Raw genomic sequence first — 59091 nt, forward strand, 5'->3', positions numbered from 1 at the left:
TCAAACTCCCTAAGTTGTAAACATACCTTCTCAGGCTACATTTCCCTACTTATCCCTATTAAGCTTCCGCACCCAACAAAATGAAGATTAATAGTTCAAAGTCTTTTAAGCTTTATGGAATTCTATCTAGATTTCATAGATCGCTAAACCTATCTCTAGCGTTTGCTAAATCTACGGTATTTATCCCAAGAGGCACAATCACAAACACTTCTCAGTCTCATTGTGAACAACACACATTTGAATGATGATCAAGCATCCAAAAGTCAGTAAGCAAAGAGTAACCTCAATCATGAAAATTAAACTCAAAGTATCAATTCACTATTGAATCATTGTATCAAGTTACTCAAACCCTAGCTAACAACTCAGTTCATACTAAAAAACGAAATAAAGTACAAAACAAACTGATCAATATTCATCATTGAAAAACAAGAAAAGATGGAGAAATCTTCTTTAATTTGAAGCCCAATCTTCAATATCTTCTCCTTCCATGAGCTGCCTCCCAATGACACCAAGACCCTTTTCTCTTCCTTTTCACTCTAATTTATACCTCTCACTTGGTGAAGCCCTAGCAAGCCAAAACGCGTCATTTTATTTTTACATCTGATGCAGGTTTCGCTGTGGAGAATAGTGTCGGGCCAAATTTGAGCATGAAAGAGTCTGAATCTGGAAAAGTGTTTAAACATATGAATTGTAGCCCTTTTAATTAAATTTCTGGTCGTTCAAGAATCAGCAACGCGAGTCTACAGCTCATGTATGGCAGAAATACTGAAGCATGTCCAAAGCATTTTTTCTTCAGTTCTACGTACTTTTCACGACTTCAAGCCAGTTTTCACCCTTGTCCAGTCAGAATTAGGAAAAACTCAAAACATGAAAGTTGTAGCTCTTCTTCTTAGCTTTTATAAAGATTCTAAATTCAGGTCATTCTGAGTTTCCAAGCTCAAGTTACACATTTACGCTCAAAACTATCATTTATGCAAAATCATCGTTTAGACCTGCAAAGACAAATTAATAAATTAGGTAGCAATTATGGCTCAAATTGTATGAAAAGTACCTAAATCCTATCAAAATTCAATGAAAAATCATAGTGTAAAATATGATTATCAATACCCCCAAACTTAGATTTGCTCGTCCTCGACAAAAAGGATAAAAACTCAAAGAAAGAAAAGCAACAAACAACCAAAACACAAACACAAAAAAAAATGAACAAATAAATTAGACTCAACTCAACACAGCTGCCTAGAATTTATGCAAGTCTCTAAGGTTGTTGAAAAATTATTACTAGAAATGTTCAACACTCCAAGAAGTTAAGTTGCATCGACTATCTTTCTCTATTAGTCCCCCGAGTAAGTGATCCCCACTTCAGTCACCATTCCGACTTCCTAGATTATTTTATGCAGAAATGTAGAGTTTATCAAATGGTGGCAGACTCCATAAGCCTAAGTTGGAACTCTCTCCCTAATGTAGACTAAACATCGCTAAGGATCAAAAGGTCTTTGTAAGCTTTTAATGTTAGCTGGGTAGTGGGCTCCAAGGAAAGGGATAGGATAAAGAAAGTAAGAGAACTCGGTTTTCCTCATGCAACCACTAAGAGTTACATCAACTCCACTTTCTTTCTCAACCACCAATCAAAGTATCAACCATTTTACAACCCTCAAACTTGTGCATTTCTTATTTTTATTTTGAATCAAACTAAGAAATTTTTTCTTCTTTTTTTTTTTTTTTTTTTTTTTTGAATTACAATTTTACAACCCCATTGAGGTCTCTTGCCCCTTCTTCGTGCCATTTTTACAACCCCAAACTAAGATTTTGGTCCATTACTTATTCACACACCTCTTAAAGCTCTTTTGTGTCATACATTAGGTCCATATTCTCCTAAAGGGTATGATAAAGTTTTTGAGGTATAGGGATTGGACAATTTTTTTTGTTTGCAGGAAATAAGGACATGATAATCTCATAAGGCCAAATGGGTGACTAGGGAAAGATTCTTTCATGGGTCGGCTGGAAAGGCTCAAACATTCCGAAAATGCCTAAATCATTTCTCAACATGTCTATCCTAGAATTTCGCCTCAACACTTCTCTACAGGTTCTAGGTCCACCAACATTATCAAACTTGACCTAACCACATAAAATGAATCTAAGCATGCCGAAATAAATGAAAATGATGGCTGAACCACTCAACAAACCAATCAAAATTCAGTCATAAAACATAAACTTGAAGCAATGCTTAACATTTTCCAAAATAATATCCCACAATTCTAGTTTCATCATAGACTTATGCAATTCATCTGCAACAACAATACACACACACCACACACACAACAAATACAATCAAAGAACTAAAACAAAAAGAAACACACAACAAACTAAACACACACATTCTCAAAATTCCTACCCCCAAACTTAAAATGACATTGTCCCCATGTCACATCATGCACACATCCAAGGAATAGAAAAAACAAAGTAAAGGTTACGAGATACTCCCTAATTAATTCGTAAAGGCCGATTTTTGTCAAAATCCTGGTACATCCTGGGCTTCCTCATCATCATCATCTGTCAAACAATTGGATATATGGTGCCAAATGTGTTAATACCTCATCATTAATATGAAAGAATTACATCCTAATCTCAACCTTATTGAACTAAACCTAAAATCTAACAAAAACAAATAAAGCTAAAAAACCAGAAATCAACATCAATTCCTACTTACAAAACATAAAGAAATAAAAGCAAAAACTAAAAGAAAAGTGCTTCAGGCTCATCTTCTCTCTACTTCTTCCTCTTCACACACCCACCAAATTTGCTAAAAGCACTTCAAACACACAACCCAACTTCCTCAAACCCCAAATTAAATCAAAATCAACAATTTCTGCACTCCACATCAACTCAATCCTCAAGTTCTCAATCAACATCCACAATCACAAATTCAAGCAATTTTTCAACAAAACACAATCCACAATTGAAGTGACAAATAATTGCATAAAAACTCTTAACCTTACCAGCCCAAGCTTTCCAACCTTCAATTGCTCCAATTCCATAAAACACACAGAAAGCTCCAAATTTTCAAAACCTAGGGCTTGCTAAAAATGTCTTCAAAATGGGTTAAATTGGGGCAATGTAAAGGTACATGATTGTTTAAAGAGGTAGGGAGTGGAATAGTGGAAGAAAATTCAATGAAAACTCTCTGGATTGAAGGTGGAAGTCTTGGCCTTGGATGTGTTTTGAAGTTTTTCGTGAAAAATGAAAAATGATTAGAGTATATATGGGAAACAGAGGCGAAGTTCTTCATTCAATTGCAAACCCATTCGATCCACGGTGAGCAAATTTTCTCGCCGCGGTAAAAAATTCCGTGTAAACTCGCCCCGGCGAAAACTAAAGTTTTCCTTTTTTCGCCTTAGTTCGATATTTCACCTGAAAACACACAAAACACACGAATCAAAATCATTCTAATTCATAAAACAACTAAACAAATTCAAAACAACAAACAATGACAACAAATGAAAACACTGGTTCGTCCCAAAAGCGCTTGTTTATAGTCGGAAGCTCGACTTTCTCATTCTTTCATCAATGTGGATCCTTGTGGGGTTCTTCACTTCCCATTGCCACCTCTTGGTCTTTTCTTTGGAATTTCGACATTCTCATAAGCATCTTTCGGACTTCAAATTCGTATATGTGTACTTGAGATGAGATGGTGATTGGTTGAGTCCAATGTTGGAGTCTCTTCCAACACACAATTTTGACTTGTGCACATTTACACCAAATTCCTCAAATTGTTCCTTGTGAGGTTAGTTTGCTGTTGAAATTCCCCTAAGTATCTTGCACACCATTTTGCTTTGAGATTTTCCTCTTCATTAGTCTTGTCTTTATGTTCTTCCACTTTTCTTCATTGTGAGTTCCTCCACACTATACCTCTCTCATGTATGACATTTATTCTTTAGGATTTGTGGCCTTTGTGCTCGGCAAAGAACATTGAGATCTCTCTGTCAATTTTTCAACCAATTGCCCCCTTGAACCTCCAAATTTCGAATGGACACTCCTTGATTCTGAAGTTTGAGCATGTCTCATTCATAAAACTTGTAGTTCTTGCATGAACTTTTCGAACTATCTTCCAAGTTTGACACTCTTTTGCTCTACCGGTTGAAGATTCACCACTGGTTGATGGTTTGGCACTGTCCTTTGATTTTTGATGCTTTGATTACTCCAGGACAAATTTGGGTGATTCCCCAACCAGGATTGTAGTGTGTGGAGAAGGTCATTTGCAGCCTTTGTGAACTAACCATGTAATTCACTTGCTCTGTTGTTGAGAAGACTAACTGGTTTCCATCTTGGCATTCCACACTCCCATGTTTCCTGCACAAAATTCACAATTTAAAAGGAAGTGAATAAATACATTCATACCTCCCAATTGGCTTTCAAGTGATGCAATTTGTGCAGATAATTTGTCGAACCACATCGACTTCATGAGACCCCTGTTCTCTTCGGCATTGCTCTCTCATTAGTCTTTGGTAGTTATTGTTGCCATCACCTCAAGCAATTCATAAGCATCTTCTGGTCTTGTTATTTAAGGCTCCACCTGCGCCACTCTACCTAGTTTTGAATATTTGGTAGCAACCATTGTAAATGTTTGGACTTGTATCCAAAGCGGTAGACCATGATGTGGACATTTCCTTAACAACTCCGTGTACCTCTCCCAAGCTTCATAGTGATTCATCATTGCCTTGCATGAAAGAGATAAGTCGTTTCTCATTTGGCGTCTTCTCTGGTGGGAAGTATTTTGCAAGAAACTTTTGAGCTAATCCATCCCATGTGGTGATTGTCCCAACGTTGTGACATGAGCCAACCTTTGTGCCTTATCTCTTAGTGAATATGAGAACAATCTCAGCCTAATTGCATCATCATCATTCCATTAACTTTGAATGTTTCACATACTCTAGAAACTAGCGATATGCAAAATTGGATCCCATATGAATTTCCACCAAATTGGACTGACTGTTGATAATCTGAATTATTGTGGGCTTAATCTCAAAGTTCACTGCAACAGGTGGCCTTGTAATACCATAATTGCATTCTTGCACTATTGGTATGGCAATCCCTCAACGTTTTTTGTGCTTCAACCATGATCCCACATGCACTACAAGAAACAGTTATAAGCTTAACTACAAAATAAATAAAAAAAAACTACAAAGAAGAACTCAAGCTTAAGACTATACAATATTTACGATTAACTACAAAAATGAAATAAAGCTTCAATAATCACTACACTAGATACTCTCAATTTAATAATCAACTATCCCAGCAACAGCGCCAAAAACTGATGCTTGTTTACTACAACATGCAATATGTAGCAAGTATACTAATCGCACAGTAATAGAGTGATGAGTCAGTATCGTTCCCACGAGAATAGTGTTACTAAGTACCGATTTCTCTAGTTTAAGTCCTATTGAAGCAATATAAATTGGATTGATGGAAAAAACAAACTAAATACAAATTACAAAATAGAAATGAATGAAATGAAATTAAAGCAAAACCCAACCTTAACTACTTAAACAATGCTAAAAATGCTAGGGTGTTGATTTCACCTAGATACGCTAATCCAATTCATAATCTATTACCCAAGTTCTAATTCCTTGATTGAAAATCAAATTCCCTAGTTTGTAAAAATACCTTCTCAGGCTACATTCCCTACTTACCTATAAGCTTCCGCACCCAACAAAATGAAGATTATAGTTCAAAGTCTTTTAAGCTTTATGGAATTCTATCTAGATTTCATAGATCCTAAACCTATTCTAGCGTTTGTTTAATCTACGGTATTTATCCCAAGAGGCACAATCACAAATCACTTCTCAGTCTCATTGTGAACAACACACATTTGAATGATAGCAGCATCCAAAAGTCATTAAGCAAAGGATAAACACTCAATCATGAAATTAAAACTCAAGTAAATCAATTCATATAATTTATCATTGTATCAAGGTTACATCAAACCCTAGCTAAACAACTCAGTTCATACTTAAAAATGAAATAAATAATTAAAACAAACTGAATCCAAGATTCATCATTGAAAAACAGCAAAAGATGGAGAAATCTTCTTTAATTTGAAGCCCAATCTTCAATAATCTTCCCCTTCCATGAGCTACCTCCCAAATGATGAACCAAGACCCTTTTCTCTTCCTTTTCACTCTAATTTATACCTCTCTCACTAAGGATGAAGCCCTAGCAAGCCAAACGTGCGTTTTATTTTTACATCTGATGCAGGTTTTGCCACGGTGATAGTTTCGAGCCAAATTTGAGCATGAAAGAGTCTGAATCTGGAAAAGTGTTAAACTATGAATTGTAGCCCTTTTAATTATATTTCGGTAGTTTAAGAATCAACACCTCCAAGGTCTATGCGCATGTATGGCAGAAATACTGAAGCACGTCCAAAGACATTTTTTCTTCAGTTCCCAGCGTACTTTCACGACTTCAAGCCAAGTTTTCACCCTTGTCCAGTCATAATTAGGAAAAACTCAAACATGAAGTTGTAGCTCTTCTTCTTATCTCTTCAAGCTTCTAAATTCAGGTCATTCCGAGTTTCCAAGCTCAAGTTACACAATTTACGCTCAAAACTGTCATTATGCTAAAAATCATCGTTTAGGCCTGCAAAGACAATTAATAGAATTAGGTAGCAATTATGGCTCAAATTGTATGAAAAGTTTCCTAAATCCTATCAAAATTCAATGAAAAATCATAGTGAAAAATATGTGTAACGCCCCACTTGAGGTACGTAGCTAAGTTATGATGTATTGCTTGAATGTTTATTGCTTTGCTTTTATTTGGGTTGATATATTGTTATTGGTTGGTTGGCCCTTAGTTGAATTTTTGTTAAAGTTATTTAGAAGAAATGAAGAAAATCCCTTAAACTTTTATTAGGGGTAAAATGGTCTTTTCACTCAAATTAGTTGAATTGTGGGAGTGAAAAGAGATAGAATTTCATAGAGAATGCTTAAAATGAGGGCATTATGGTCATTTAAGAGGACATAGATGGAATTTTTAAGAAAGAATAAGGGCATAATGGGAAAGTGTGTTATAAACTAAAGTGTTAAGGGTTTGAAACCCTATTTTCTTCTTCCACCGCCACACTCCTCCCCCATTTTCTCTCAAATTTTCATTCAATCCTCCAAGGATTTTGAGGGCTTTTAGTGGTTTTTCATAGGGCTTTGATTCTAGGTATCAAAAGGTAAGGATTCATACTCTTTCTATGATTTATTTGTGTAAAGGTTGAGTTCTTATGAAGTTTATGCTTAGGGTTAAGAGAAGATTGGAATCCCAACGAGTAGAGCGTTTAGGAGAGACTACTCAAGCACAAGGTAAGTAAATTCCACCTCAAAATCCAACTCAAGCTAAAATTTAAAATTCAAGTGAGTAGAGATTTATTTAAATGCATAGTTTGTGTTATTGGAAATGAGATGGAGATGTATGATGTATGCTTATTGTTGGATAATTTGAATATGAGAAGTATATGTGATGATTTGATGATGGGTTGAAATTGGAGAATTGGAGAAATTTTTTTGGAAGTGTGTTTGCCATGTAGGTATTGATGCTACAAGAGAGTTTTTCTCTCATTTTGTTGGTTTGAGAAATAATAGAATGATAATGATTAGGTTTGTTGTGCACAACTAATGTTTGATGAAATGCCTAAGTGAAAACATGTTCCAAACTGCCTTGTCACAGCTGTGACTTTCTAAGTGATTTTTTGGCATCTTACGGATTGAACATGGTTTAGACCAAAACATAAAAGTTTAGCCCGTCTCTAAGATTTAAAACGAGACCAAAACCGTATCAATCCAATGTGTATAACTCAAGTTATGTCTTCTGAGTGTGACATGCGTAGAATGACTATTTTGATGCAATATTGCATTTGTGCTTTCATAAGTGCATTAGTAGAAACTTTAAACATGAAACCATCCTTATGCATTAATTGTGCATTAAGAAGTAGTTTTGAGAAGAGTAGAGAACTTTGTAATGGGCTACTCTAAAGTAAAGAGAATGAGAAAAATCTAAGAACGGTTGGTGCTTTGTGAACTCCACCCGAAAGTTATAGAAGGGTTGTGCTTAGTGAACCTCCCTAATCACGAAGAGTGGGTTGGGTGCTTTGTGAACTCCATCCGCCGTGCCTCCCGTAAGATGAGGCCGTGACATTCAAGTGAGAAAGAATGAGAAAATAAGGAGAAAGAGAGAGGAACAGAATGGTAGAAGTCACAAAGAGTGGGGGTGTTTTGTGATCTCCACTCAGCCTGCTCCGGTAAGATGAGGCTGTGACATACAATAGAAAGTTAATAGAAAGAGAGCTATGTGAAAGAGACAAAAAAGAAAATAAATGAGAGAGAGAAGAGTGTAAGAAAGATTAAGAGAAAGAGTTACGGGGATAGACGAGTAGAGGATTTACTTACTGAGCATTATTTTGTGCTCACCCCTTGTTTATCTTTATGTTGCATGATCTGTGAGGACGTGGTCGGAGGGCGTTGGCAAGCGAGGAGCAATAGCTACACTGTCCACTGTTTTTGATAACTTTTACAATGATACCTTACTTTGTATAGAATGATTATATGTATTAAAAGAAAATTTCGGGCCCATTTACTTTTGCTAATATAAATGCATTTTCTTTAGTATTTTTATGAGTAACCTAGTATAAGCAGTTATTACAATAATTATCAGGTAGATTTTCTATTATATAATTTGTTGCATGGTATAGTATTAATTCTATTATCTTTATTTTGAAATGTAGATGAGAGATTTAAAAAACAGAAACTGTGTATCAAACCACAGAGAAGGGTTTCAACAAGTTCTTCAAATGCTCCTGTAAATGTAAATGAGAGAGTGAGGAAATAGAACGGAGAGATGTCTAAATTACAAAGAAGAGAGGTAAAAAAATATCATATTAGTGGTTACCTATGTTTTTAGATTGATATAGTTAAATTGACTGACTAAATCTATATTTTTTAGGTGCTTCTCCATGTGCAGATCCTGATTCTAATATTCCAATTACTAATGCAGAACAAACAATCGTGAGTTTTGAATATGACGACACTATATTCAAACATTCAGTTTGTTATTTTTTAAAACATAATACTATTTCATTACATTGTAAAAATAAAGGTGTGGAACTTTGTCGAACCATTTTTAACATTGCAAGTGTTGTTGAATATTGTGATGACCTTTTTTTTATTATTTTCATTCTCAGGTCAGACATTGAAAAAACAAAAGAAATCTTTATCAGAGACAAATAGAGGTTCAAAATCTTGCTCAACAGAAAAAGGTAACAAATGTCATAATAATTTCTTTAAATACTTCTATAAATATAAATGAGATATTTAATTACTGTTTTTGCCTTTTGGTTAAGCTCTTCTATTATATAATTTGTTGCATGGTATAGTATTAATTCTAATATTATTATTTTGAAATCTAGATGAGATATCTAAAAAACAGAAACAATGTGTATCAAACACAGAGAAGGGTTTAACAAGTTCTTCAAATACTTCTGTAAATGTAAATGAGATACATGAGGAAAATATAACCTAGAGGATATCTAAATTAAAAAGGAAGAGAGGTAAAAAATATCATATGAGTGGTTACCTATGTTTTTTAGATTATGATAAGTTAAATTGGCTGACTAAATCTATGTTTTTCAGGTGCTTCTTCATGTGTAGATCCTGATTCTAATATTCCAATTACTAATGCAGAACAACACAATCGTAAGTTTTGAATCTGACAACATACATTTAAATATTTAGTTTGTTATATTTTAAAAACATAATGTTATTTCATTACATTGTAAAAATAAAGGTGTGGAACTTTGCCGAACCATTTATAACATTGCAAGTGTTGTTGCATATTGTGATGGTCTTTTTTATTATTTTCATTTCCAGGTCAAACATTGAAAAAACAAAAGAAATCTTTATCAAAGACAAATAAATGTTCAAAATCTCACTCAACAGAAAGAGGTAACAATGTCATATTGTTAGTTAGACATATTTAAATGTTAACTCAAATATTAAAGTTACTTGGGAAAAAAAAATGTCATTGTGAGTTTCCAAATTAATAGAACACATCTAAGTATTAACTTTATTACTTTCTAAAAATATCACGTTATTTTTTTGCACAGTGGAAAAAGAGTCCTCGAATTTGGTGAACCATTCTACGAGTGCATTCATTGTAGATCAGTCATGTGGTACAAAGAGTGAATTGTTAAGAACCAAGAGCCAGCCATCCCTTTGTTTTCATTATGTTGTATGGATGACAAAGTTCAGTTACCATTATTGAAAGAATCGCCAGGACCATTAAAAGGTTTATTGGATGTGGGCAGTGGTAACAAGGGGATTAGTTTCAAAAGCAAAATAAGGATATACAATTCATTGTTCTCATTTACATCAATGAAAGGGCATGTTGACCATGAGATTAACCAAGAGGGTGGTCCATACGTTTTCAAACTTTACGGACAAAATTACCACCATATTGGATCGTTACTTCCACCTGAAGGAAGGAAACCTTAGTTTGTGCAGCTTTATATTTATGACACAGAGTATGAAACCAGTCATAGATTAAATTCTATACGAGATAATACAGTCGATGGTACTGTTGACAGGGAATTAGTGCAGGAATTACAATTGATGTTTGATGCAAACAATGAATTGGTTAAAAGTTTTCGTTCTATCAAGAACCATATGCATTGGAATGATATTAGAAATATGCATTTGCTGTTAAAAATGAAAAAGGAAAAAGATGGAAGACAATACAGTTTGCCAACTGCATTTGAAATTGCGAGTTTAATTGTTGGTGATATTGGAATTTCAAAAACTGGAAAAGATATCATTGTTCACCATTCAAAAAAGGGTCTTCAAAGAATTTCTGACTTGCATCCAAGCTTTATGGCATTAAGTTATCCAATATTATTCCCATATGGAGAAGATCGATATAGAATTGACATTAACCATAAAAAGTTTCCTGACAAAAAGTCTTCAAAGAGAAACAGGTTGAGCATGAGAGAATATTATGCATTTTGGTTGCAGTATAGATTACATGAAGGCATACTCTGATGAGATCAGGTAGATTATTGCAGCAATATATTATGGATGCATATATGGCTGTTGAAGAGGAAAGATTTCGTTGGTATAGAAACAATCAGAAAAAAATAAGGAGTGATTTGTACAGCAGGTTGATGGATGCCATTTCAAAAGATGATGTTAATGCACAACATCTAGGGAAATCTACGTTGCTCCTTTCATCTCAAACTAGTAGTCCCCGATATCGTGTTCATAATTATCAAGATGCAATGGCGATTTGTAGATGTTTTGGATATCCAAATATTTTTCTGACATTCACTTGTAATCCCAAGTGGCCAGAGATACAATATCTACATAATTGAATTTGACAATTGATCAAGAAAGTAGAGTAACTGCAGTTTGCAGAGTTTTTGAGATCAAATTGCTTGAGCTAATGCGAGAGACAAAAAAAGATGAATATTTTGGTGAAACAGTGGCAAGTAAGTAATCTAATGAATAATATTTCTACTTTCTTTAAAAAATCTGGTTCATTGATAATTTATGATATGAAATTATATTATACCAACTATTGCTGACACATTATAATTATTTTTGTCAGTTATCTACATTATCGAGTTCCAAAAGAAAGGCCTCCCACATGCTCATATATTGGTTTTTCTACATTCCGAATATAAGAATCCTTCGGCATCCAAAATAGATGAAATAGTTTCTACTGAAATACCAAATAAGGAAACTGATCATGTTGCCTTTGCAGCTATCGAGAATCACATGATCCACGGTCCGTGCGGTGATGTTAATAAGAATTCACCATGTATGGAGAGAGGAAAATGTAAAAAAACATTTCCCAAAGAAATTTGTCGATCAAACATCTATGGATGACAACTGATACCCAATGTACAGAAGATAGAATAATGGAGCATTTGTTGAGAAAAAGGGAATCAAACTTGATAACCATTTTGTTGTTCCTTATAATAGGAATCTTTTGGTTAAGTTTGATGCTCACATAAATATTGAAATATGTAATCAACATAGATCAATCAAGTATCTATTCAAGTATGTCAACAAAGGCGCCGGACAGAACAAGAGTTTCTATGGAAATTGAAAACAATGGTCAACAGAATAATCAATGTGAGATTTTATAGAACAAAGATGAAATAAAGGCAATTCTGGACCGTAGGTATGTACAAAATACATCAAATATAATGTTTTTATATTGTTTGTTCATGTTTGTTATAAATATAATATTAATTGATTCAATCCAAAACATTATAGATATATCTTTTCTATAGAAGCTTGCTGGAGGATATTTCAGTTTGACACGTATTATAAAGAACCGGCTGTTGAAAGACTGTCATTCCACTTAGAGAATGAACAAACAGTTATTTTTTATCCAAGTAAGTGTTTGGTTAAACTTTTGGAAAGCAAGGTTGTTACGCAAACGAAATTGACTGAATGGATGAAGTGTAATCAATGATACCATTCCGTAAGATCATTGACTTATCTTGATTTTCCAAGCAAATGGGTTTGGAAGGATACAGAAAGAAAATGGTCCCCATAACAAAAATCAAGGTGCATTGGCAGGGTGTATTTTGCATTTCCAGGTAGTGGTGAGAAATATTATTTGCAAATGCTTCTTAACTTAGTAAAAGAAGCAACATCATTTGAAGATATTCAAACTGTCAATGGAGAAATATTCAGTACTTTCAAAGATGCATGTTATGCATTGGATTGTTGGATGATGATAAAGAGTGGAATGATTGCTTGGATGAAGCATCAACGTGGGCTACCGGAAGACAGTTAAGACAACTTTTTGTAACTATTCTTGTATATAATGAAGTGGTGAGTCCAATAGACTTGTGGAGAGCAAATGCAGAACGTCTATCTAAAGACATTCCCTACATTCTTAAACGAAAAATGTGGATGATAGAATTAAGATGCACTGAGGAACATATTCAGAATCATGCATTGTTCGAGGTTGAAGAGCTGATGAAAAAGGCAAGAAAATCCTTGGTTGCTTTCCCTGGAATGCCAATTCCAAACTGTTCCATTTTTTAGAATTCACATAATAGATTAATTGCTGGGGAATTAGATTATGATATCGACAACATCAAAACACTACACAAGGATTTATACAAGGGTCTCAACAATGGCCAGAGACGCATATACGATTCAATCCTTGATTCCGTCAACAAACAAAGTGGAACACCATTTTTTGTTTACGAACATGGTGGAACAGGCAAAGCCTTCCTATGGTCAACAATCATGGCCAAATTAAGATCCGAGGGTAAAATTGTATTGTCTATAGCTACATCAAGAATTGTTGCATTGCTGCTATCCGGTGGAAGAACAACACATTCACATTTTCGAATTCTTTAAGATATCACTGAGGAAAGTACATGTGATATAAAAAAGGGGACACAATTGGCAAAACTACTCAAGCAAATAGCTTTGATCATTTGGGATGAAGCACCCATGGCAAATAGGTATTGCTTTGAAGCTCTTGATAGAACTCTGAAAGACATTTTGTTTGAAAAAGATCAATCAAATGCAGATAGAATATTTGGAGGCCTCACTGTTTCCCTGGGTGGTGATTTCAGACAGATTCTACCAGTTATGCCAAAAGGGAAAAAAACATGACATAATCCAAGCCTGTTTATCATCATCTACCCTTTGGAAACATGTAATAATGTTGTGACTTACAGAGAACATGAGATTAAAGACAAACTTGGTAAACCCAACAGAATTGGATAACTTGAAGACTTTTAACAAATGGTTACTTGATATTGGAGAAGGAATGGATGTTGCAGAAGATGAGAGTTACATCCAAATACCTGAAGACTTGAAAATCGATCAACATACCAGTCACGAAGAAACAATTGTGAATGCTGTTTTTCTAGATTTATCTGCTCAAATAAATAATATTGACTATATGAGTGAGAGAGAGAGAGAGAGAGAGAGAGAGAACAATATTGACACCAAAAAATGAGACAGTACATAGATTGAACAACTATATCATCTAGAGTCTGCCAATAGATGGAAAGACATATTTCAGCTCAGACAGCACTTGCAAAGTAGCAGGTATCTCAAACGATGATGACATTCTCTATCCGATCGAATTTTTTAATTCTCTAATGTGCTCTGGCATGCCCAAACATGAATTACATCTGAAAATTGGCATTCCAATTATGTTGCTACGTAATTTGAACGAATCTGATGGTCTTTGCAATGGAACCAGATTGATTATAACCCATTTAGGAAAGTGGTCCATACAAGTGGTGTTTATTATCGGGTCAAATATTGGGGATATTGTTACAATTCCCAGAATAATAATGTCGAATGCAGATATGAAATGCCCTTTCAGGTTGAAGAGAAGACAGTTACCTGTGACAGTTAGCTTCTGTATGACAATAAACAAAAGCCAGGGTCAATCACTCAAAACAGTAGGACTGTATATGAAACATCAGGTCTTTACACATGGTCAATTATACGTTGCACTATCAAGAGTAACCTCGAGACAAGGTATCAAGATTCTACTAGCCCTGCAACAAGATGAACCGGCAGAGACATTGACAAATATTGTTTTCAAAGAAGTGTTTGACTGAAGGGATTGATATGTTGTATATAATATAAAGCATTGTTTATAACAGAAATGATTGATACATTGTGTATAATATAAGACATTGTTTATGAGAGATTAATGTGAAAAATTAAAGATATTTATATGAATATGACAAGGTCACATTAAATGTTTAAATATATACCGAAACATAAATTCCTTGATACAAAGATATTTATACATTTTATATTATTATTGTCAGATACAATGAATGGTACATTATATGTGTTATGTGTTATAAATACATATTTTTTACATACGCAACTCAACCACAAACTCTTGCACAACAGGCATCGTCAAGATATTCAACATCAATATTACAATTAAACAATTTAAATATTTACAGAAATAACATTACATGGGCTGGAGACTTTTTTTCACATACACATAAATTAGCATCAACTAAATACATCCACATCCGTAATAATAACACAACTATAAACACTTGCGTGGCAAATATTGCCAAAATATTGGCAAATACTGTCAAAATATTTAACAAACAATTTAAAAATTTATAGATGTGGCATTAAGTGGACTAGAGAAAGGTACAATAGCATTGCAGTCAATATAATCTCTATTAGGCAGCATCTTCTCATTTTTCAACACAATTGTCTCTAAAAAACTAGAATCTTCATTTGGGAATCTGTGCTTAAATTCTTTGACACAAGCTTTTCTGATGGCCAAAAACATTTTTGACACCGAATCATAAGCCTCTTCTTTATCTTTCTCAGCTTGTGCAATTAAAGATTTGGTGTTATCATTTTCTTCAAACAATTCATTACTTTTCTTTTTAAAGACTTCCTTTTGCTGCAGCTCATTTGCAAAAGACTGTTAAGCATTTCTAAATAATTCTTGACAATGTTTCAATTCGGTTTTGACCTTTTCAAACGCCTCATTTGATATTTTCAACTGTTCTTCCAATCTGCGAACCTCGAAAATCACATCTTCTAAAACTAGCCAACATTCTCTGATTTCTAAGAACCTTCATAAGCCTATTTCAAAAACAATGAAACCATGTTAACATCGTCGCGCCAAATAAAGTATATATTCACATGATAAAGTGAAAAAACATTGCCTCTTTCCCTAGGCTGAATGTTTTGCTGTCTGGCTCTTCTTTAGAAAGATTTTTCCATTTTCGTTTAGAATTCGTATTTGAACCCTCTTGTTGATAGGTTTTCTGTTGTTTCACCAATTTATGTAATGGATATTTCTTCTAACTGATTATCTTCTTCTTCAATCAATGTAACATGGTAGGAACCAGAATCAGGTTTCACAGAATTGGAGACTGAAGCAGGTAAAACAAGAGTCTGTAAAGGCGTTAACAATTTTGACTTGGAATCACTACTTGATCGACCTTTATACAAAACTTCAGAATCAATCTTCGAATAAATTTCATCAAGTTTTTGGGAGCCATTACTACAATGAAAAAAATATCATCAAATAAAAAAAATAGAGAAAACAGACAATCAATCAACTTAATAGAAATTGTAAGACTTTGTTATTACTTGGGAGACATTTATTCTTCATGATATGTGATAGAGACACAATATTACAACTAGTGATTCTGATTCAAAAATAGAATAACATGCAAGCACTATATCAAACTGCTATTGATATACTCACCATATATGACTTCAACTGCTACAATTCTCAATTAAACAACAATATCTCATACGTACTACAAAGAACACCAAAACCTTGGCAAGTGTTCCAAAAAATAAATAGATAATTAGATGATAACAATGATGGTAACTTTTGAAGCATTTATACCACTGGCATTTCATAACATCAATTCATAAAACAACAACAATATTACAATATACACTAAATACAACAAGATAATAAATGAAATTGTAAAGAGAAAAACACCAATTTCAACAGTAGATTTACCGAGAAAATAACGTGCAACGCGACTACCAAAACAACAAATAAGCAACCTAACCTGAACAAACAAAATCGTAATAAGAAAGACACCAATTTCAGGAGCAAATTTACCGAGAAACTAATCTGCAACACGACTACCAGAGAAACCAATAAACAACCTGAGCACAACAAATTATCAGCACAACCATCTAACAACAACTTCTTATAATAGTAATAACAAATCTCAGAACTCTGTAAGAATAACGTGCACTTTAATCAAAGTTAAAATTGATGACAAATTAATTAGACCAATGTAAAATAAAAAATGACATTGTCACTGTAACTAAAGAAAATTTACTTTAGTTATCTCAACTTCAATCAATGAGAAAAGACGGACATGGAAAATGCGACAAACGGACTGGGACAAATGCCTTTAATGCCAAAACTGACAGAGAAAACCCTAAATCCCCAAATTCGCTTCTAGTAAAATGCTAAACATTAAATCCCCATATTTACTTTGAATATCAACAGCATTTTAAACGACAATGTTTTTCATCACTTACGAATTTTACAAAGCCAAAATGACAACGCACTATAAAACTTTAATATTACCATTTCAGCCAAACAATGTCACTATAACTTAACATAAAAGTATAAAAGAAGGGAAAATCAAAGAGTCCTTCAAAATCTCACTATCAAATACTAAACCTGACAAAAGAAATGAATTTGATACTAACAATTACAAAATCAATAGAATTTCAAAATTAATAATACAAGAAATAATGATTCCATACATAAAATAACATGAATTGGAAACAGTATATTGAAAATAGAGAAATCCTTATAATTTAATTGTAATGACGTAAATGACGGATAAAATGCTCAATTGCGTATTACTTTGAAACCACTTCATTTTGAAATAACATTAATGGACAACAAAAGATCAACTTGAAGCAACAGAAAGTGAAATTTTACCATATGTACATAATTATGCAAACAGATAATACTTTTCCCATGGGAGAAGATCATCATGCAAGTATTACAATGTTGACGACCTAAAACGAAAGCATTAGGAGGATGACAACCTAAAACACAATGGACCGTTCTATATATGCTTATTCAACAACATATTATGTAGATATTACATATAAGCAAAACAAAATGTTAAAATTACAGTCTCTATAGTGTTCTAATCAAAGAGCAAGAGACCTCGCCTCATCCATTTTCCATAGGCCTTCCTCATACTTGTACCACCTCATAAAGCCTTCATCACTTCGAGTACGCTGGCACATGATGCACGAGTGCTCAGTACATGTTAAGAACTCACGTAATTGAGCAGCCTTCTGCAAGATAATTTTATCTAGCTTCTTAATAATTTTTTCGAGCATTAATAGAGGAAGCAATGGACCTTCTATAAGAAGGCAATGTGATATGTTGAGGACTTTCAGGTTTGGTAGGTCATCCAATATAAGCATTAGGGCATCCTTAACTATCACTAAGCATCTCAAGCTCAAAATCTTCAAATTTGGAAGAAATTTGGCTATCGTAGAAGCAAAGAGAATGTCAAAAGGACCCATGACCTTGAGTTCACTAAAGTTCTTGCAATTTAGGGCTATTTCCTCTATAAGATAAGGCGGATTTACTATACTAGGCATTGTCAGGGATTTGAGACATCTCCATGTACGAATGGCCTTGCAAATTACATCCTTCTTTATTCTGTTCCAAGCTGGCATAATGAGACGCCTCTGTTGGGGGCACCTGCAGACAACAAGATATGGTGGGTTACTTCCCAATTCACTGAACCAAAAAGAAAATTAAAGATGATGATCACTGGTACCAAAGGCAATGCCAAAGACTCAGTCAATAAACAGGAGAATAAAAAAAATAACCTTTCAGCAAGGTTTTAAACAGAAACATAAAAAAATTGCCTTGCAGCAATATAAGTAAATTATATGTCCCCTACATACAAATTGAAGTGAAAAATCAAGGTTGTTATGTATCCCCTGCTAAGACTCAACGAAATCTTCAACAAATGAGTCAATGTCTTATCAAAACACTCATCCACGTAAACATATGGCTCTAATGGGATTTTGATGAAATTTGATCTCAACATTGACAAATCAGAGTTTTCCAAAGCAGAGGATCACAACAAGCTAAACGCCATGACTTACAAACGTGACCAATCCTTGAAGTAAACTAGAAGAGATCAAAAGATAGGAAATTTTCACCAATATGTCAGTGTCTAGATCCTCCCATCTTCTTATAGCAGAGGCACCCTCTTTCATTTGACCGGTTGCCCAATTATCTCATAGAACTTTCAGAGCATCAGCACACTTGAATAAGATATCCACATAATTCATGTACAATGCACAAAATATCATTCAATACATTAATTTATATGAATTTAAAAAATTCGTACTAATCGAATGTATCAAATACTTAATATACCTATGTAGAGATATAGATGAATGCAAACTGTTTACATTTAAGATAAATTAATACTTAACATTAAATGATTATGACCAAAAAAGTTTATATTCGTTGAATAGAATAATCAATTTTTCTCGGTAGAATCAAAAATGAAACAACGATATCTGATATATATAACAAAATCAAATAATTAATGTTCAACAAAATAAAAATACCTTCATTAATTTACAAAAATACTAAAAACGAGAATCAAATAACAACACTAACTCTCATTAATAATTAACACGATATTATCTACCAAATCCAAACACACAGAAAACTGTTCGCTATCCAATATCTACACAAAAATTATATAAACCACTAAGACCGTAACAACATTATAATTTCCATATACTTACACCAAAAAAAAAAAAGGCCACCAAAACATCATGATTCCTTACAAACAAACGAAAACACAACCCACAAATCTATTACAATTACCATCACAAATTGTGCAATGAATCATTGCAAAAGCAATTCAGAATAACAACACCACTCTTCAAGCAGTACGGTTCACATAAGTTTTACTAATATCATCATGTTTCGTTAATCTGTTGATTTCATTGCTTTGTTAGTCATACAGAAAACCGTATTTCGACTCCCAACAATTGAAACGATTATGCCAAATCACTTGTGTCTTTAGTTCTTAATAGTTTTCTAACACATAAAAACCAAAATACATGTTAGAATCGATATTTAACTAAACCATATTTTTCACACTTTTTTATTGTTAACTTCTTGATCATACAGGTAATGATATTATGATTACCAACTGTTTGAAACTATTATTTACACTTTTTTTTTTAATTTTTGTGGATCTTGTTTTCAAAACCATTATTTACCTTACAATTTATAGGTGCAAATCTCTAAACCAACAAACAAATGTAAAGGAAGTCTTACATAGAAGAAACATCTTCAAACAATGACACAGACTACCAGCAATAACAATGGCAGGGCTTTCGATTCTGAAGATCCTTGCAGAAGCAGAAAATAAGCATGCTTCACTACTGCTTGTAACACATTTGTTCTTCATGGAACATGATAGAAATAGAGGATTACAACTACTTACTGCATCTTGCAAACAAAATAACCAGCAAGCAATGTATCAAACCGTCGTTGCTCTAATCACTATGCACGACAGTAAAGGTGTAAAAATTCTAATGAAATTAGTGAAACTAACTAATCAATTCCACAAACTGAAAAATTGCAGGGAAGTGTTCAAGTCCATGACTCCAACTGCGACAATTCTCATTAAAAGGAGAATATTTCGGATTTGCAACAAAGAGAATCAAAATCGTATACATTGTGACAAATCAACATCGCTAGAAAATATCACATGTCTAAGATGTAAAAATTTAAATGCTTTTTAATTTATTCTAAAAATAGAAATTAAAACTCATTGGATTGTCTATACATGTTCAATAAACATCAATCTAAATATATTATAATGTAAATTAACAAAATCTATAAATTAACATTCCTATCGCACATCGAAAAAAACTTTCATTCTATTACTAACCAAATTAAATCTCACGCCGAACGATAACATCCATTTGGAGCACGGTTGCCGAACCATTATTCATTATCCAACCGATAAATTATAATATCATCATGACGTTTCCGACTTGAATACTTAACAAAATATTTATTACGTTTGCTACCGTTTCGTATCCTCTTATTCAAAAATTGTTAACGTTTTTCGATTAACGTGTTTACTTATTACTAGACATTTATTCGTTTTCCCAAAGCACATTTTGTATTCTCAAAAAACAAATAAATAATTTTAAATTTTAAATAAATAATTTACATAATATTAAAGTGATACCAAGACAAATTCAGAGAAGTCATGGTCAGATGTTAAGATAAATCATTTATTTTATCAACCAAATTAAATCCCATCCTGAATGATAACATCCATTTGGAGCACGGTTGTCGAACCATTATTCACGATCCAACCGATATATTATAATATCATCATGACGTTTCTGACTTGAATACTTAAAAAACATATTTATTACATTTGCTACCGTTTCGTATCCTCTTATCCAAAAAGTTATTAACGTTTTTTCAATCAAAATATTTACTTATTACTAGACACTTATTTGTTTTCCCAAAGCACCTTTTGTATTCTCAAAAAACAAACAAATAATTTTAAATTTTAAATAAATGATTTACATGATTAAGGTGATACGAACACAAATTCAAGGAAGTCATTGACCAGATATTAAGATAAAATTAATAATTATACCTCTATAATTATTAATATCAATTGTACATAGATGTTATTAAATCACTCATGCAAGTTGAGAAGACTACCTAAATATTATATGGTCTAATCATACAATCGATATTATTTTTGCAGACATGTCTTTGATATTCGATGTCATATATTCATGCATATGCATTTTTACCGCCTTTTCCAATTTATTCTTATTATCCTTTCTATTAAACTCATGCCAATTAGATTTTATTCTTCTTAAACAACCATGTTTATTTATTATAACATCTTTATTCGTATTCCATCTATTTCTTTTGTACTCCTAATTAAACAAAACAAATCAAAATATGTTCTTATGTGAATCAACAAAATTTTAAGTAACAAACTAATAAGATACTCAATAAAACATAAACAATTAAACAAGACCAATGCCGAACCGTATAAATATTTTATATTAATTGATATATTATCACATCATCACAACATCTCTGACTTGAATATTTAACAAAATATTTATTACTGTTTCCTTTAAAACTGTGCCAATAAGATATCATTATTATTAGATCACCATGTTTATTTATTGTTGATCGGTGCATTGTATTATTATGTGATATTTTTTATCTGACATACTATTAAAAATCAAGATATTATAATTTGGTTTTAATTATGGGTTAATGTACTTACTTTTTTATTGATGTGATTGATATTTTGATGATATCTTGCATTGTGATATTTAATGTCGTTCTTAATATACAACTATTGTTAAAGTGTTGATCAAATAAATGATATTGTTTATGTAGATATTTATACGATATTAATGGAATTCATAAAAGAAGACATTTATTTGATGAAACACGATCTGTTTCCCACTGGTTTAAAAAAATTTGTACCAATCAAATGTCTCAAATGCTTAATATACCTATATAGAAATTTACATGAATGCGGACCGTTTACATTTAAATATAAGTAATACTTAACATTAAATGATTAATACAACCATCATTAATTTACAAAACTATTAAAAACCAGATTCAGATAACAATGCTGACTCTCATTAATAATTAACAGAACATTATCTAAGCAGTTGAAATACAAAAAAAAAAAAAATTTGTTCGCTACCCACACGCGGGAACTATATAGACCACAGAACCACAGATACCATATCGACAACATAATTTCAATATACTTGCACCCAAAAAATAGCACCAAAACATCATGATTCCTTACAAAAGAACAAAAAAACAACCCACATGTCTGTTACAATTACCATCAGAAATTCTACAACGAATCACTGTAAAAGCAACTGACAAAGATGACATCACTTTACAAGCAATACAGTTAACGTAAGTTTTACTAAAACCATCGTATTTCATTAATCTATTGATTTCATTATTTTCTTAGTCATAGAGAAAATGATATTATACAAAATGGTTAAACATACAACTAATAGCAATAAGATAGTGGTTTATTCCACAACAGTCTTATAACAATAATGGTTAACCATACAAATGACTCTGCCGAACCATGTGCATCTTTAGTTGTTAATAGTTTTCTAATACACAAAAAACAAAATGTGTTTTAGGATCCATATTTAACTGAGTCATATTTGGCACACTTATTTATTCTTAATTGCTTAATCATAAGGTTATGGTATTGTGATTCCCAACTATGGGTTTTTTTCTTTTTTTTAACTATTACGAATCTTGTGCTTCGAAACCATTACTTATCATACAATTTACAAGTGCAAATCTCTAAACAAACAAGCAAACATAAAACAAATATTACAAAGAATTGACATTTCGAAACAACAACACAAACTGCCAACAATAATAACAGCGAGACTTTCAATTCTGAAGACACTTGCAGAAGCAGAAAATAAACAAGCTTTTGCTACTGTTGGGAACACATTTGTTCTTCACTGAACATGATACATATATGGGATTACAACTACTGATTGTAGTTTGCCAAAAATATTGCAATCAATATATCACATTGTCGTTGCTCTGCTTACTGTATATGACAACAGAGGTATACAAATTCTAATGAAATTAGTAAAACTACCTTATCATTTCTACAAACTGAAATATTGCAGGGAAGAATTCAAGTCCTTGACTCCAACTGTCACAATTCTCATTAAAAGATGAATATTTGGGACTTGCAACAAGGAGAATCAAAATCGTATACACTGGGCTAGATCAACATCACCAGAAAATATCACATGTCATAGATGTAACGTGGATTACCAAATACTTTGTATGAAATTTAATTTTTAGTAAGTTTCTTATGTAATTTCTTGCACATGTACAAATTTAAATGCTTTTTAGTTTAATCTGAAAATAGAAGTTAAAACTCACTCAATTATCTACGATTGATCCAAATATTTAATAACTTATAAAGAAAAATTGATCACAAAATTACAGTGATCAGTAAAACATAAACAATATTTAATAAAAATATTAAACACCAATGATTATGACAATTTCAAATAATTAAACATGTTCAACAAACAGCAATCTAAATACTGTTCCTATAACATATAAAAATAAATTTCCATTCCATTATTCATTAGATTAAATTATATGCCAAACCACAACATATTTTGGAAACCCACGTGCCGAACCATTGTTAACTATTTATTACGCTTTCCTTTAATGCGCTACAAACAATTTTGTTATCATTTCGTATCTCATCGCCCAATAAGTTGTCAACACTTTTTCAATCAACGTGTCTATCTGTTACTAAATGTCTGTTAATTTTCCCAAAGCAACTTTTATCTTGTGTGATACAGTATCTCAGAAATTGATTGGGTTGTCATGTTCTCAACTTCATCCCAAAAACTTTGAATAAACTGTATAGATCAAAGACATGCATTTTCAAAATCAATATGAGGATTATGGATGTGAAGGAACCATATTTTAATGTTCTAATGTGAAGTAACAAAATTTTAATTACAAGACTAAAATACTGGATAAAACATAAACAATATTTAATATTTTAATAGATATTTAATAACAATATTAGACAAAATTGTTTATTAAAATGTTAAAAAATTAAACATAGTCAACAAACATCAATCCAAATATATTATAATCTTAATTAAAAAAAAAGTAGAAATAATCATTTCTATTCCAGATTTTAAAAAACTTTTGTAGCATTATTGATCAAACAAGATTGAAGCCGAACTATATGCATGTTTCATAACAATATTGCCGAACCACAATTAAAAAATTAATAAATATATTAGGACATCATCATATCATCTCTGACTTTGATACTTGACAAAATATTTATTGTCCTTCCTTTAAAAATGTATCAATAAGATTTTATTATTAGTAAATCACAGGGTTTATTTATTATAATATCTCAACATCTAGCCAAACCATCATTAACTACCTAACTAATATATTGCACACTTAACAAAATATTTATTATGGTTTTCTTTAATATTGTACAGATAGTCTACTAACGTTTCGTATTACCTTATCCAAATAATTATTAACAATTTTTCGATCGACACGTTTATTTATTACCAGTTGTATGTTCATATTCCATCTTTTCGTATCCTATTCTCCTATAAATATTGCTCTGACATTTATCACTCATTTAACTTTCTTCAGATACCATACACTTTAATTGTTCATTTCTTCTCCACAACTTAATTCAAAAATGGCTGACAAAACATCACAACCAAAAGAATCTACAACAAATATCAGCAACAACCTCAACAACAATAATTCTCCACCGAGGCAACCAAAAGGTATAAATGTTCCACATCTTTTGTATCCTAAATTGCAAAATGTCAAACAAAACAATGATACATATTTGCGGAAATATAAAAATCATTAAAAAAAATTTGATATGTTGAGAGTTCATCTCATAATTATATTTACACATTCATGTTACTGTTTTCATATATTTATAAAATTTGATTGTATATTGTTTTTGCAATTGGTTTAGACATTTTTCAGGAAATGCCAGAATTGAGGGAGATTTTCAAAAAAGTTGACACCAATGATCTACGTACTACTAGAGACAAATTCAGAGAAGTCATTGACCAGATGTTAGAAATCATGAAATCTGCCATAGATATTATCTATAAGATAAACAAAAGAGAGTATGCATATGCACTAGAGGAACTGAACAACTATAAGAAAAATAGAAAATAAAGTCTACTTCATCCAAACCCACTTCACAGTATGAAAAACCGATGTACTTATTTATTTTATAATAAAAGTATTATTCTTTATATTCAACTTTATCTTGAGTTTGACGTTACTCATTAATTGATTGAAAATTGTTCCTTTAATTGACGCATTGTATTTATTGTTTAATTAATCTACTAAAAATTGTCCATCTTGACATGTTAGTTTTGATTTAATTTTTCCATCTTCACACATTGGATGAGTAATAATAATAATTATATAAGTACCTTACATAGGCTTTCCAAAAATCTAACCATTTCAAATAAAAACCTATAAAGATGGAAGTTAGTCTGTTTTCAAACCTTGGCTAGAGAGAATCCTATACTGTGAGAAAAAAATTTACCAGTCAATGTCAAACCTGAAAATGAACTCAATATAAATTTTAAGTTTAAATAATTAATTATGATAATATTAATTGATATTAATATATAAAGGTACAATTATTAATTTTATCTTAGCACAACTCTATACATATATAAAAGTTATATCTACTCTAAAACTTGTATAATTTAACAATTATCATCTCTTAATCTAATTACTTTATTCTGTTAGAATAAATATGTTTACAACCTATTTTAAAAATATTAAATAAACATAACCACGCAACGCACGAGCCCCATGTCTAGTTTAGAAATATTCCTATATATAAATATTCCTATATATAATCAACCTTATTAATCTTAACAATAAAGATAAGTCGACAAACCCTTCTCACTAATTTTTTTCACAAACGCGACGTGGCAGCTCGTAATTGGTCAAACGGGATCCATTATTGGACAAAGGGACTCATTGCGGGTTGACCAATTACGAGTTACCACGTTGCGATTGTGAGAGAAAGTTAGTGAGAAGGTTTTGTTAGCATAGTATTACCCTTACTACTATCAAATCTAGCACCATCTAGTATGGTTTAACATATTTTAATGAGACTGTTAAACATATTTTAATTAGACTGTTAAACCGAATGGTTAAATGTTAGACTATCAAGTATTGTATAATCTAGCGTTATATATTATTAATAAATCATGAGTATTTATAACATTATAGATATAATTGGTAAGTCACTTGATTCTATGGCTAGATTTCTTCTTTAAATAAAATCGGTACATTTTGGAAAAGTGCCATTATTGAGTTGGGTATAATTTCTAAAACTATTTACTCTCCTGAAAGGGAGAGGAATGTCTTTGTATTTTCAGGGATCAAATGTCAAGAATACTAAGTTATGAATCCCTTTGGCTGTGTATTCTTCCTCAATTTATACTTGTAAACTTATTTGTGATGAAACTCGTGTGATAGATCAAGGTGGTTGTATTTTTACCTTCCCTCCACAACCATACTTCACTGTCTAAGTAGATCCCTCTTTGCAGGTAAAACTCATCTTGGAGTTTAGTATTAAAGCTATGAGCTAGTGATACCTAACCTTTCAAGGGTATGTTGAAGAATCCCTACAACATAATTCATGAACCAAAATGACCAATTTGTCATTTTCTTTTTCTTCAATAAATTTATCTACAGACGCCTTGTTTTTCCCATTTCATTTATTGTGAATAGTTTCTGATAACCTTTTATTTCTGTGGATGTAACTGAGGATTCATAATGGGAATCTATCGAGGAAATGCCAAGGTTAATGACTTGAACCAAAAGTTATGGCAGTTATAATGGGAAACTATCTGGTAAATTCTTACTCTGATTGATTTGCATTCAAACAGTGTAGCGACTATTCTATCTGGTAATCAGCTTTCCATTAAGTTGTTTTGAGTTTTCAATGAAATTTCATTCAAGAAATTTTTGCTTTGTCCTCAGTTCAGTTCTTTCTTAAAGGCTACCAAGGACTCAAATCTCAGATTCAATCCATGAGACAAAGGTAATTGGAGAAGCAAGACATGTCAAGCATCAAGTCATCAACATCTTGCGTATGTTTTGTTGCTGTTGTTCCTTATGATTGACCAAAGAAAAATGCTAGCCTTACTTACTCTCCTTACTTACTTCTCTTACTCACTTTTGTTAAAATGACATATGATACCCGTACTATGCTTATGGTATCCGTACTATACTTTATATTTACAAAGATGAGTAAGAGAAGTGAGTAAGGCTAGCATTACTCTTGACCAAAACTATATGAATGCATATGCATGTAATTAGATTAGATAGTTATGTAAACAGAAGAAATATAGAAACCAAATGCTATTGAAAAGCTTCTATTTATTACTTCCAGTTTATTCATACACATACAAAGACAATACAATTGATTTCCACTGGAAATTTCCAGATGAAGATTGAAACCAGTAAGCTGAAGGCTTACCTATATGAAGGTTTGCGAACTAAAACTTTTTCATATAGGACTGACCCTATGTTTGCCTATATTGACAAAAAATTTGCCTATGTACATAAAGCATCTTTCTAACTACTTAACAATTTATTCTTGGCTTGAGCCAAATTGTGTGGTATAGATGTATAGTTGTAAACTTCAGCCCTCTGGTAGTGTTGAAGTTTATCACCTTTGTAAACTTTGGATATCTGAATTTTAGCTGCAGATAGCCTCGACTGAAAGCTTCTTATTGGCGTTTGGACATGGATCGCCTCCAAAAACATCAGGAACCACAGATACTGAACAAGACTGCTTTCCAATGCAATTCTGAAAGAGAAGGATTACGAGGGAACTCAAATCAGCTGAAGTTGGACAAACTCATAAATTGAACTAAAAGCTTGTGATCAACATCAGCATTTGGATAGAGGACCAAACAAAAGGTGTCACATAAGAACAGTAGATTAGGATTAATTTGGCCTTCTGCATACCAAGTGAAGAGATTTTTTTTTCTATAAATTTCTAAATGAAAAAATAATCTTCAAATGAACTTGCATACTATGAAAATAGTAAGGAAATAAAGAGTCATTAGAGTTCTAGCTGTACCCGTTGAAAAGCATCATATGACTTGTGAGCATGACAGCTACCCTCACGAAAGCTTCCACATGTTCCTTGTGGTAACCCATAGCTAGCAAACTTTACTTTCGAGATTTTCTGCCCAGGAGGACACCACAAATGGGCTTTGGATTGCATTTTATCTGATTTTCCAGAGGAGATTATGTTCCAGTTGCTTAAGGCTGGTTGCCCTTCAAAAATATCAGCACATACGCTTCCTGTTGTTCTTTTGACCAAAGTAATTCCACTTGGATCACCACCCCATTCTTCAAACACAACCAACAGGTTTCCAGTTGGATTCAGCCATGAGCGTGGAACATGATACCTAAAAGTAACATCTACCGAGTGAATATTCAAACTGGGGAAACAAACGATAACAAGAATAAAGAAGCAACATTGTTCTCACCATCTTTGAGATGGCTGTCCACAGTTCGTGTGACATTTCTTGTCTGTATAAGTTCCGGCGTAATTACAAGCACCACAACTACCATGTGCTATATATCCAGGCCAGTGGCGCCCAATGCTCTGACCATTGATCCAAATCAGCCCTTTTCCCATGGTATTCATATCCAAAGCTAAAGGATCATTGCCTGCCGGTGCGTTGAAAGTAGTCTGCAGAACAAATATTTGGTATTAATATATCTGGTATACCATTAATTTTTAAGAGTAGTGGAAATGAACTGAGAGTAGAAATTGTTCTCACCTTGTACCATGTCAATGGTTGTTTTTGGGCCAATGATGATCCTTCTACCCATTCAACAGAGCCGCTCCCACTAACGGTATGAAGGCTTAAATCTTCACCTTTCAGACCAATCTGCTTAGATCATACAGTACATGTTTAGCTAGCTTGTGATGAATATCATTGTGAAAAACTTATACTCAAGAAATATTCAATCATTTATGACCAAACTTTCTGGCTACATCTGCATTACCTGAAACTGTTATTCTTTTAAATTAATAAATAATTTGTGAATATTTTTGGGCATTCAGATGACTCTTGGATCAATCCACCACTAGACAAAGTATACTCACTTTATTTTACCGTTGCTTTTCCAACAGTCAATGTCATTCTAATAATTCCATAGGTTTCAACAAAATCAGTAGTTCACAAACAAGGGTGTAGTACTATCTGCAGTAATGGCTTTATATGTTGTATTAACAATTGGATGTGGTGTGAGTCCTCATTGGACATAGAAATGATAAATTCAAGCAAAAATGTCAGAGTTCTTTTCCGGAATAACCCAGTAACCTGTCTACAAAATATAGCTCAAGCCATAATTATGCAAAAGACCTACCAGAACCCTAAATTTTCAGTATGGTGCAAGGTAACATATTTCTTTTGAATATTTAAAGACATACCTTGTAAGACCATTTCTGTTTAGACAAGTCTCTTGTCCCCTCATTGAGACCCTTCAATGTTACTGGACCTAGCACACCAGCATTCCATTGCTCGAAATGTGTGCCTACATTCTGAGAATTTGATGATGCAAAGAGTAAACTGTCATACTTCCGAGTTGTCAGCAGTGTTCAAAGAATAGAGGCGCATCAGAAAATGAGAAAACTGACCTGAAGACCCACAGATATACTTAACAAAGAAATCTGGTTATCACCAACTCTCATTTTGACATTTTGACTGAAACTTAATTTTGGATTGTCAATTCCACCATAAACAGTTCCTGAATTAATGATAAAAGCTAAAGTGAGTTGGTTATAAGTGAAGATACACATGATGTTCATTTGACATTAGTACTGGGCCAACTTATGATAGTGTCTCACTCTTCCCATTACCTGATAGTTGACCATTAATGAAAACATGCAGTGCATGACCTGCAGACCAAATGTTGAGAAGAGGATCTTGTCCATTCTTCAGAAATCCTTCATTAGAGCCTATATTTACACTGAGTGGGACACAGAAAACATATATTGATAAAAATCAGTTTCAGAAAGATTATAAAAACTAATTTTAAAACTGAGAGGTTAAACGTGTCAAGGAAGCCAAGAGGTGATTAGTCAAAACTACTCACTTTGTCATATACCACAAATAATCCGAAGCATCTCTAGTCACATTTAATTGTTCCCACAGCCCATCAGTGGTAAAAGTTTTATCATCACTAGAAGAGGCACTTTCTTCAATGTATGACTGCCAAGAAAATTTGTTGACAGGTGTCATCTGTTTCACGGAGCTTTGGGCACCAAGCTGTTACAATTTGATGTCAGAATTCACCCTTGAAAATTCTCAACTGACTCTACATAAAAAGCTCAGGTTTATTTCGTAGCAAAATCGCTTTTTGAATTTCTAGCATGAGCAATTTGTTAGGTCTTTACTATATTGAACTTCAGTATGTTTTATGAAGTTTGCTCCATAATAGAACGTAGATTTCATGCGAAAACTAATTGAAACATAGAAAAAGGATTACAAGTGTTAAGTCGATGTTAAGAAACAGGAACTAATTGCAAGATGTTGAAGAGTCTTCTCCTTACCCGAGCAGTATTGTAAACTGCAGTTTTGCAGTCAGGGAGGATGCTGATGGACCAAGGTGGCAGTTCATATTGCATATTTCGAAAGTTCACTTTTACTGAGTATGTTGTGTCATAGTTAGCAAGGAATGCCGCACAAGATCCAGATTTTTGGTTAAAAACATGAGCCTGTAGATAATTATAGTGATTAGAAGCTCAATTCTCAAAGATGGAACCCAAGGGCTTAAATCTGGTTTTCTTCTACTTTGCTCTAAGGCTTACCTCTTGATTTTTTCCAAGTGAAGTCACTTTGGGATCTGTAGAAACTAAAGCTGATTCACATAATTTGATGGCTTTATGCAAATCTCTCAAATGTCCCCATTTTGGTTCCCTTAGTAGCCCTGGTATAAAACAGAAAACTCAGATTAATGTGGAGTATGATGTTTCTGGAAGATGTCTATACAACCTTAAATATTCTCAATCTTTCTTTCATTCAGGTAGCAGCATAATTACAGTGTTAGTCGCATTTAAAGTAATTAGAATCTTTAATGCTGGAAGTTCATGATGCAGCCACACAGGTAACTTAAGCATACTTAGCTCTAGGATGCTAAACATGTTTGCTTACCATATTCATCTAAAGGAGCATCATAATCATAGCTAGTAGCAATGAAGGGACCACCAGCTGTCCGGCCAAAATTAGTTCCTCCATGGTACTGAATCAAGAAAAAAAAATAGAAAAAACAAAATCAATTACAGAGCTGCAGAAAAAATTTGCCCAGAAAGATGAAAGCGTATTAATTTACCATGTAGTAGTTTACGAATGAACCTCCATTCTGTATGAACCTTGCCACTGAAAATGCCACGTCTTCTGCTGGTCTTTGAGGAGTTGGGCCACCAAACGCGGTGAACCTAATTAAACAAACAAAAGGGAAAATCAGGGAAGATATTCCAAATTTTTCAGAAAACAGTAATACAACTTGCTTGAACTACTTGCAACAGATGATAAAGATAAATAAATACAGAAAAGGATCGAAGAGAGAGAGAGAAAGAGTTGGCCTCTATACCAGCCAGTCCAGTTTTCTGTCCACATTTTGGGTTTATATTTCTGGTTTGGAACAAAGTTTTCACAGTAGAAACCATTGCAAGTGTTTATCTGCCAGGTGAAAGATTAGTCAGCAAGAGATTATCTAGAATCTTTTTGTACAGTACCAAGAGCATAATCACTTGTGATTAAAGAACTTCAAGTAATCACCAAATTAACCCCCAAATTGATATAAGCACACTTTTCACCGTAAACATTTAGATTAGCATCTTTCAACTGGATTTTCAAACCAAGTTTCTAATAATTGAGATCATCTAGTGAAAAGGGACATGCTCATGGTTATATATTATTACTTGCTCAAAATTCAGAGAAAATTGAAGAAAAGACAAAATAAAATAAAATAAAAGAGAGATTGATAGGACCCCGTGAAATTAAATTGAAAAAGAGGCAACACCCAAAAGCATATGAGATAAAAATGTACTACGATTGACACCAACTAATTGGAAGCAGACAACTAACTATTAAGAACCCCACCAAGAAAGGAGGGCCATAATAAAGAAAGACATACCAAAATGCTATTAAGAATTGAAAATAAAAAAAAAAAAGCAAAAAGAAGCCGGTGAAAAAGATGGCTAAGAATTGCTTACAACTGGATCAGGAGCATCATCTTGTTTGCACATAACCCACGGAACACCAGTGTCAAGACCAACAGCCATTTGAGCAGCCCATTTGGTATAAGCTTTACCAGGAGCACCAATTTCCCATTCAACCGGTCCAAATTCATTCTCTATCTGCAAAAATAATGCAATTATATAAAACGTTTGAACAAAGCTAAAGACAGAAGTAATAATAAAAAATAACCCATTTCTACAAGACAAATAAGGATTACAAAGCAGATAAGTTTCCAACCTGTGACAGAATTATTGGACCTCCTTGTGTTTCAAACAACTTTTCTGCCTTCATCATGCTGACTATCTTCTCCGTGAATTTTTGCATTGCCGCCTTCATTACGAGTTAAATTAATCATTAGATTAATAAACCAAATTACTCAAGAAAGAGTGATAAGAGAAAAGATAAATCAATATAGTGTCCAACCTTGAAAGGTTCATTGTCTGTTCTAAATTCAATGCCTGGAACATATTTCAGCCAAACAGGAAATCCCCTGAAGCAGAAACAGAACATTGTAATACAAGTATAGTTATAAATTAAAACAAGAGTGAGAACGCATAATTGCTATTACCCAAAGTTCCATTCTGCACAAACATAAGGGCCAATCCGGAGATTAACATAAAGGCCGGCTTGCTGAACAAGCTTGATGAACCGAACAAGATCATATCTGTCCTCAAAGTAATACTGAAAGTACACAGAATTTAAAAATAAAAAGGACCAATAAGTTATTGAATCCAGAAATTGTTTTAAAAAAATTGCAATAATAAATTAAATTCAAATGCATTACTTTCCCAGGAGAAGGCTCATGTCCATTCCAAAAGACATAAGTTTGTATAACATCCAAACCTCCATCTTTGGCCTTCTGAATAAGATCAGGCCACATCTGCAATTACAATTTCAAAAAAACAACTCAGTCCAAAAGACTAAAAGAAGAAGTTCCCATGTGTGAAAACTCCATAAAAATTAAACAGAAACATTGAGGAGCCACATTGGCACTTCCAGTACCTGAGGAGTACTTCTGGGATAATGAATGGAGCCAGAAATGAGAATCCTTTTCCGGCCACTAACGATGATAGCTTTATGGTCATAAGACACAGTTGCTTCCACATAACAAACCCATGAAGAAAACAGCATTAGCAGCAACACGAACATGTTGGTCTTTAAACCCCGGAACTCCATAAAACCTTGGGAGTTTCTCGGAACTAATCAATGGCGTTTTTTAAAAAACTCGGTCTCCACTTTGATGCTATATGGCATATATACGGTAATGTTCAAGAGGGAGAGAGAAAGAAGGAACAAAAGAAACGAAAAAAAGAACAGATTTTCTCTTTTATTGATTCTTTTGAGAATGAACTGTCAAAAGTGAAAGAGATGGCAGAGTTTTCAGTTTGGTTTGGCTTTGGTTTACGATGAATGGAAATGGATTGGGAAACTCACACTTCCAACTGCTTTTATAACACTTGAAGAAAGAAATGGGTCCCAAATTTTCTGCCTTTTGATAAGCGCTGAGCTTAGGTTCGCTTAACTTCAACCTCAACGTCTCTCACACGGAACTTTACATTATATCTTTCTACCATTAACAACTTCGTTGCTTTGAGTTTGGTTTGTTGGGGTAGCCAAAGGTGAATTTCAAACTAAAACAATATTTTTATGCTGAAGCATTTAAGAAAAATGTCGAGTGGTTAGTTCATTTGATTTTGGGACCGTCCCTGGCCAAATTCAAGGCTTTCAATCTAGTTTCTTGTTTTTCTTTAATACAGAAAGATTCATCTAATCCCAATGCATATTTATTTATTTCATGCAATTGGATTATTTAGATACCTTCAAATGGAAATAATTTCAAGTTAATTTTTTTTTTAATATATATCTTAATGGGAAACAAATTAATTCAGAATTAAGACAGTTACTTTAAAGCAAATGCGAGTGTTTAAAAGGAATTGATTTAAAAAGGGCTCATACGATTTAGATGGATTTTAGTATGAAATTAACAAAGTAGTTGCTATAATTAATCTGTCCAATCATCAATTGTTACTACTTGATTTATGAAATACATATTTATCCATTGGTCACCATCTTTCTCTTTCAACCATAAAATAACAGTGTTTTATTTTTAGAAATATATTTATGTCGTAAATATTTTTCTTTAAGTTTGTGACCACGTGAATTTGTAATTGACTTACTTGTCATGAAAATTTAGTAGAAGATTTATTGGTTAAAGAAAGTAGAAATTTAAGTTAGTCAAGTTGCCTCTCGATAGCGTGTACCATCTGCCGTGGTTGCTTTGACCTGAAGCGTTTAAATTGAGTCCCACAAGCAGCTAATCATACAAAGCCACGTCATAATGTAGGCCTCCCATGTCCCAACTAACCAAGCCACATTCACCTGCCTTTTAAGTTTTAGGTAAGATTGTCTTTAACATCTATTAAATGATTTCATTTATATTCTTCAATTAATAATAAATGAAAACTATTATTGTTCAAATTTAATGAAATATTAAAGAGAAGAAGGGTGAAAATATGATAATTAATTAGATTGCAAGTTACAGAAACAAAATTACAAATAATTGATAGTCGTTGTTCTTGATCATGAGCAAGTTCCCGGCAAGGTCATGAGATTGGTTGCTATAAAGTCTGTAGGGAGTTAACAAAATATTATAAATATGGGAACTCATTGATTTAATTATTTTAAGGTTTAAATAATTTTTTTTAATCCCCGAAATTTATGAACAACCTATAAACACAAATGACTAAATAAATTACAATAATATTGTGGTATAGATCTAAGGTTTGAATTCAAAAACTCAAGAAATTAGTAAATCTCTTTACCTATCAGACCAATCCCTAGATTAAGTCTAAAGAATTAGGAAAGATTTGAATTGGAAAAAATGTGATGGTGAGTTGCACTAAATTTTATGGAAGCTTTGTAATACGCAATAATAATGTTAGAAGTAATAAATCAAACGCTCTTCAAAATTAAGCTACATATTCCTAACAATAATAATCACAGGATGAAAAATATCATTTATCCTTGAAAAAATTATCACTACTTACAAAGACATTAACAAAATTTTGACGATGTATTTAAAGAAGATATGGTTAGTCAAATTGATACAGCCTATTGGTGAAGACTCATGAGTCAATGTTGACTTGTACTTGTGTTTACCGTCTGATCCAATGACCTCATCATCTAATATATATATATATATATATATATAATTATATATAATATATAAAAATAAGAATAATAAAGCACCGGCCTTGTTCGGCTTCTAAAGTCGTTTTCATCGTCTCCCAACTCCCCAATTCATTGAAAATTGTAACCCAACCAAATATTAGATACAATTAGTCTTCTCATTCTATTTGTTTTCCTATCTATTTAATATAGAGAAGGTAAGTCGACACATTTACATTTTCATACACACTTCACACTCTATAACACCTATTCTTTCAATCATAGTCCTTATATATATTTAACAGTATCTTTTGTTGTGTTAAAAATAAATATTTTAAATGTGGGTTATTTATATTCTTAAATTGCATTTTACCATTAAAAGTTTCATATTAGATTCAATGTTCTTGTAAATTACAGTAATATCATCTAGACATTATGAACATCAAATTCCAGAAGTCTAAAATGTAGATGACTATATGATGACTTGATGACTCCCCTGTCCCGTACCATGTCATTTCAAGAGAAAAATTAAAATATTTAAAACGTTATCTATAAGTTTACTTTCATTCCATTTATTAAAATATTTCAACATTTAAAAAATTAGAATCTTACCCTATCTTATATTATTATTATTATTATTATTATTATAAAATGAGAAAGAAAGAACATTAATTTAAGCATAAATACTTTGCCTAATTCAATTTCAATGCTTCAAAAAGGTGATTCTAAAGAATAGATTGGAGAGAATATTAGAAATTATCTTTACCCTATATCTATTACTTGTATTCTTTGCTGCTTAATTTCAGACCAAAAGATTAAAAGAATCGTAAAAGCATTGTCTCCCATTTCAATTTACTTGCTTTAAGCACCTCCGCATATTGATGCATGCCTTTTATCATACGTAAATTCTTTCTTCTAACCCTAATAAATTACAACAATTATCAATTATGTTAAATGTAAATGGCTTTTGTTTTTCACTAAATAATTCATTGGATAATTTAATTATATCAAATATGATATTAATAGCAGTGTCAAATTAACCCAAAAAGAAATTATTTTGGACGTAAACCCTAAAACATGTTGTGTTTATTAAAAATAATAATAATAAGGGAGAACGACTTACACATACCCAAGGTTTGCCGTAACGATAAAGTGGTATTCAAAAGGTTTTGAAACGACAAATAGGTACCTTCCGTCATGTGTTGTTAGTAATTTCCATTTGATAATCGTGAAAAGACTAGAATGCCCCTGAAAGTTTGATATTTTAGATTTTTATAAATTTAAAAATTTCTAAAAAACCCTCTAGGTTTGCTAATTTAACTAAACACCCCAATATATAAAAATTTTGTAAAATAATAAAAACACCCCACCACCCGCAATGCTAGATTCCAGCCACCACCGTCGGAATCTGACCTGAAAATTGCGTTACGACACAGACCCATCAGATCTGTGTCATAACGCATCGATCTGGCCTTTTCCGGCCAGATCCACCATGGATTTGGCCGGAAAATGCCAAATCTATGTCCAGATCTGGCCGTCGAGAGTTTTGCGTCCTCGACGACCAGATCTGGCATTAGATCTGGCCTTTTCCGGCCAGATCCATGGCGAATCTGGTCGAAAAAGACCAGATCTATGTCCAGATCTGGCCGTCGAGAGTTTTGCGGCCTCGACAGCCAGATTTAGCCGTAGATCTAAGGATCTGGCCGAAAAAGGCCAGATTGACACGGTACGACACAGATCCGACGGGTTTGTATCATAACACAATTTGCTGGTCAGATTTCGACGGTGGTGGCCGAAATCTAGCACTGCAGGTGGTGGGGGTGTTTTTGTTATTTTATAAAAAAATTTATATTTGGGTGTTTAGTTAAATTAGCAAACTTATGGGGTTTTTTAGAAATTTTTAAATTTATAAAAAACTAAAATATCAAACTTTCAAGGACATTCTAGTCCTTTTACTATTACCAAACGGAAATCACTAATAACACATGACGGAAGGTACTTATTTATCATTTCAAAACTTTTTGGGTATCACTTTATCGTTACGACCAACCTTGGGTATGTATAAATCGGTCTGCCTAATAATAATTAAAAAAAAAAAAAAAAAAGAGAAAGAGACTAGCTTTATGGTTATGGATGAATACGTGCAGATGTAAATATTGCGGGCCCTTTGTTTCTAATTCGGGTTGGGCCTCCAACGTTGAGTTAAAGATAAAGAAGATGATAATTAGGTAATAATCACGTCTTCATGATAAGCTTAACATCAGACGGTTCTCTCTTATGGATGACTATGGCACGTCATACATGGGAATTGATTGATTTGGCTACTAATTAATCTATGTCCTTCTTTCTTAGGATGTGGGTCCTCATTAGATTTAGTTAGGTTTGGCGGTGGGTCAATTGATCATGTCTCACAAATCAATCAAATTCATCATCCACCCTAAATTGTGCTGGTGTTTTCATCTAGCAAAAGGTCACGTTCACATTCACACCATAACTAATTTTACTTTTGAAGAATTTAATTACTTTTTTTTTTTTTTTTTTTTATGGTATTTGTGTCACATCTCAACCAATTTCACGGCAGTTCAAAAATTTCAGTTGAGATTGACTAAAATAAAAACTAATTACACACTAATATTTTTATTAAAGTGAACCAAAATCCAGAAATTATATACATTAATATATATATTTTTAATTTCAACTAGAATAACATCCGTCTCTACCTAAAATTATTGGTCAGGTAAGTCCTAATTAGTTCGAATATAATTACTTGAGAGCTTTCATTTGAGGTATTCTTTCTAAAAATTTTGCTCTACTTAGTACCATATTCACATATGGATTCAATGGGAGTAAAAATCAGGGTAATTTAAGCTTATCTTGTAAAACATAAAAAGAAATTAAATGGGGTATATTATATGCAGAATTAAATTGTTGATCTATCTCCGTTGTCCGTTCATATTCAAGCATGTCATTTATTTTTATAATAATGTTTGAGCATTACTAGGAGAGTCATATTGTCAATGTTATAATAACACTAACACTTATCTAAGTCTTGGAATTATTTATAAATTTGAAGACGTATTAGTAAAGACCGTCAAGTTAATAATTTATAATTGCATTGAAATAAACTATAAAAATTATCTTATAATGAATTTTAATTAACAAAGGAACAGGAAGCATGTCACATCTTATGTTATGTGGCAAATAGTCCAAAACTGGTTGATAAAAGGTCTAGGTTTGAGTATACATTAAACACCGTCTTACAAATAACATTATCCTTGATGACTGACTCTGACACGATCATCTGACCTGAATACTATTAATTATAATTATTATGATTAGCTAATTGAAGTTCTAACAACACCACGTCTAATTTTTATTAGTTAGACAACAAACATCTTTGCTTCACATTGAAACTACTTCGTATTATCTTATTTGTTCAACCACTACCAACTGTTCGACTAAAGTCTACAAAGAAATTGTGAGCTACCCATCTTTACTGACAGCTGCATTACCATTAGTTTGGCTTACGGGAGAAGTTGGTTACTTGGCTTCAATTTCAATCCCAACCCTTATCGCACCCATTATGCATAGTGTTGGTTGAGTAGGGACCGAAGCCATGTCGTGGTTAATTTAAGGCCAATGCAATTTGGCAACCACCAGGATAATGGGTTGAACCTCCTGGATTCACATCGACCAAACTCGCCAATTTGTTGCGTAAGTGAGTGAAAGTATCTTTGGTTGGTAACTGAGAAGAGAAAAGAATACAACACATCTTCAAAGTGCAGAAATTGCAGGGATAACTAACTAACAATCAATTGACTTTGTGGGTTCTACACAAACTGACTTTTGTTGCTATTAGAGTTGGTGGATTTCACCCTTTTTCTTTTGCATTCATTTGAGAACCTTGAGAGTTGCTGATTAACTACTCTCTTTTCAACTTGTGGGTTCGTTAATGCTTTCATCATGAGTCCAATATTTATGTGGATTGACCAAACAAAAACGTTGGACACATTTTAAATTAATTTGTCATGTACCAAGAATAATTTTGAGGATGATTTCAAAACCAGTCAATAATTCTTATCCAGATAAGATTTTAATTCACTCTGCTCAATCACATCAATTTGTAGGGTAAGATGTTTGTACAACAGATTTAACTAAAACTTATCCAAAGAGCCAATTGTTGATTAAATAAATGTCGAGTGTTGTTCATCTAGTCAAAAATTTCACCCCACCATAAATTCAGCGATTAACATCAATATCAATTAGCTGGTTCTTTAATGAGGCCAATTACACACACACACAAAATAAAAATAAAAGAAAAAGCTGGTCATTGTTGACAAGCTGCAGCAACAACCTTTGCTTGCACGACATTAAAATGGTTTTAGTTTAAAGATAAGAAGAAAAAAGAGACACAGCTACATCATTCCAGGTCATGAAGAAACCTATCCTTATCTGGGTTTTATTATGTGATGACTTTGACAAATGCTCACTTCTCCATGCATTCTATTGCTATTGCTATCTCATGACAGCAATTTCTTTTAATTATTTGGGTTGGTCTCTATTTTTAATATCAAAGTTGCTGGGTAGTCTTATTAAACTAGTTATTCTAATGAGAAGAGAAAGTGACACAAAAAGAGATCATAAAACATTTAAATTAATATTTATTTGGTCCCCAAATAAATTAAATGCAAATTTTATAATATAAAATCCAAAATGCATATTAATAAATTCTCAAGTAACAATTATATGGCAGGATTTGAGAGCCAAGAAAGATTCTTTTCGGCTGATAATTGCCATTGAGTTAGCCCAACGTATGGAAAGTATTGAGCCCATCAAAGAAATATCCACTGCAAGGACATCACAACAGAGAGAACAGGCAACATTTGGGCCGTTAATTACAATACATGGCACTAGGACCAAACCCAGGATGTTTGGATTTGCCCAAAAAGAGTGGATGCTGTTAGGCAAGGGAGTTATTCAGATTATATTTAGGACCTGATGTGCAAGACAAGACAGCCCAATATGTTCCTATACGGCTAGACTTTGTCATTCCAATCCTATAAAAAACAAGGCTATAAGGATTCAAAATTATAAGATGTTTAAGCATGATTTCTTTGTTTTGGTTGACCATATTTTTATACCGTCTTTTTATGAAACTGACAGCTGATAAGAATAATGCAGTAGAGTCGATTACCTGCAAGAAATATTGAACTGAGTGAAACATTTCATTATTGTGTAAATAGCATATCTGACCACTGAATTTTATTGTACTAGGGTGTTGAGTAAAGACAAACATTTTTAAAAAAGGAAAATAAAAAATGATGCCACATAATATAAGCAAGAACCTGTTATTGTGTTTTAGTCCACATGATTGTAATCCGGTGCGAAGTGCTAATGATCAATTCATCCATTTCAATCAGGGTTTTAAAGGCGGTCTGAACATTCTCTTAATGTCACATAATTTTGCCAAACCGTTGCCATGCATATGATATGATATGTACACTTAGGTGGGATCTGAAAAAGACTACTATATATAAATGAAAATCATTTAAATGAAATTTGATATTTCATTCTTGTGGTTGCGGATTGCACAACTTAGTATTTGAAAATGACTGTGGCTTTAACTTCTCATTTTATGGAAGCAAACCATTCGAATTTTGGTGGTTGACCAATCAGATTCAGATTTGGCGAATCTATTAATAATTGTGTTGGACCTTGTTCAACACTAAAGGAGCTTTTAGTATATCTTCAACCGGTGGGGCGCCGCTAATCAACCAATCTACAAAGATCCTTCTCACTTTTCTGGGTCAGTTCAGCTTCGTTCTGACAGATTAGTTCCCATTCAACTCCTCATTGGTTTGTAATTGATTGGTGTACAATCATCCTAAATATAACTAAACAAACTTTATATATTTTTCACTATGAAAAATATATAAGGGTCTTAAATTAGGGAAGGCACTAGTTTGCTATGGCAAAATATAAGACCTCCCCCTTAACTTGTGTCCGGCAAGTTTTGTAGAACTTATAGTTAGGTGTTGGGGTGGGTGGGTCTGAGTAACCACTTAAATTCAAAGGAACTGGAACTAGAATCCACCGGTTCCTTGGATTTGGAATCGGAACCAGAATCGGTTGGTTTCGGTTCCTAGAAGCCAAGAATCAGAACCTAAAACATAGGTTCTGTTTCAATTCCAAGTACCTGGGTTAATTTATTATCCTCCTACTTTTTTACAAATGACAAATAAACCCTCTAAAAATTATAAATACACTCCCAATAGTTTACAAAAATTATAATTCAATCATAGTTCCTACCTGGATCTCGGTTCTAGTTCCAGTTCCTAGATCCTACAAGGGTAGAACCAAAATCAAAACCAGAACCAGCTGGTTCCTGATTTCTAGAACTGGAACCTACCCTGTTAGGACTTGTTCCGAGTAGGAACCGGAACCCCGGGTACCCACCAATTCTGGTTCCGGCCGGTTCTTTTACACACCCCTAGCTAGGAGGATTATAGGTTATATATGTGAGATTTAATCAAGGCGATTTAATTTAAAGGATTGAGTGGTTAATTAGGTCCTTTGCATTAATTTGTTTTATAGATTATAAGATTTGGAGGTTTTATTAATTGTTAGATTAAATACCATACGAAAGAGAAAGACAAAGAATTACTAATTGATACTTGCTTTCATGATTTATTTTTTGGGACAAGCTTAGGGCATAATTTTTTTTAATACAACATAACAAAATATGATACAATTTTTGAGTGATTGTATTAAAACATTTTAGATGGTTCAGATTTTTTTTTTTTTAATAAACAATGCATATTAGAATTAATACAAAATAAATAAAATTTCAATCATTCAGATGCATTAATTTAATGAATTATATCAAAACTTGTATAATTTAAAAAACAAACAAAAAAATTAGGATTCTTATTTATAGATAGAGGAAGCATGTGTCTGAACTGTATATTCAGTACTTAGAACTATATCACGTTGAGACAAGAAGAGGTTTTAAAATCTAAAATTGTTAAATCAAATAAAACTGAAGCTACAAAGACGTGATTACAAGATAAGCATTTATAAACAATAGAGTTCAAGATATGGTAACATGTGGTTGATCGATCAGATATTCATCAATAGATTAATTATATCAGGTTTGCCCCTGGAGCTGATGATGAGATAAAGCTAGTGGCCATAACAAATTGCATATATCCAGGTCCAACCTTGCCCATGAAAATTTTCTGCCACCACGATTGTTTATCGAGTGTGAGAGAGAGAGAGAGAGCAGCGTCTTGTAGCTGAAACGCAATGGCCCCTCGGATTTTGAAGACCACTTTGAAAACTACCGATAATTGGACATACCTTATATAACTGACACCATACATGATAATATTTTCACCATGTCTTAATCGATGTCTCTGCCTACAACATGTACAGGAGTGATTAGTAGGCCACATACGTAGCTTGCCTCGTGATCGTAAAAATTATCATATATTTCTTTTCATTTATTTATCTTCTTTTCCTGGACATTATCATCTTCTTATATGGAGACAAATACCTCATACGTTCTCTTATTGCTTCGTCTCTGTCCGTTTCTTCAGATTGTACTTTTACCACTTACAAATATATAAGACTTTGATATAGCTCTATGGGATATTTTTGCTGTAATTAAGATTTCAATATGTATATTTAACTATTTTATTCTACTGGCTTCATTATATAATTAGTATAAAGATGGGTAACCCTAGGAATCCTCCAGCTGCAAAAACCTGCAATGTTCATTTCCTTTTTTTTTTTAAGGATTGCGGAAACACTCTTTTTTGGGGATGATGATAGTTTTCTTTCAAAGGACATAGAAAAATATTAATCCACGAAAGACAAACACCCATGACTATGTAAAAAAAAATGGAACTACAGTATCAGGCAGAGGATCAGAGGTGACGACTGAACCTGATAGACAAAATATACTTACTTAGATCCTGAGGAATTACTTTTACTTAACGCGTCAAGCCAGTTGTGGCTATTTTGGTGAATAGTGATGGCTAATATTTGATATTTTGCTGAGTCATGAATATATAACACAAATGACAAAAATTAATAAAGAATAGAAACAACTCGCGGTAAGTATTTGAATTGAGGAAAAGATTACATGCATGAGCATCACATATATCTATAAACAAACAACAGACAGGCTCAGAGACAGAGAAAGAGAAAGAGAGAGAGCACTAAATGCTCTACACTTTGACAAATCCTGGCTTGTTGATCATGTGAGCTACTTAGAAATCAAAATTGTCAAATCGCGTATTGTTTTGTGCATCAAAAATCTTAAAGTTTTAAACTGTGTATTACGTATTTTATTATATAGGTGGATACATCTTTTTTAAAAAAATTAATAAAATAATAAATAGAATAATCAAATTTTTTTAAAAATTAATATTATCTCCAAAATTAATTAATTTTTTATAGTATTATTGACTTTAAATTATGGTATTATATAATCAAAATTAATCACAAAATTAATAATCTATATTATTTTCTCTCAATTATTCATATAATTTTGAAGATAAATGTCAATATCTATATTTTTACTTGTATTATTATTATCATGTAAAATAGGTAAGCATGTTCCTCTTCATTTTCTCCATGCAAAAAGAGTAATTTTGGGCAGGTTTTAGTGAATCGGGTTGGGTGACCCAGTTTCGATCCAAAAATTTTTTGGGTCTTTGGCCCAAATTAATAAAGTCGTATCGATTTGTATCGATATTTTTAAGGATACGAACGAATACATATCGTAGCATAAAATACATATCTACAACAAATACTTATCGTATCATAAGATACATATCAACGTATCGAAATGTTTATGATATACTCTTTAATACGTATCGTTGGATACTTATATCAAATTGTATTATATAATACGTATCAGATATCATAGGATACTAATAACCATACTTGAAATAGCTAAACATTATGAAAATTGAAAAGTCCAAAACTACATTTAAAAATTTCCCATAGTTGATTTTGTGCTTGCTTAGCTCAATTTACTGGGTGGTTTTCCTTATAAAGACTGAAACTATGCAAAGACTGATAACTAAATAGGATCGTACGTCGTTTCGAGAAAACGTTTGCTTTCATGTCCTTTCTTTTTCCAGTCAGCTTTTTTCTCTTAACTTTTTCTGCCGCAGTCGTTTCACTGTTACAGAGGAGAGAAAGAAATAAAAAAGGAAAAAGAGAAGAGATCGAAAATTTTGCATGTCTTTTATTTTCTGTGCTTAATTGAGTTGACCATCCATGATTAATTATTATTTAATTATAATTTTGGAAGTTAAAATAAAAAATTAAGGAAAAAGACCGTAAGGTTGAATAATTTACTGACAAGTTGTGGGGAAGAGAGAGGATGCCGAACTTGTCTCTTGCCTGCAAAAGCATTAAATGGGTTTTGGCATACTGAGGTGGAGGAGAAGATGTTCCATGAATGCAATTCTGACCCATGTCTTCACATCACACTATATTCATGCCCACGCTTCATATTCCCCCACCAATCAAAAATTATTCTCAATTACTAATAATAATGATCATATTAAGTTCTAATATGCATGATTCGTGATCATAAATGTGTTTTGTGGACATATAGACAAGATTGAAATTATATAAGTCATCACCATTAGATAATTGATAATAAAAAATAAAAAGGTCTAAATGTATTTTTGAGTTCAAGTATCCCCAAATATTAATAGGTAGTTCCTAATAGAATTATTCGGTCGTTCACTTTAGGTTTTAAGGGATTAGTTGAGGTACATGCAAACTGACTCACACACCTCCATCACCAAATAATAAATAATAAATAAATAAATATATAATATATTATATATATATATAGTGTTGTATTATCATCAGAATTTGTGTGGCTAGCATCAAATTACATCGTCTTGTGACTCGTTATTTAATTCTTTCCCAATTAGGGTTTTATTTGAATGTGGTCGATCGTGTAGTTGCATTCCACAAGTCTCCTTTTGATTAATTTTGTCTTTTCAACTTGTTTGGTTTGGTTTCATGAAGTCACGTGAAGCTCTTATTAGGTCTACGCTAGCAAGAAGAGCGATTGATCCCCTTTAAAAGTGATTTGCTTCTGTGTATGTTACGACCTTTTTGCTTCCTTTTTCTCTCTCATTTCAATTCTTGTCCCCCTTCTGATCTCTCTTCCATCTTTACTGGACAACAGGTTGAGAAAGAAAAAGAATTGAACTCTATTATTTCCTTCATTTCTCTCTCTCTTGATCCCATGACTCCAAATTTTCATTCACCCCTTACTCCTTTTCCTTTAGACCTAAAAGAAGATCAACATCACCAGTTATTCTTTTTAAATTCTCAATCTTCAACTTCAGCTTCTTCATCTTCTTCTACCGCCCCATGTCCTAATTTCTTCGAGACAGCTCAAGAACAAGCTGGAGGATATTATCAAAAGGAGATGTATCAATTACAACACCAACAAGAGGTAATTAATAATATTTAAGTGTTAATTCGTACTATATTTTCACTTGTATTATATGATCATAGCTTATATATTTTGATTTTAGGCTAAGATATTTGTTTCACAAGAGGGATCATGGGATCATCAGACGACAGTGACAAACAAGAGTGACAGTGGGCTCAAGTTCTCTATCTGGAAGAAAGAAGAGAGAAATGAAAATCAGAGTGAGAATAGTACTTCGGTTAAGTGGATGTCTTCAAAGATGAGGTTGATGAAGAAGATGATGCATTCGGATGATGGTGATAATATACCAAATAACTCTATGCAAAAGTTTGAAGATCATCATAAGCAACCATCAGAAACCAATCACAACAATTCCTACACTACCAAAAACAAGACCACCACCACAATTAGGGTTTGTGCTGATTGTAACACAACTAAGACCCCTCTTTGGAGAAGTGGACCTAGAGGTCCCAAGGTAATTAACATTGATCTAATTATACCATTCTTAATTTGCATCCATTTTAGCATTTTGTGTTTCAAGAAACACTAACACGTGATCTTTTGGTACACGTTTTGTTTGCAGTCACTGTGCAACGCCTGTGGAATTCGGCAAAGGAAAGCGAGACGGGCTATGGCGGCGGCGGCGGCAGCAGCTGCCAATGGCACTGCACTTGCAGCTGATACTAAATCTAAGAAAAGTAAGGTGCACCACAAAGATAAGACATCATCAAGTAATAATAGCTCTCTTCCATTCAAGAAAAGGTGCCAATTTGGCTCCCCGTCACGGGGCAAAAAGAAGCTTTGTTTCGAAGACTTGACAATAATCTTGAGTAAGAATTCAGCTTTTCAACGAGTTTTCCCTCAAGATGAGAAGGAAGCCGCGATCCTACTAATGGCTCTATCATATGGCCTTGTTCAGGGTTGAGTTTTTGAAGAATTCATCTTAATTATTTCCCTTTAATTTTAGATTATTTTGTTATTTAGCTTAGGACTAGCTAAGCTTGATAAAAGTGTAAGCGTGAAGTACTTTAGTTTAATTACGAAATCAAATTATGGAGTGAGAGGAAACAAAATTTAAGAAGAAAGAAATGAAGTTATTGTGTGTGGAGAATTAATTTTAGAGGTTGTTGATGATCATAATCAACCAAATCATATCGATCGATCTCTCTTGTTCATTCATCTACATCTTATTTTGCTGTCCACTTAATAAAGTTTTCAAGCTTTAAATTTTTACTCGCATTATTCTTTTGTTTTATATATGTCCTTCTGTTGTTTGCTTTCAGTTTACTAATTTCTTACATATACAGCCTCTTTCCACTCATTGGGTTTGATTATTATGTTCATAAGATTAATTCTTCATCTTACTCCAAGCTTATAATTAAATTAGCTAAATCACGCAGCAGATCAACTAGAGAGCTAACAGATCAGACTAAATTCTCCTTCTCTGAAAGAATGTGTTTGGCATCAGATTCAATGGTGATAGTGATGATTCACAGTAGGGCAGCAGCTCTTTCTGCCCGATAAATCACCTAGAAGATAGTACTTTTGTCGCAGATACCTTATCTGAATTTTGACCCTAATGGTCTTCAAATGGTACTACTACAAGAAGAACAACTGGCTTGTCCCAGTATCCAACTTGGCAACTTGAGTTGTTGGATAGGGCCGCTACACAAATACCTCAAAGGAACTGATGGGTTTAGAATTAATCGAAGTTTGAGTTGGATTAATTATATTAATTTTTGTGTGGATGAAAGAAGGTAATTAAGGATAGAGCCTCAAATCTTGTAAAGGAAACCAGTATATATATATTATTGAGGAAACCCTAAAACCAGAACAAATTAAGTATGCAGTTAAGAAAACAAATATGTGTTATAATTATCCTATTTTGTTCATTGATATTTTCACTATCTACAGCAAAGATACCCTGTCAGCCACTCATCTTTCTGGTGATAAAATTTTCAAGTAAATTATTATAATTTCTTTTTCCTTTCTCAGATATATATTGGGTTATTTTTTAGTTTCCTTCTCTTGTGATTATGTTAAAAGAAGGGCAACGGTACTATAGTGTTGGTTCGGTTGTGGGAATCTAAGAAAAAATAATTATTAAAAAAAAAAAAAAAAAAATAGTTTCCTTCTCTTGTGATTATGTTAAAAGAAGGGCAACGGTACTATAGTGTTGGTTCGGTTGTGGGAATCTAAGAAAAAATAATTATTAAAAAAAAAAAAAAAAAAAGAGGAAATAAGGCTTTTGAATCATCCAACCTTAATGGAATGGAACTATTAACCGCAAACACCCTTGGTTGGTTTAGTGATTGAATAAGGACTCTTAGGATATTATCTAAGAGGTCTTAAGTTCGATTTACCTCGTTGTTAACTCAGTGTCCCAGTGATTAGTTGAGGTATACGCAAGTTGACCCAGACACCACGATCACAAAAAAAAAAAAAAAAAAAAAGAACTATTGACACCCCACTAATGAACTAAAGAAATCCTATTTTTTAAGACACCCTAGTTCAAAGTTTTAACATTTATTTGTTTTCTTGTAGAATCCCATAAATGCCCTTCATTCCATTTTTTTTTTTTTTATATAGAATAAAATTTTAGATAACTGAATTGAAAGTTAAAAAAAAAAAAAAATTAAAGCTAAATGAAATCCTTACAAATAACACCAAGAATATAATATAATTAAACAACACAAAAGATATATAGATTAAATATGTCTCATTGCAAATCTTCAATCTCTATTAAACTATCTTTTTATTCTAAGAATGATTTGAAAAGTATAAAAATTAGGGTTTATGAGATAATAGAGGGTTTTCAAAAGTATTTGTTGAGAATAAGATATTAAAATTGATTTTAATAATTTAACATAAGGATAAGCTTGTCATTATCAAAATTATTAAAAAATGGAACTTCTTTAGTCCATCAATAGGGTGCTAATAGATCCACTCACGGTAATGAAGATCTAGAGAAGTTGCCGGGCCCATTACGCTATGCTGGATCAGGCCCAATAACTTGCACAGACTGAGTGACTGGAGTCCAACGAAAGTGAAGGGGCCCAAAGTGACACTCCATATTAGGTCACTTTGAAAATTATAAGAAATTTGGGATAATTGGTAATTACTCTACAATGTGTGAGCAATAGAATTATGTTTAATATTTACACTTCATATTTGATCTATAATATGAAGTGTAAGAAAGTAGAACTTTATTAATAAGCCGTTGGTTGTTAATTTAAAAGCTCTTTTCAACCCAGTTGATGGTTTGATTTAATTATTATAAAAACACTTATTTTATGATAAATTACCAAAAAAGGATATGTAATTTGTTTTAATATAAATTACGTGTAAGTAATTGTTAGTGCCAAAAAGTGTCTTCGGCCTAGATGAGCCCAAAGATGAAGACACCTTTAACAAAGCTGAAAAGTTCAGGCTCAATCCCGATGGGGCCCACTCAGAGTTTTGCATATGAGACCCGTCTGGTGTTTCTTCCCAGTTCCTCTCCATCTGAACCCAAGCCTTCTGACCCTAGAACACCTTCTAAACTTATGATCAACTCGGAGCCCACGGTCGCCTACGAACTACAATACTGCTTGAACTCTACTAAGGAAGTCAATTATTATCCCAATTTGTCTAAGGTCCATATCCTAGGCCCGCTAGGACTCCATTTCCTACTGAGGTAAGGGAGCCAAAGGCTCCGCTCTTTGGGAAGACCACTGCTGCAAGGACTCCCAATCCCACCAAGATTCGAAGACCATGCAGTCACTATTTAAACAGAGGCTAACCCTCTCACAAGACACAGAAACATTACACCTTCAGACCCCGGAGTTCCCACTTGAGAACTTCACATTACAGCCGTAGTCACAGTCCCTGACTAGACTTCCGGTAACCTTTCCTCTCCCTAACCCTTACTAAACTAGCCTCACTCAGCCTTGCTGACTTGGGCGTTGGAGTGCCTACGGCAAACACCACCCTGGTGCTTTCCGTTTACTTCACGCTTGTTTTCTTATGTGTGCAGGTGCAACAGATGGCTAGTGGCCTCAACCTCACGGGATCAGTCCCTCTTTTCGCGAAGGTAGATTTTTACATCTACAGTTTAGCGCCCACTGTGGGGCTTCTGGCAATCATTCGTCTCACAAACCCTGTTACGTGAAGAAACTCTTTATGGCTGACAATCTTGATAACATTAATCCTGGCCTCGAGGCCAAACTAGAGGCTCTGACCGCCCTCATGCAATAACACTCAAACAAGGTGGCCACATTGGAAGCTGAGAACATTGTCATCCGGATCGAAAACGCCTCCATCAGGGCCGAGAATCAATCTAAAAGAGAAGGTAAGTCAGTTTTATGATCTTGAGCTTCTGCCTTGTCAGGTACAACCCAATCGGTTTTGCGCCTCAATTCTGTCTATGCAACCTCTCCAAACTTCAAAGCATAGACCCACAATCTCGGATACGAGGTCGTGCCAACTATGTTCGTCATTAGTTAACGATTCAGCCCTGACTAATAGTGAATGGGGGTTGCCGATAGAACCACTCTCGGTCAATCCGCTTCAGGCACGAGATCAAGGCATCCAAGTGACAAAAAGCCCACTACAACAAGAACCACCCATCCTCGCCATCCCGTCTCACCTTTAGTCAATCATCCCTACCCAAACTCCACCTGGCTCGGCTCACTCTCGTGGGTCGAGCGGTCCCCCACTCCTTCAAACCATCCCGCTCCAGTGCATTCATCCCAACGGACCGAGCGAATCCCAAATAACCCCCTTTACAATCCATGTAGGGCGAAACACCTGATCAGTCACGAGGGGAGTCACCCAACCGGAGGGAATGAATGTGGATCAAAGCTACCAAGCGGCACACAACAGAGTGATCGGTCAGGCTAGCCCACGCGGATTGACCCACCAAAACGCACCAAGTGCAAATCCTGTGGCCAACTGAGTCAACCAGGACGACCTAGTGGTATCCGCATCTCCCATGGAGCAGATATTAGCCATGAGACTGGCCGACATAGAGGCAGTGATGAGGTGCATACCCGAAATGCCAATCCCAACAAAAAAGAGCCAACCTCACTGCTATGCTGATTCACCCTTTGTAGATGCAATCGCGCTAATTGAGATATCACACAAGTTCACCATCCCCAGCATGAAGCCCTGCAACGGCACAACCGACCCAGATGACCACATGGCCTCTTACAAGCAGCGGATGTTTGTCATCTCGATACCCCGAACACTGCGGGAAGCCTGCATGTGTAAGAGCTTCGGTTTAAGCCTCTCCGGCCCAGCTCTTTAGTGGTACACTAACCTTCCAAATTGTTCAATCAACTCATTCGCCCAGCTCACTGACACCTTTGTTAAACAATTCGCTAGCAGCAAGAAACTCGAGAAACTATCGACCGACCTGTACAGAGTCTATCAGAAGAAGGGGGAGCCGCTGAGAGAATACGTCAGCAGGTTCAACAAAGAAAAAATCTTCATCCCCTTATGTAACCCAAAGACGCTAGTAGACGCCTTCAGAAAAGGTCTCCTCCCGGATGGAGAACTGTATAAAGACTTGACGAAGCTCGCTTGCACCATGATAGAAGGCGCCTTAGCCAAAGCTGTGATTCAAATAAGGTGGGAGGAAGATGAAATGAACCGGATGAGGCATGCTAGGTACGATGACCGTCACCAAAGGCGGAATGATACAAGGTCAGAGTCCAGATCGATTAAGCCCCGTTACCAACATCCTCCATGTAATCTGAACAAGGTTAAAAAACCATATGACCGCCCACCAATTAGAATCGACAACAGACCATCCGGGTCGAGCCCATACAAAGTTTCGGAGTACAACCTTAACGTCGAACCTGCCCAGGTCGTGGCAATCATGAAAGGAATAGGACATACCGTTAAGTGGCCAAACAAACTCAATCTCGAAGCGAGGAGGGACACGACTAAGTGGTGCGAATACCATGGTGACCATGGTCATAACACCGCGGATTGCACCGCCCTATGGTTGGAAGTTGTAGCACTGGACATCTCTTAGATTTATTGACAGATAAAGGGAAAAATACTATCAACCAGATGAGCTCGAAGGAAACATCTCCGCCTCCCTGAGAACCAACACCAAAAAGGCTCTGCTTAATTATTTATGGAGGGTCGAAGATCAGTGGTGTCAGCTATTCCTTAGCCAAGCGTTATGCCCCAGCCAACCATCACCATGAAGTCTAATCCATCCATCCACCCCCTCGGTTGCACACCAACTAGGTAATTCAGTTTGAAGATGATAAGCCAGTCACCCTGGCCGCCCTCCATCATGATGCTGTAGTCATCTCCCTCCAGATCGCCAACATCCTGGTCAAGAGAATATTCATAGACGGGGGATCCTCGGCAAACATTCTTTTCCTTGAAGCAGTGAAGGCCATGGGACTAGATGAAACAAACATTAGCAGACGACCAACAATATTGATCAGGTTCAGTTCCGAGCAAAAATACACCATCGGGGAAATCGCTTTGCCTGTTTACACCAGCGGAGTCAACAAGCAAACCATTTTTCTAGTGCTCGACTGTCCTTCACTATATAACGTCATCTTGGGTCGACCTTGGATCCACGATATGCGAGTTATTCCATCCGCCTTCCACCAAACTATAAGGTTTCCAACGAAATAGGGAGTAAGGGAGATTAAGGGTGATCCTAAGGCATCTAGAGATTGCTACAAAATACCTTCAAAAGCAAAGGTCACGCTTCATAGTATTTACAGTCTCATCCAACCCTTCCAACCGAGCCAGATCAACCAGCTATGGAAGAGTTGGATGAAGTGCAGATACACCTGGACAACCCCGAAAGGAAGACCCAGATAGGCTCACACCTCAGGCCCGAAATAAGAGAGAGACTCGTAGAATTCCTCAAACAAAACCAAGACTGATTTGCCTGGTACCACATAGATATGACAGGAGTCAGCCCAGAGGCAATCATCCACCATCTCAAAGTAGATCTGGATCACCCCCCAGTGAAGCAGAGGCGTAGGAAATTCACACCAGAATGCAACCAGATCGTCAATAAGGAGATTGACAAATTACTGAATAATGGCTTGATCAAAGAAGTCCACTATCCCGAGTGGCTGGCAAACGTTGTGGTCGTGAAGAAAAAGAATGGAAAGTGGAGGGTCTGCATAGACTTTATGGATTTAAACAAAGCATGCCCAAAAGACTCCTTCTCGCTCCCACATATCAACATGATGGTCGATGCGACAGTAGGCCATGAACTCCTAAGCTTTATAGATGCCTTCTCAGGGTACAACCAGATTCTAATACACCCGGACGACCAGGAGAAAATAGTCTTCATTACAGATAGGGGGACCTACTGTTACAAGGTGATGCCGTTCGGTCTCAAGAACATCAAGGCTACCTATCAGGGGCTAGTCAACAGAATGTTTGCTGAACACCTTGGGGACACTATGGAAGTGTACATTGACGACATGCTCGTCAAGTCCCTCATGGCCGAGTAGCACCTCGACCACCTCAGCCAGGTATTCACCATCCTAAAGAAGTATAACATGAAGCTAAATCCGACCAAATGCTTGTTTAGGGTCTCATCAGGGAGATTCTTGGGATACATGATAACTCAGCGTGAGATAAAAGCCAACCCTGATCAAATTCGAGTGATCCTCAACATACCATCACCGACTTGCATCAAAGACATCCAGCGCCTGACAGGACAAGTAGCCGCCTTGAGCCGCTTCATCTCCAGATCTGCCGACAAGTGCCACCATTTCTTCCACACTTTCAAGAAATCCAAGAAGTTTGAATGGACCCTCTCTTGCGAGGAAGCCTTGCAACAGCTGACGAGATACTTAACCTCCCCACCACTTTTTTTCAAGCTATGGATGAGGAGAAGCTTTACACCTATCTGGCGGTTTCAGAGACAATAATCTCAGTAGTGTTAGTTCAGGAGGATAATACGAAGCAATTACCGGTTTATTGTGTAAGCAAATCACTCCTCGACACAGAGACGCAATATAGTCAGCTAGAGAAACTAACACTCGCCTTTGTCCATGCATCTAGGAAGCTCAGGCCATACTTTCAATGCCATCCATAGTCATACTCACCTCCTTTCCACTCAAAAAGATATTATATAAGACATAGTTATCAGGCCGACTCACACAATGGACAATAGAGCTTAGCGAGTTCTACATATCCTTCCAACCACGCACCGCCGTCAAATCCCAGACACTGGCAGACTTTATTACTGATTTCACCCCGAACACCACCATCCAAGCAGAAAGAGAGTTACTATGCACGAATAACGAATCGCCTTCAAAGTGGACTCTCTCAGTGGATGGCTCAAGCAACGTGAATGGAAGTGGGCACGGCATCGTACTTACTACTCTAGAAGGAGACATCATCCAGCGGGCCATACGATGTGGATTCAAGTGCACTAACAACGAAGCTGAATACGAAACTCTCATCACTGGACTCTCCCTAGCCAAAGAAATCGGAGTAAGGAAGCTGGAGGTAAAGTCTGACTCCCAACTCATGGTCAACCAGCTACAAGGTACTTACCAAGCCAACGACTCGAAGATGACAGCCTACCTGAACCTGGTCAAAGAATTGCAGACCTCCTTCGAAGAATTCTCCATCGCCCAAGTCCCAAGAACGGAGAACACCCATGCTGACGCCCTTGCCAACCTCGGTTCAGCCCTTCAATGTTCTTCCCAGTTATCCATCCCTCTGTTATTCCTCCAATGGTCAGCCGACTGGAAGGAAGTACCAACGAACAAGTCGCCCGAAGAAGTAATGGACATCGAACTGGCCGACTCCTGGATGACCCCGATAGTAAAATACTTGGAACATAATGAGCTCCTAGCCGACAAAAATGAAGCACGCCGACTGAGAGCGAAAGCTGCCAAGTTCACCATATACGAGGGCTAGCTCCTTAGGAAGTCATTCTCTGGTCCTTAACTTAAGGGCATAAGCCCAGAAGAAGCCGAACGAGTTCTCGCCGAACTCCATGAAGGCGAATGTGGAAACCATGCAGGAGCACGCAGCCTTGCCCACCGGGTGATCACCGTTGGCTACTACTGGCCAACCATACACACTGACTTAGCATCCTATGTGAAGAAATATGACAGTTGTTAGAGGTTCGCCCACGTCTCACACCTCCCACCCGAGCAACTCCACTCCATTCTCACACCTTAGCTGTTCATGAAGAGGGGAATTGATATAGTCGGAAAGCTCCTGACCGCACTCGGGTAGCGGGTCTTTATGTTGGCGATCACCGACTACTTTACTAAGTGGATCAAAGCCGAAGCACTCGTACAAGTTAGAGATCGAGAGGTAAAAGCTTTCATCTAGAAACATGTCATATGCAGGTTTGGGATACCGAAGGAAATCGTCACTGACAATGAATCCTAATTTATCAGTTCAAGCTTTAGAGATTTCTACGACATGTGGGGGATCAAGCTTAGCTTCTCTACCCCCCGTAACCCCTAGTCCAATGGCCAGGCCAAATCATCGAATAAAACCATCATGCAGACTTTAAAGAAGCTCCTGTAGAAAGCCAATAGCGCATGGGCAGATGAACTACCCAGAGTCCTTTAGTCCTATCAGACTATAGCCCGGTTATCCACGGGCGAAACTCCTTCCTCCCTTGCATATGGATCTGAAGCAGTCATCCCAGCCGAAGTATCAGTCCCTTCCACCAGACTCTAATGGGCAGATGAAGAAACCAACAGCCAGAACCTTTAGCACCACCTGGACACCGTCGAAGAACTACGCGAGCAGGCAAACATCCGCAACGCAGTCTATCAACAGCAGGCTGCCTGACACTACAACCGCAACGTCAGAATCAAAACTTTCAAAACAAGCGATTGGTAGTGTTGGAAAAGTAATCTGCCAGGCTCGACCTGACTCAACCCGACTCGACCCGACCCAGCCCGGCCCGCTGCAGGTTACTCATTTTGGCGGGTTGGTCCTAACTCGCTCGCCAACAAAGGCAGGCCGGGTTAGGCCCGCCAATTTTGGGGGATTGGCTGGCCTAACCCGGCCCGCCAACCCTAACCCGTCGAGTTAGGCTGCTGGTCGGGCCGGGTTAACCCCCCCTTTTTTTTAATTTTTTTTTTTGTTTTGTTTAGTTAACTTTTCAAATGAATAATTAACAATTTATAAATGAATAAATGTAATTGTTTTTAGTTAACTTCTTTTCAAATATCAATAATTCAATTAAATTAAATTTTTTTTTTTTTTTGTTAACATTTCAAATATTAATTCAATTTTAATACATTAAAATTGTAATATAAGAAAAATTAAATTTATTCATTTATCAAAAAACAAAATAAGAAATTATAATAATTATTACCTCGTTAAAAATCTCACCAAGAATAACCCAATGGGACAAAAACTTGGTAAGGAAAAAAGAGTGCAATAATTGACAATTAATTTACAAGTTACAATTTACAAAACAACTAATTTTGGGGTTGACTAGGACCTCCTTCATCCGCATCATCTATATTACAAAATTGAAATGATTCTATTAAAGTATCGTCGACAACCTCGTATTGATCTTGATGGCGCGACCGTTCCCAATCTCGAAGACATGTGAGGACTTCAATCACTTTTGGTGAAAGTTTAGTCCTCCTTTCATTTAAAATTCTTCCACTTGCACTAAATGTTTGTTCGGATGAGACAGGAACAACAAAAACATCCAAGGCAAGTCTTGATAATACCGGAAAAATACATTTTTTAGTTTTCCAATATTCAAAGACATCAAAGTTGGCTCTTTGTTGTGGATCTGTTGGTAACATTTCGAGAGTTCTCAAATATTGTTGAAGCTCATTACTCTGTGACTGCATGGCGGATAGTAGATTCGTTGTTGCCGTTGGTGCTTCTGAAGAGGAGGCTGTGCCTGTGCTTCGGGTTCGGTTCCTCTTTGACCTATTAAATGCACTCCAGGTGTAGAAGTCTTCATTTGTTTCTTCTGATGCAACTTCCCTATGTATTTCGTGTCTTTGCGGGTTCCCATACCTGTTTTCATATTGGAAATATACATCTGCAAGACAATTTTTCACCTTTCCTATTTGATTGGCAAATGCTACGTTTTGTAAATTTTCAGTTAATGTCTCTAAACCATTTTCTAAACCTTCTTGTTTAATTCTAGGATCAAATATAGCACCTAAACAATAAAGAAAAAGAATGGGTTTAAAATATTTAAAAAATTTTTTTTCCATTGCCTTTATTTGTTTTTTTTTTAATTTCACTGTTTTTGTTTTTTGTAAATAACTTTGAAATTTTTAAAATTGCATGTATTACCAATGGACTAGTAGGATAATATACACCAGAAAGTTGTAAAGTGGATTGGTAAAAATTTTTAAGAAAATAGTGAAATACTTTAGCTATTTGCCAATCATTTTCTAATAATGAGGACCTCTATTATTTGCTACAAAATAAGTAATTAAATTAGCATAAGGTAAACATGAATCAAGCATTAAATAAGTACTATTCCATCTAACAGGCATGTCTAATGCAAAAGTTCTAAGAGACATATTTAATTTTATACAAGCATCTTGAAATTCAGCATTTCTTTTATTACTACCAGTAATCCAAGCTAAACAATCTCTAATTCTATCAATATTTTCTTTAATTGTTTTCATACCACTTTTTACAATTAAATTAATAATGTGACATGCACAACGTTGGTGAAAAAACTTCAAATTGTTATAAAAAAGGATAATTACTTTGAAAAAATCTATAGCTGTAGTATTAGCACTTGCATTATCTAAAGTTAAACTTATCACTTTAGTAACAATATCATAATCTTCTAAAACTTCAACAATTTTATTATAAATTTGTTGACCACTATGATCTACATCCATTAATCTAAATCCTAATAAAGATTTATTTAATTTACATTTGTTATCAAAATAATGACTAGTCACACAAATATAATCTTGTTTAGCCGTACCACTCCAAATATCAGCAGTTAGAGCCACACTAACATGACAAGTATGTATTTTATTTTTTAATTCTAATTTCATTTTCCTAAACAATTTTATTAAATCATTTCTAGTTGCAGTTTTAGAATAACTTTTAAATCCTAGAAAAAATGAATTTTTAATAAATCTTTCAAAATATTTATCTTCAGCCATATTAATAGGTTGATCAATTGCAGCAATATATAAAGCTAATTGTTCCCTATATACATCAGAATTATAACGCCAAGTAGTACCCATATTAGTTATTTGAGTTTGATTGGTTTCTTTATTTCCATATTGAGCAATATGTTTATTAGCATGCCTTTTTAAAGTACTAGTACCATTACCTAAATCAGCTTTATAAACATTTCCACAATACTTGCATCTTGCTTTCTTCACTTGAACTCCATTTTCTGCTTCGTAAAACTTATCGAAATGCGTCCAAACGTCTTATGTGTGTCTGTCGTCGCTTTCGACAACAGTTGATGAACCCGTTTCAGCTTGAGATGAAGTTGGACGAGGACGACTTCTAGAACCACCGGGAGCTATAAGTGTAGTAGCATGGGAAGGAATCGGGGGCATATTTTGAGGTGTATCAGATTCTGAGACTGGGAAAGCGGGACTATTTGAATCTCCTCCTGCATTCATGTTAGTAAATTCAGCGGGACTAGGACTAGGATAGTAGTTTCCTTCCTCATTGAAATTGATGGAAGAGAAATATTTACCCATTGTAGTTGAAAAAAAAATTGATGTAGAAGAAATAAAAAATTAAAGAAGAAAAGTTGGAATATGGAAAATTGGAAATATGAATTGAAAATTGCAAAAACTAATAAAAATTAAAATAAGAGCAAATTGATAACAAAGAGATTAAGAGAATAATTGAGAGATTTCTATAAAGATTAGAGACTAGAGAGAATGAGAGAATTTGAGCTGTGAGAAAATATGAAAGTTTAGGGCCAATTTATAGCAAAAATTGGGAAAAGAAAATGATGAAAAAGACCCCTCAAACTGCTAT

At 34.4% G+C, this 59091-nt stretch overlaps 2 protein-coding genes and 1 non-coding gene across 3 annotated transcripts; 2 read left to right on the plus strand and 1 right to left on the minus strand.

Annotated features, from left to right (window-relative positions):
* Positions 1-4643: 4643 nt before the first annotated feature.
* On the plus strand, positions 4644-4746 carry LOC116110330. The gene has a single exon (XR_004124871.1). It is a non-coding gene; the product is annotated as a small nucleolar RNA R71 (small nucleolar RNA).
* Positions 4747-27574: 22828 nt separating this feature from the next.
* LOC116110327 (beta-galactosidase-like) lies at positions 27575-33920 on the minus strand. The gene is made up of 19 exons (XM_031396559.1): positions 33495-33920; positions 33277-33372; positions 33061-33173; positions 32916-32982; positions 32730-32822; positions 32468-32611; positions 31843-31931; positions 31582-31687; positions 31404-31491; positions 31061-31179; positions 30803-30967; positions 30346-30518; positions 30110-30219; positions 29888-29997; positions 29681-29791; positions 29025-29135; positions 28728-28933; positions 28313-28646; positions 27575-28036 (listed from the first exon to the last, which is right to left on the minus strand). The coding sequence occupies exons 1-19, from the start codon at positions 33666-33668 to the stop codon at positions 27926-27928; spliced, it is 2520 nt and encodes an 839-aa protein (XP_031252419.1). The 5' UTR covers positions 33669-33920; the 3' UTR covers positions 27575-27925.
* Positions 33921-45647: 11727 nt separating this feature from the next.
* On the plus strand, positions 45648-47348 carry LOC116110309 (GATA transcription factor 21). Its single transcript, XM_031396529.1, has 3 exons — positions 45648-46155; positions 46238-46609; positions 46718-47348. The coding sequence occupies exons 1-3, from the start codon at positions 45796-45798 to the stop codon at positions 47057-47059; spliced, it is 1074 nt and encodes a 357-aa protein (XP_031252389.1). The 5' UTR covers positions 45648-45795; the 3' UTR covers positions 47060-47348.
* Positions 47349-59091: the final 11743 nt, after the last annotated feature.

The sequence above is a fragment of the Pistacia vera genome, unplaced genomic scaffold (assembly GCF_008641045.1).
Source record: "Pistacia vera cultivar Batoury unplaced genomic scaffold, PisVer_v2 Contig60, whole genome shotgun sequence".
In the NCBI taxonomy this organism is placed as follows: Eukaryota; Viridiplantae; Streptophyta; class Magnoliopsida; order Sapindales; family Anacardiaceae; genus Pistacia; species Pistacia vera.

Bases quoted from the DNA above. Each gene is read 5' to 3' on its own strand.
- LOC116110327 (XM_031396559.1), bottom strand. From the start codon at position 33,668: ATGGAGTTCCGGGGTTTAAAGACCAACATGTTCGTGTTGCTGCTAATG. The intron at 33,174-33,276 runs GTAATGCATTTG...GTGTACTTTCAG, and splicing joins ATGAGCCTTCTCCTGGGAAA to TATTACTTTGAGGACAGATA. The intron at 32,612-32,729 runs GTTGGAAACTTA...TTATTTTTGCAG, and splicing joins GTCCAATAATTCTGTCACAG to ATAGAGAATGAATTTGGACC.
- LOC116110309 (XM_031396529.1), top strand. From the start codon at position 45,796: ATGTTACGACCTTTTTGCTTCCTTTTTCTCTCTCATTTCAATTCTTGT. The intron at 46,156-46,237 runs GTAATTAATAAT...TTTTGATTTTAG, and splicing joins AATTACAACACCAACAAGAG to GCTAAGATATTTGTTTCACA. The intron at 46,610-46,717 runs GTAATTAACATT...TTTTGTTTGCAG, and splicing joins GTGGACCTAGAGGTCCCAAG to TCACTGTGCAACGCCTGTGG.